This window comes from Hetaerina americana, unplaced genomic scaffold (genome assembly GCF_022747635.1).
Source record: "Hetaerina americana unplaced genomic scaffold, ioHetAmer1.1.p SCAF_7, whole genome shotgun sequence".
Classification (NCBI taxonomy): Eukaryota; Metazoa; Arthropoda; class Insecta; order Odonata; family Calopterygidae; genus Hetaerina; species Hetaerina americana.
This window is the reverse complement of record NW_027287316.1, coordinates 54,600,619-54,672,707: the sequence shown is the minus strand read 5'-3', so window position 1 is coordinate 54,672,707 and position 72,089 is coordinate 54,600,619. Positions and strand designations below refer to the sequence as shown.

At 38.2% G+C, this 72,089-nt stretch overlaps 1 protein-coding gene across 2 annotated transcripts; it reads right to left on the bottom strand.

Annotated features, from left to right (window-relative positions):
- Positions 1 to 32,687: 32,687 nt before the first annotated feature.
- LOC139696226 (serine/threonine-protein kinase OSR1-like) lies at positions 32,688 to 52,280 on the bottom strand. 2 transcript variants are annotated; one of them, XM_071594895.1, is made up of 10 exons: positions 52,080 to 52,280; positions 51,456 to 51,568; positions 50,337 to 50,587; positions 49,076 to 49,241; positions 47,631 to 47,866; positions 46,205 to 46,319; positions 40,781 to 40,885; positions 37,962 to 38,311; positions 36,522 to 36,708; positions 32,688 to 34,811 (listed from the first exon to the last, which is right to left on the bottom strand). In XM_071594895.1, exons 1-10 carry the CDS (start codon positions 52,156 to 52,158, stop codon positions 34,734 to 34,736), a joined length of 1,680 nt encoding a protein of 559 aa, XP_071450996.1. In that variant the 5' UTR covers positions 52,159 to 52,280; the 3' UTR covers positions 32,688 to 34,733. The 2 variants fall into 2 exon arrangements, with proteins under 2 accessions (XP_071450996.1, XP_071450997.1); XM_071594896.1 differs by lacking the exon at positions 40,781 to 40,885.
- Positions 52,281 to 72,089: the final 19,809 nt, after the last annotated feature.

Below are 72,089 nucleotides of genomic sequence, written 5' to 3'. Positions count from 1 at the left end.
CAAAGTGTGAGAACGGAACACAAGCAAGGAACACAAAGGACGCAGTCAATTTTCCTTGAGTAAATTGTTTGACACCGAGACTTTTTGTTCTGTATGGCGGTTGCCTAAGTCATTTAAAAATAGAAATGCAGACGCTAACGCTTATTACGTTTGCCTTGCCTTAATCATGTCCCTCTGTGTCAATTTTAGAGAAGAGGTCGAGGTCTAACATGACGCTTGACTGGAGATGGTGTGTTCACTTTTTGCCACATTAAGCTTCAGCTGCCTATGGTTGAATTCCAATGGAGAGAAGAAGTATAATATTATAAAATAGCATATCATTCTTCAATGACAATAATTTTGCTTGTTGTGAAATTTCGAAACAAAAAGAGGGAAAAATTGGCCTCGCGGCTTCATCGTGTTTCAACATAAGAAAATTTTATCCGTCCGACCTCACTTAACAGGTATGGAATCCGCATTCATTAAAACATCTCGAAGGCATTCGTTGTATCTTTGAAATAGCTTTTCTAATTAGCCCAATTACCCTAACTTGCAGTTCTCCCGAGCGAGGAATGGCATTAAGTTGGCCCGCCCACCTGAGAGGAGTCTTTCGTTCATCGTTGCAGCACAGGAGTTTGCCAAGAGATACCGGCGATTCACTCACTACTCGCTAGGTCTCTCTTTCGGTGATTTATGCTGAGGCACGGGGCTACGTTTCCGGAAATGGTTAATACGAGGGTCATCCGGAAAGTAGTACCCGTTCGTGCCGCATGAAGTGCTGACGACGCGAGTAGCCGCTGGACGAGGTCAGATAGCTTCAGTGGCTTGTCTGCCTTCTCTGAGCCAAGTTGCGTGACGCTAGCATTGCCTGTGTTGTTTCTGTGATTGTTTACAATGTTTAAAAAAATTGAGAACGCCGCCAGTTGTGAAGTGAGGGCAGTGATTAAATTCCTCAATGCAAGAAACGTTCGCCCATGTGATATTCATCGCCAATTAAAGGAGGTGTATGGAGACAATGTAATGGACGAGTCGTCTGTTCGGCGGTGGTGTCGCAACTTCAACATGGGGAGGGGGAACACACACGACGATGAGCGTTCGGAGAGACCGTCTGTCATTACAGACCAACTGTTGAGCTCAGTTGACGAATTCGTGAGGAACGATCGGCGCGTCACAATTGATGACATCTGTGAGCATTTTCCCAATGTTTCTCGAACAATTGTTCATGAAATTGTTAAACACCATCTGCATTATGCAAAAATTTGTGCAAGATGGGTCCCTCGCGTATCTCAATGAGCTGGCGGCGAAGGACTATGCAGCAGGAATACAGAAACTTGTCACACGTTATGACAAATGCCTTAATTTGCTTGGAGATTATGTTGAGAAGTAGTTTAAAGTATCCTCTTTCAAATAAAATTTTTTATGTTTGTTAATATTTACTTTTGTCTTTTTATTTCACGAACGGGTACTACTTTCCGGATGACCCTCGTATTTTTCGGCGTCGCTCCAATTCCGAGGTATGGAGTGCTCTTCAAGTTCGGTTATGCCCTCCGCTGAAAAGTTACGAGCCTTGTACCATGTCGTTTACTCTTAATTGTGGGCTCATTTCGTCGGTTGATATCGCCCCACTTTACCCTGTTCCTTCATCAATAATTCGTAACCTACGAAAACCATGGAGCTCGTGCACCAACTAAAACAACTATCAGGTTTTAATCAGCAATGTTGGGGTAACAGGAACAGTATAACAACAACCTGATGCCCCTTGCGTCGATGCGGAAAAAACGGAATGGCGATAAATATTGAGTATGGCCGTTGACAAGGATAATTGATTCTTTTGACAGTGTCAAACTTGAGAGGAAATCGGACGATTGGTGTAAAAGTAGGATTAAGCTTTAATACTAGGAATGCTGAACGATTTTCATGCCCTCGGGAGCGTTTGATCGCACCTTGTTCAGCGTGGTCGGTGATTGCGGCAAATCAAGAAATCAAGTAGCCCCAACCGGCCCACCACAATAACAGAAACATGGTGGTATCGAAGCTCTTTCAAATGGGCTTGGGACATAAATTCATTCTTTATGGATAGACTAATTAAGCTTAGTCGAAGATATATGGCTTCCCTGTAGAATTGAGGAGATATTTTCACGGTACACGCAAGTCGCCTATTCCGACTTGGCATGCGGGGTTGCTTCTAACTTTTCTTGGGACCGTCAACATTATTCAAGGTAAAATGCCGGGCACAAAGAACGAATAAAAAAAATTAAGTTCAAATTAAAACAATTGTTGATTGGAACAGTTTACCTGCTAAACTATTCGAACCCTTTCCTAACAGGTTAAATACTTTTAAGGAAAGATGTAAACAATTTCTGGAATAATTTGATTGATAAGTTGCGCAGAATTGTATGACAACTTAGTTTTGATTTTTTTTTCTTGTTGATTGGGAAACTGATGTTAATGAGAGGGGTATTTTCTTTTTTTTGTGTTAGAGATTGGTTTTTGGAAGTTTTCTATAAGTGTTTTTTTACTGACTGATTTTATTTATTATCTTTTGTGATATTGATTGGATTTGAGATGTGATGTTATTTTTCCAAGGCAAGTTTGATAGTGTGCCACCTGAAATTGTCTATCTGTACATGTATGTTTTCATAATAATAATAGCATTCATCTTTTCTCTTAGTTTGTGCGTTACTTATTGACGAACTACTTATTCAATGGTGGTATAATTGTTTACAAAAAGGGAAAAAAGTTAGTTTCTCCAAAATACAACTACTTCATTTCCTATACTATAATTGTTTGTTGAAAGAAAAACAAAATGAAGAAAAACTCTAATCAGAAATTCATTGTTCTTATCAGCTGGAGTAACCACGTGACATCCATTCTTTCGATACCGTCGATACATTTTTCCTACATTATTTTATTCTTTCCCCTCTCTTTGCATCTTTTTCTTTGAGTATATGAGCAATAAATAGTAGCCTTTTTTCAATGTTTTCCTCTGATTTCAATTCTTCATTGCATATTTTATCTGATTAATAGCACCCTACGCTTTTTCTCAAATACCCTGTATTTTATTCATTTCGCTTTCTTATGACTGGCTCGTAGACATTAGCAGATATTTAAATGGTAGGGTATTGAGAAATCTAATCTTTAAGAGGGACCTTTTTGACTTCAGAAAACGTCCTTGTGTACTCCTGTCAAAGAAGGCTTCACCTGCAACTTCCTCATGGCAAACCATGCTCAGGCGTCATATCGTGACGAGGCGAACTTAGTGCATTCCACTGCCACATGCAAACTGCACTTTTTCAATCGGGTCAAACAGCCGTGTCCGCAGAAGCAAAAACCTTGCGAAATCTCGCAACCTGAGCGATAATGTGATTACTCACTGCCTGCAGTGATCATAAAAACCACGCCGGAGGCCATCACTTTTCGTGATAAGTGTCACGGAAGAGACTATCAGCATCTAACGCGCCACGCCTTTCAATGCATGTGATGACGATACACTTTCCAGTTCGGGGCTTTGGCGACCCGAGTCGGGAATCGCAATAATAGACTGAATGACTTTCGACTTTAAATTCAACGATCTAACGCTCCAAATGGTAAAAGAAAACCCGGAAATGAACTTCACCACCGTGCAAAAGGTTAACATCGACCATATTTTGAGGAGCGTGGATTACCTTTCTCTGACAAGTATTTGCTGCAAGCAATATTGCGTCCTCAGTGCTCATACTCCAAATCACAACATTCACTCATTCAGTTAAGTGGGCATAGTGCGGAGGACTAAGGCTCTGAGAGTCATAGACTGAGGAACCAAATACCGTAAATATTGTCCAAACATTCACTAGCGAAAGAGCGGAAAACAGGAAGGGAATGAAACCAAGTTTAAGTAGTACACGATTATTCATGTAGCCGATTAAACTATAACTGACAAATCCTATTCGTCCCGTCAATTCGTATGTATTAGGAGGGAGGAAATAAAGTGGAGGGATAGGTAGACAAAAGAGGAAGTGTTATGTCGGATTGGTGAGACGAAAAAGTTTGGGAAAATTTTGAAGAAAGTAAAAGAAGAGGGATAAGGCGATGTGAAAATATATCGGCGATATCTATTCTGGCGATTTAGATCAGATATTGGTGATGTGTAAATAATTGGGATGAAAATTGAAATATCAGAATTAAAGTTTTGGAATAAAGAATAGAAAAACAAGACGTAAATTATAACCTACGTTTAAGTATCACAAAACAGGCCATGTATTTGAGTGTTACACTGACATCAAAAACCTTACTGACCTACTGAATTACACTGACATGGGGCATCAGAAGAATATGCTGGTCAGCCTTAAAGAAGCAAGGTTTCATCAGACGGCTTGTAGGAAAATGTAACCTAAAGGTAAGAGAGCGGTGCTACTTCGGTTTGGTCATGCCACATTTGGAATAAGTGAAGAGTATATGGGATCCACGAAAGAAAAAGTTAATTCAGGAATTAGAAATGCTTACGAGAAAGTCCGCCAGATTGGTTACAATTTGCTACGAGAAGAGGGTAGCCGTGACGGGCATGGTGGAGGAAGTAGGCTGGGAGCCCCATGATTCGCGAATAAGTAGGCAATACATGGGCTTTTAGAAAGATATAGGACACTTGTCCTTCCTTGCTACACCAAGGGAATTATTACGGCACTAAATTTTATTGATAGACTCAAAATCCGGGACAAAATAGGAGATATCTATACTGTTACGAACATATTCGAGTTGTTGCTCTTCCCTCACACAATACGAAATCATAATAAGATAGAATCGAAGCACCCGAATATATTTACTCAAAGACGATAATTTAATGATATAGGTAAGTATTGCATCATGTATATCGGCATTATATGCACAGGTTATTTTGGGTATGAGGTAATATATATTCAAAAGTATTTATAAATTAATAGTTGTGATGGTTGGTGCCGTACCACCTGCCGCCACACGCCCTTTCGGCGGCTTGAGAAGTGTTGAGTAGATGTAGCAGTTACGATATCCTGTCGGCTGAGGTTTATGGCCTGAAGTAAGGAGGGTAGGGAAGAGCGTGAAAAAGAACGTTGGTATTGCTGGCAGAAAGTGTGAGAAATTGAAGAAGGAAGAGTTGGGCAACAGGGGATGATGCTGTGCAAAGTTCTTTAGAATCAATTATCAAGTGCTTTCAGACACTGCACAAAAAATATTCATATATTGAGTATAAGTGGAGTGGACTTACGATAGAAATAATCCAAAACAAGACTGAAATTTTGGAAGGCATCAAGGAATAAAATCAAGAAATTTACTGCGTTCACACAAAAATGATCCCGGGATGATAAGGTTAGTTTTATAAACTGACAAATCAATAAATAATAAACAAAAACTAGCTGAATCATTGGTACTCATTGCCATCACTTTCATTTGAAAAGTATCGATGCGTCAGCACGCGTGAAGTCTGCAGTGTTAAATCCCTAAGCCGAGTCATTTACGCTACTAAGTTACGCTACATATTCATTCATGAGAGAGAGTTTTCTTGCATAAAAGTATTTTGCATTTGTTTCATGACCACCGCATTATTAAACAAATATCCAAGATACCCATTTATAACATTGCCATTTTGTTCTTGTGAGTACGAGTAATTTTAATTTCTCAATTCGATTAAGGTGTATTATTTTTTCACTTTCAAATACCTTTGCTTCGAATGCTAACATTTAAATGCTCTTTAAATAAAACCACATATTGGAAAATCTAAACGATGGGGACCTCACTCATTTCTAGGAAGGTCTCTTAATCGTCCTCGGAGGATAGCAACTGGCAGATACCTAAGGGGGTATCTCTAGCATAAAATGCAGAAGTATCAAATAAGAAAATCATTCGAATAGATGTATCAACAAATCCGCGGCTACTGCTGACCGATAATATCTATGTTCCTTATTTACTTATTAAAATGCTTGGCCAAGTGCTAAACGAAAATTTCCAATGCCCGTGCGATGATTATACGAGGCACACGAATTTGCATTTCAATATTTATTTATTCATTATTTAATATAATTTTTGAAAATTAATTCAGCAAGGGTAAATTATGGGTAAAAAGTGGGATTTGACGGTCCCTACTAGTCATTAAATACACGTACTACGCATCGCGTGATCTCCCATATGATTTCCCTTCATTCTTTCTGTCTTCGATTCCTCTTAACTTCTGCCTGCCTTAATGCCATCCAAAAGGCTTATTATTTTTCTTTCCCGACACCATTTTCCTAACCTTCTCCCTTCTATCACGGCCTTCTGCATTTTATTGTTTCTCAATACCCCCCGCCCACGTTTTAAACGATAAATAAAGTGAATCGATGATTAAAAGGTTTTGTTCATGACAACATTAGTTAATATTTGTGTGCAGATATATTAAAATAGTGGAACACACTGAAATTTGGAAAAATGATAAGCATTATGATAAACATTAACTTTGACATAATTAATTAAAGCACGATAAATATTAACATCGAGAAAGTGATTGTTAATGTCGGGGCATGCTGAATAAGAGTGTCAAATTTCTGCATTAACTATTTACTATTTGACTCTCATTATTTTGATTAATGATTGGGTCAGTAATTCCCAACTTTGTTGGACTCAACCCAAAATCTTTCAGGCGTAATGGCTTCAGTTTTAGTAGCTAAGCAAACGGCAAGATTTGGAAGTACTTTAAAGAGATTTTAATTTTTTAAATGAAAATAGTGCTTTCGGCAAGGTATCCTATTTTTTAAAAACTTTTAAACAGCTTATGGATAATCCGTTAAATTTAAATATTTGGATTTACTGTATATTTATGCATTCGAATGTCACCAAACACTTGCACTCTACTTTATGTTTTCAACTCTACATTAGTATTATCATCGAGATACCTCTGACCCAAAGAAGGATGCGACCAGTTTTCTAGGATGTATTGAAAAGGACGAATTGGGCACACAGCGGATACATACGAAAATGAAAATTCACCAATTGCTATTTTTATACATAGATGGTTAGGCGTAGGGACCTAGTGGGCAGGAGGTTCGCTTAATATTCGGAAGTTCCCGGTTTCAAAACTAGGATAATACCTTAGAAGAGCCGCAACTAACACATCCAAGCGGTTCCATTTCTAGCTATTAGCATTTCGTAGGAAATTGAAAGGCGTCAACGGGGAAGGAACTGGACCCACTATCTTGAAAGTCTGAATTACGCACATCTGAAGATTTTTAGATCTAGTCTCACATTCCTACCCGAACAAACCTTTGGATAGATAACGGTGGGTTGAGGTGGAGCTATTGGAATTCCGGTATCCATAAATTAACTCTTTGGATTTATTTCCCGCAATGGTTTGACGCTTCGAAATCACGATTGATACGATTATATTAAATACCAAATCATTGTTTTAGAACGGAAAGTTGGATTGATTCGTAATTAAACAACAATTGACTGGTCGATAACTCCTACGACATACGAAATTCACACATCAGGGTAGTTTGAAGTCCAATACCTTTCTTTGAGCCGTCTGTGGTTTCCCACCAAAGTTTCCCCCAATAAATGCGCAAACTTTTGGGTTTCCTCGATATGCCCAGAGGTTTTGATTATTATTATTACTGTATCTACCATTTAAGCTCGGTCTTTGCCGGACATATAGAATAAACACCACGCCACGACATGACATACGTACTACCTTAAAATCAGCCCTTATAAAAAGATCTTTAAAACTCCCATGAACAACGTTTTGTATGAAGCAATGAATGAATATGGCGGAGGGGAAATAATTATTGCAAGGATCCGGAAATACTCAGTAGATTCGTAAAAAGGAATGTATCCCTAAATTATCTCAAATCATGCTTTCATTGACTTCGTCTATTCCGAAAGGGAATCGCTTAAAAGGTATGCGTGTGTTAGATTCAGTCAATCAGCAACTGAACATTACCACATACCATCGGTCATAAAAAGTTATTAATATTATTAGCAGTCTGGCTAGGATAGAGTTTAAATTAACTCGAAACTACGTACAACTAGCTCTAGCTCTAATTCACAACCCAGAATAACACGATACAAAATATCATTAACCTCTGCCCAATTACTACCTCTCCTGTTTCCATTCAAAATACATATTGTTTTCCTCAATCTACCTCGCTTTCCTAGTATTCTCCCCTCTACGTATTACTGTCTTCAGCATCCCGTTGCCTCTCTCAGTAACTCCCACTTGTCCTGCCTTCTTAGAATTTATTCCAACAGCCGTATCTCTCCTCCCATCATGACTAGAACTCCTTTGTGCGCTTTCCCTTCAATCCATTTTGTTGTTTTATTCTTCCACTCCAAATATACAAGGAAACCAATTTAAAAGTTCTGCAATTCAATGCAAGATTTTCCCCAGGGGATTCTCTCCGTGTCTCGCGTATATGCTGGCCTTAAAGCCGTCGTAGAACTAAGCGAGTTACTCGAGAGCCCGACACCGCAGAATTGATTCAGTATTACAGTTGCGTGACCACAGGGATAGCATTTCATTTTGACCACTCCGTGATAACTTGGATATTAATTGCAATGAGCGTCTGTACTTAAACATGACCAAGACGACCACAAGAGTCCTCGGAGTGAATGCTCTTGTGCCAACCTTGCGTCTTGACGTCCGAGGTCTCGCTCACATCGCAAGCTAATTCCGAGTTTGATTATCTCCTCTGGATTCTATGATCAAGTTGCAAGGCCGGAGAGACTTCTGTGGATGATATAACTCCTTCCCGTCTCAACATTAACTTGAGCAGTCCCTTGAAAATCAAACCCACTTCAAATCCATCTTGGGACTAACGACCGTTCTTGCGATAAGCTCTCTTCAGGGACTTTAATGTCATGCACCACGGAGAAATGGTCATTATTTTACCATACCCCACACCTTTAAAAAACCGATCTCCCAGACCTTTCAACAAGCCCATTCAAAATGCCCCATAAAGTCATTACAGCTTGGGCGCGCAAAGATATCTCTTTTTACTTTAAAATCTATTTAGTTTCGTTTTCATAATATGAAACTTCCCCTGCTTAAAAATGCAACACAACCAATATTCTGAAACTGGTTAAAGGTAATTAGCTACGTAAATATATATATATATATATATATATATATATATATATATATATATATATATATATATATATATATATATATATATCCCTCCCCGGACTACAACCTTGACGTGGTGGAAGGGCTTGTGCGTTCCGATGGCTCCTAGAGCTGTGCTGGCGGGAGTAATAAAAATTGCTCCTGGTAGGGTCACCCATGCCAGATAGGTCGAAGGTTAGGAGCCAGACGAAAGGTAGTCCACGCAGCGTCTGTTCCTCAGTGAGGCGGCTGCAATGGCGTCTGACCCCAGTGGGGCGGCCAGTAAGTGATGGTGTCACGTTAAAAACACTATTGAGGAAGGCAACGGGAAACCACCTCAATTATCATTCCCAAGAAATATATGATGAACAATAGAGATATTTTGAGTCCTGGCAACCACGGGGCTCGGCCCAATCGGCCGTGTGTCGTGCCCGGCAGCGGGGGAGGCAAGGCTTCCGCGGTCGTCATCCCACGAAACCCTTGCAAGGGAAAACCAGCAGCAGCAGGACAGAAGACGCAGGAGAAGAAGACAACATTAGTAAGAATAGGAACGTGGAATGTTAGGACAATGATGAGGACAGGGAAATTGGAGAATGTTAAGCGAGAGATGGAAAGGGGAAATATAGATATTTTAGGTCTATGCGAGGTGAGATGGAAAGATAGCGGGGATTACTGGAGTGATAAGTATAGGATAATATACAGCGGCGGGGACGAGAGCCAACGAGGGGTTGCCATAGTATTAAATGAAGAGGTAGGGAGAAGCGTAGTCAACATAGAGCAGGTAACGGATAGAATACTACTAGTAGAGATAAAAGCAGAACCGAAGAACTTAGTTATTATTCAGGTATACATGCCACCGAGCAACCATAAGGAAGAAGAGGTCGATAGGATATACGATCAGTTAGAGGACATGATCGCGTGTGTTCCTGCAGGGAAACATTTGATAGTGATGGGGGATTGGAATGCGACGGTAGGCGAAGGAAGAGATGGTGATGAGGTGGGCGACTACGGTTTGGGCACGAGGAATGACCGCGGGGAGAAAGCAGTTGAGTTCTGCAGAAGACAGGGGTTAGTCATCACCAACACTTGGTTTAGACACCACAAAAGACGCAGGTATACATGGAGAATGCCAGGTGACTCAGGAAGATATCAGCTAGATTATATCCTGGTTAGACACAGGTTTAGGAACAGTGTGATAAATTCCCACAGCTTCCCGGGAGCGGATGCGGACTCAGACCACAATTTAGTTGTTATGAAATGTAGCGTACGTTTCAAAAAGATAAGGCAGGGGCGGCGAGTTAGAAAATGGAATGTAGAAGCATTAAATGGGTTGAAAAGGAAGGAACACAAACAGACGGTAGAGAAAATCATGGAGGATGGCAAAGGGCTTAGTACTATCAAAGAAAAATGGGAAAGTTTCAAGAAAGGGTTGCCTAAAGCCGCAAAAGACACTATTGAAACCGTTAACGCTAAAAGGACTAGGAAACCATGGATCACGGATGATATGATTACAAAGATGGATGAGCGGAGAAAATGGAAGAATGTCAATACAGAATTAGGCAAAATGAAGTACAAAGAATTAAACAATAAATTGAGGCGGGCAACAAATAAAGCAAAAGAAGCATGGTGGATGACGCAGTGCGAGCATATGGAAAGTCTGCAGAGGAAGGGTGAAATCGGTGCGCTGTACAGCAAAGTTAAATCGTTATCGGGAAGTAAGAAAGGAAGAGCTTCGCTAACAGTTAGAGATAAGGCGGGTAAGGTAATAGTTGACGCAGGAAAGATCCAAGAGAGATGGAAGGAGTATATAGAAGAACTGTATAGTAAAGAACTCAGACCAACAAAGTTAGACATTGAAAAAGAAAATGACGTAGAGGAACACAGCTTAGGTCCAGGCATACTAGACAATGAGGTAGGAAATGCATTAAGGGAGATAACACTAAATAAGGCCGTGGGGGTAGATAACATTCCCGTGGAACTTTTAAAATGCTTAGGAAAATGTGGGAGGAAGAGGCTATATGGGGTGATCCGTAGTATTTATGAGGAGGGAATCTGGCCGGAAGACTTTGTGAGATCAGTTTTAGTTCCTATTCCGAAAAAGGTAAAGGCTAAATCATGTGAGGACTACAGGACAATAAGTTTGATATCCCACGCAGCTAAAGTTGTTCTCAGGATCATTAACAAAAGGATAGAAAGTAGGGCAATTGATTACTTAGGGGATGATCAGTTTGGGTTTAGGAAGGGGAGAGGTACGCGTGATGCCATTGCAGTAATGATATTATTAATCGAGAGGAATATAGAACACAACCAGGAGGTATTTGCCTGTTTCGTAGATTTCGTAAAAGCGTTTGTTAGGGTGAATTGGGAAAAACTAATGAGTATATTGCAGATAATAGGAATAGATTGGAGGTAAAGGAGGCTAATCCGCAACCTGTACATGTCTCAGACTGCTCAGGTGCGGGTGGGAAACGGGGAGTCAGGATGGGCAGTGTTAGGAAGAGGTGTAAGGCAGGGTTGCCCATTATCACCGTTGCTGTTCAACCTGTATGCAGAGGATATGATTAAAGAGGCATGGGAAGAACTGGAGGTAGGAATGAAGGTGGGCGGGGAATTCGTAAAATCAGTTAGGTTTGCTGATGACCAAGCTTTGGTTTGTCAGTCAGCCAAGGGGCTGCAAGCATTGCTGAGTGAATTGGAAATTCAGTGCGACAGGTATGGGATGAGAATCAATATTAATAAAACAAAGGTTATGCGATTCTCTAGAAGGAAAAAGGCTAAGCTTAACATTAAAATAGGAGGGCAAAAACTAGAGCAGGTAGAACAGTTTACGTATCTCGGAAGTGTTTTGAACCAAATTCCTCAAAGCAGTATGGATGTAAGGAGAAGAATTGCGCTAGGCAAAGAGGCTTTCACAAGGAGGAGGGAGTTGATGACAGGGACTTTGAGTAAGGATGTTAAGAAAAGACTCGTAAAAACTTTGATATGGAGCGTAGCTATGTACGGTGTGGAGACGTGGTCATTAAAGCAGGAGGATAGACGTAGATTGGAGGCTTTTGAAATGTGGGTGTGGAGAAGAATGGAGAAGGTGAAATGGACAGAGAAGAAAACAAATGAGGAAGTACTTGGTATGGTGGGCGAAGAGAGGGGTTTGTTGGGAGCAATCCTATGGAGGCAGGAAAAGTGGATGAAGGGGGTGTTGACCGGCAGTGGGATGTTGAAGACTGTGATAGAGGGTAGAATGTTGGGCAAAAGAGGAAAGGGAAGGAACAGGATAGAGATGCTGGACGGGATGAAGGGAGGAAGAAAGTACTTAGAGATGAAGAGGGACCTCATGTCGGCTGGTGCCGAAAGTCTTGAGAGAGGAACAAAAATTGTCGCGGGTTGAAATTTCGCAAGGAATTTTGGCCTGCTTCAAGGAAGATGATGATTTTCTCGACGACGCTTTTCCCTCAAAGGATACCACAAAAGTAGATCAAAGGATATCTATATAGGATATGTATGGTGTATATATATGGTGGGTATCAGTAGTCCAGAGGGTAGAGTGTTGAGCTACTTACCGGAGGGTCCCGGGTTTGATTCTTGGGGAAGCCTCTGGGCACCTGCAGCTCCACCCAAGCCTTGTGATTTTTCGGATACCAGATCTTCCTGGGAAACCATAACCGGCACAGGGAAAGGAACTGTCCCCCCCCCCTACCCTGATGTGTGAATTTCACACGCCGTCGGGCTTAGTACTGGGTGAACTCTACCATCACTTACGAAACTGATTTTCGGGCTGATTACTGTGTTTATGGTTTATATATTACCCTATAACTGTATCCGGTGTAGCTCCGGTGGAACTCCATATTTAAATGAAAAAGCGTAACTTAAGCGTAAGCCTGATGATGTAGATCTTTTGCGAAACCTACGAGGTATTTATGGTGGCTTTTTAAAAGTTTGTGTGGAAAATAAAGTTACGCTTTTTAGTTTTCATTTCAATGACTTCATTACTAAAATTCAAATATATGAAATCATTTCCGAAGCTTTGATGGCTATCAAATATAATTGCCTTGGCAATCAGAGTACACGATACTTGTTCTGGTCCGAAAAATTCACTACATCGACTGAAGGTACCCACTTTCGGATTGGCATACCTAATTGATAAAATATTTAATCTTTATTAAAAATTAATTCATTTTAACGATGCATAACGAATATTCTAGTGCAGCAGATCACTTATAATGATCGCCCTTTTAAATACATTAAGGATTTGGAAAACGGCTTGTAGATATCGTGAAGCAAAATTTGAAATAACGAAGAGGTCTGGCATATTGTTCGTAAAAATTTAGTTAAGAAAGTTGAAGGAGGAGTTGCAACGCAAATGCATCTCCGATTATTTCACTTGAGTATGAAAAAGACTCATGCAGGTACTGCTTATCTCGAAACAAGTATATTAGCATCACTCGTCCTGAAAATTAATATATGCCCTAATGCTATTACTCTACATATTCCATGAATTTCAAAAGATTAATGGCATACATCTTTTAAACACTGACATTTTTATACTTCTTTTGTATATATCTGTAACTCCATTATTTTAATCTCTCAATCAATCTTTTCTTATTCGTTTCAAAGAACAATGTATATGTTCAGGTAGAAGCCGTTTACCAAATCATCTCAAAAATGTTTCAAGAAAATTATTCGTCCTGACATTATGACTAAAAGAAATGTTGTATGTATTTTCAAATAACAATCTTTTCAGTGCAGTTTATATGCGGACTTTCTCGATCAAATCTTTTGGGGAGTTCGTTTTCATCTGATAAGTCACTCACGCTACCAACCTCACTGTCGAATCTTTCCCACCGATACGTGATCAGCAAAAAGTTAACTCCATTGAACCAAATTGCAAATTCAATCCGATATGATATATCACCATTCGCGTTTCTTCAAATTACTCCGGGATCTGAGCCAGCTTAACCTCCGACCTTTCTCTCAGGAAATCGTCGAAATTGCCACACGCAAACAATCTCGCACGTAACATGGATGTGGTCTACACACCTCCTTTGCTTAACCTTCGGGTCATGAAGCCAAGGTGAGATTGGATGCGGGAAGATCTTACGCAAAGGCACGTGAAGTGACACAAGAGGATTTCTTTTGTGAAAGGTAATTTTTTCGATAGCAAATAATCACTGCTCAAAACCTTGAAATGCTATCAGGACGCCGGTTGATTTTCAATAAGAGCTAATGAGATAACGTGCCACACCTCTTGCAACATCAATCAGGAAATATTTTTTCTGAAAAATCCACATGTCAGGAGTCTGACAGAAAAAATTTCTAAACACACGGTAAGAACATAACAAACAATGAGAGGGCACTTTTAGCGAGTTCCTTCGAGTCTGAGTCGCGTGAGATGTGTTTTAACTGTCGTAGGATAAGTAGAGTGGCAAAAGGAGAAATGCTTGTAGATATTCTTTTGGAAACGTAAGGTAATCAGGACGAGATAAGGCGGCGGTTCCTCAAAATGTGAAACGCACATGGAGTGAAAAGTTTTAATTTCATTTGACTCGACCCTCTCAGTGTCATTTTTAGCACGCTCTCTTTAATTGGCGACTGACTGCAGATGGAACTGAATGGGGCACTTAATTTCTATATTTGTACAAAATTCAGGATGCAACCCCCAAAGCTACAGACAACGATTATTTCATGTGCATCATAAATGCCGTGTAAGCAAATACGTGAGATCTGGGGTTCAAAGATACGAAAACCGCTTTCGTTTACGATCACTAACCTATTCTTGGCGGTTCGGGAAAATTTCTCACGGCCTAATCCTTCCTCTTATAGTAATACGGTTTATGAATATGGGCAAACACTCAAATAGAATAAAGAAAATGAAAATAACCATCATTCATCATACTTAGGTTTATACCTATTATTGGGTTACCAATAAATTACATGATAACATAATTGCTCATTAACTTAAGATATAATTACATAACTACATAACTCTGGATTCATTAATTTCCGATGATACGATGCTGGTTTCATTAGGGAATGAAACGTATCGTCTCATCTCAGCATCGTATCATCTCGCAGCATCTCTGGAAACAGATTGGGCAATTTGAATCTCAATTTAGACCGGCACGGAGTAAGTTTAGATTAATGAATATTGATTTAATCAACTGATCAACTATGATGGTGTTCATTACTGGTGTTGGTAGAGCCCTGAAAGCTGCCCCATGGGCTCAACTAACTACGCTATGCATTTAAACGTTCCTAAAAACGGAAATTTAAGAGTCCTTAGCACTAACCCGCAGGCGACGACTTATATGTTAAGAAAAACATACTGTAGGGAATCGCCGACGACGACAATATAAGATGACAATTGCGCAACAATTACTTATCTTCCGTTCCTCATCAGGGAGATTCTCGTCGCTATATTCTTTACTCATTATACACAATATTCGAAAAAAATATGGTGCATTGCATTCCCAGAAGTCTACTGGAGTCGTAATTATGCTGAAAAGTCGAAGGCTGGTGACCGCTTGTTCAGACCTTAAGCTTACTATTCAGATATATTCCTTAGGCCCTGCATATAGCGTAATCCGGCCCCAAAACGCATTGTGATGACTGTTAAAGGTGCAAATTAACAGTTGGTATTTTATTTAAGGAATTAAAGCCCTATTCCCATAAAAGGTGCTCTTTTAGCGTAAATCGGTCCTAACTCACTTAGAGTCGAGGCAGAGAATCAAAGAAGAATCTTCACTAAGATACTTAGATCTCATGACTTCTCCCATTACATCTATTATTTTCTACCAATTTTATCAAACCGTTATTTCCAGAGCGGACTACTTTGATGTAAAACTCCCTAAATGTGATCCAGATACACATTAACAAAAATATTTCAAATCATTTGCCGCTTAAAAACATGATATTATATAACTTTTTGGCAATAGTAATAGGTGGAAATGGGTAAAAAGATCTGCCAATTCCATAATGCGGATATTTTCCTCCTTAAATGCGAATTGTAAAATTTTAATTTAAGTTAATTTACTTATTATCATAATTATTTTTAAGATTGGAATCAGGACGGGTACGTGCTCAACCTGTTAAATCACTTATGAATAAGGAAATGAAATATTCCTTCAAAAAACCCATGCGTTCAATTGTAATCAATAGATTTCTAATCAGGGAGGTGGATTGTTGCACTGGCTAGCGATGCTGGCTTTTCACCCCAAAGGACCCGAGCGCGAATCCTGGTGGTGGCAGATTCTTTTCAGTGGCACTCTGGTCCCTGCTTGGCCTGCAATTTGGAGAGCACTTCAAGTGAAGTCAAATGGGACACTAAAACCCTGTGACCACTGGGCTCTTTAATTAAGAGTAGGCTGATGCCGACGCCGGGTTTCTCTCCACCAGCTATTGGCCACCTTCCCTGATAATTTCCACGATTCTAATCTCAGTCTGTAGGTAACATTACATTCATTTAAATACTAGGAGTAAAGCCTTCACTGGCCAAATTATTTTGTTTCACTTGACCTCCTTCAAAAGTTATAAATTACGAATGCATTATTGTTCAGACCATCCTATTACGAGGGCCGGCAGCTCTGCGTTTCGGGACGAGAATGCTTACTGCATATTTTCATTGCAAGAGAAATCAGAAAACGCGATACCGCAGTTTCTTAAACCACCTTAAGCTCTGCGATCTCTCTTTTTTGCGGTAAGCAAAGCAAAACAAAAAGTATTCATTATCGCGAGTGTTTCACAATTACCTCACTCCTGCCACCATCACTCATTCCATCTTCTTGGAAAGAAATTTCGAAAAAGCTGCAACAAAACGACATTTGAGCTATGATATTTAATTTCTTAAGGCCGAAATAATACCCACCGACTGCCATGAATAAAGGTAGTCGATTTATCTGTAAAATAACACTAAACTTGAAGCCGCAACTCAAGGATGAAAGAAAACACCGACAACTTCTTTCGTACAAGAAGATACGAGAATAGGAATATAATGTATTTACCAATGTTGACAGTCATTAATATTCACTTTTAAAAAGGTAATCTAAGACTCAGTCTAGGGAAGTATTTTGAAATTACGAGGGTCATCCGGAAAGTAGTACCCGTTCGTGCCGCATGAAGTGCTGACGACGCGAGTAGCCGCTGGACGAGGTCAGATAGCTTCAGTGGCTTGTCTGCCTTCTCTGAGCCAAGTTGCGTGACGCTAGCATTGCCTGTGTTGTTTCTGTGATTGTTTACAATGTTTAAAAAAATTGAGAACGCCGCCAGTTGTGAAGTGAGGGCAGTGATTAAATTCCTCAATGCAAGAAACGTTCGCCCATGTGATATTCATCGCCAATTAAAGGAGGTGTATGGAGACAATGTAATGGACGAGTCGTCTGTTCGGCGGTGGTGTCGCAACTTCAACATGGGGAGGGGGAACACACACGACGATGAGCGTTCGGAGAGACCGTCTGTCATTACAGACCAACTGGTGAGCTCAGTTGACGAATTCGTGAGGAACGATCGGCGCGTCACAATTGATGACATCTGTGAGCATTTTCCCAATGTTTCTCGAACAATTGTTCATGAAATTGTTAAACACCATCTGCATTATGCAAAAATTTGTGCAAGATGGGTCCCTCGCGTATCTCAATGAGCTGGCGGCGAAGGACTATGCAGCAGGAATACAGAAACTTGTCACACGTTATGACAAATGCCTTAATTTGCTTGGAGATTATGTTGAGAAGTAGTTTAAAGTATCCTCTTTCAAATAAAATTTTTTATGTTTGTTAATATTTACTTTTGTGTCTTTATTTCACGAACGGGTACTACTTTCCGGATGACCCTCGTATATTGCATGTAAGCATAATGCCAAAGAATGTCTGCCTGAAGAAGCAAAATTGACGATGTATGAATATGTAAACTGAATTATTGTAGAATCTATCTATCCCCTAAGCTGACGGCTGAACTATGGCAGCACGCAGATCCACCCTGAAGATGTACTTGATCTCGCACAGGAATGCAATAGTTTGCACCGCTCAAATACTGTCTCTCTTGGTGAAACGCGAGATTTGGTGTGATTATGATATGTTGAATGACGAAATGACCTTTTGAATCTGAATTATTGTACGCAAGTATACAAAACTTGTATATTCCAGGGTAGACATAATGCCGATTAAATTTAGTGAATTTGGGGAATTTACTTGACGAATATTCGCGGTAAAAATATAAGAGGGTGAGTACTGGATGGGTCGCGAAATATTGTTTTTTTGAATGCACCGACACTAAAAAAGAACAAAAATGCTTCGCTGGCTTGCTCATACTAAGAGAATGGATGGGAGTTCAATCACCGAACAGATATACGAGAGAAAAGTGAATGGTTTGAGAAGGGAAGGGTAAGACGATGAAGGTTACAGGTGAATGCAGTTTCAAGGAATCTCCACCACGAGTCTCAGAAAGAGAGAAAAGCATATATGAAACAATAAATGACAGAGGCGAAAAGTGTGCAAGTGTAGTTCAATGTGGGAAGAAACTTGTGAAGGGGAAAGAATTCCTGAAAATAACTTCAAAAGAGGCTTCTATCTAATTTATTGTTACCTGGAAGGGAATGGCGACTATGTATTTATATATCATTTTTAATCTACATCTACAGGTATTACAGAAGACTGGCTGAACGCAAAGTGTTCGCGTATTTTTATCATATGAACTAGTGCATTATGGCCAAATCAGGTATTCATAGGAACTAGATATCCGAACCTGAATGTAATCTAGATAGATGGTTCAGCTTTATTTTAATTACTACACAGGAGGGTTCGTAATGTCCTCCCACAGTGAAAATAAACGTAAAATGCCTTAGGAAAATTTTAGGCTTGCCATATTTAGATCAGGGGAAATGGGAACACTCGGAGGTTAAATTAGAATATAAGGTCCTGGAAATCGTAATTGCAGTGAAAAGCAGTTATAAAAAAGGTATTGTAACCGGCCTATAGATCATTTAAATCTTTGTTGTGCCATCTTTTTCTCTTCCGAGAGTCAGATTCCACAAGGAAGGTCACCTCGTTACTGCCCCCAGACCCTCTTACCCCCTCCAGTGCCCACCGGTCTCACCGTCGGTGACCACCTTACCCCTCGCTTACTCCCCCAAGTTGCCTCCCAAGAGACCCCTAACCCCTTCATCCGCCCCCAGCCAGAGGCCCCCGCCAAGACCCACTTAAGAGATTTTCAAAACAGAATATTTACAAAATAATATTTGAAATAATTGCTACTGTTATTTTATATTGCTCTTTCATTAAAAAAGTAAAACATAAAATAAAAAGACTTTCCATGAAAACAGTAAAACTCTTCTTTGGAAGGCAATTTAAAAATGAATTTCCGAGTTCCGCTGAAATACGAAAACAAAAATTAGACGTGGTTCCCCACACAATAATCAGGTAATAGCGTAAAAATATCAAATTATACAGTCCAAGATAACTGACTAGAAGAAAGAATTATTTTTATTGAATATTGAGCTCGTCTTTATTTACGTAATATCCTAGGCGAGGAGAAAAGTATATGTATCATGGACCACGTGAGCTCTGATCTTTGGTTTTTACCCGGCCAGGTTGCGCCAAACCAGTGTGTGGACAGCAGTCTGTTTAGCTTGCACGTAAATCCAGTCTACAGGGTATACCCCAAAAATGAATGATTAGAATGATTGAGTAGAATGATTTTTAGAAGAATTTGAATGAATGAGTAGAATGATTTTTACCCGCCGACCCGGACAGCTGGAGTGGAGCGATTTGGGGCGGGATTGTCGGCAGGGGGTCTTGAGAAAGCAACGCGATCCGTTAAGGTATGCGGATCGCTGCTAGTCTGGCCTGTTCGGGCGTCGCACCACGAATCCAGCATGCCACTTTCCGTGGAGCAACGATACGCGATACATTTTTGTATTAAGCTCGGAAATAGGGTTCTGTGACCATGTTCATTGTTAAGGATGCTTACGGGGATGAATAAATGTCCCAAGGAATGATTTTTTGTTGGCACGATATGTTCCGGGAAGATACAGAGGCGATTGATGACAAAGAACGCCCTTGACGTCCGCCAACGCCACAGTGCGACGAAAATGTACAAAAGGTGAGAGATATGCTCGATTACGGCCAACGCCTGAGGGCCAGAATGTTAGGAGAAGAGCGCAATACTCCTAAAACCACAGAGCATCGCATTCTCACAAAAGACGTAGCCATGAGAAAGGGTTTGCCAAGATGGTCCCTACGGTGCTGTCGGAAGATCAGACGGCTTCTCGTGTGACAATATCGCGTGATCTCTTGAACTGCTGTACAGTTGACCCGAATGTTTCAGAGAACGTGGTTACTAATAACGCTTGTCCCCAAGAATCAAAATAAGTCTGAAAGGCAGCCTTTTTGGAACGCTGGATAACCTCAAAGGGGCCATGACGATGTTCCTGAACGAGGTTCCCATCGACGCCTCCCAAGAAGCGTCCCGCGACTGCATCGGTGTTTCGATGCACAAGGGTTCTATTTTTGAGAATTTTTATTAATTAGTACTTTGACTGGCAATAATTTCCCAGATTTATTCTACTTATTTTTGGGACAGACCACGTAGAAAGTGATGGTAAATTTACTGGCAGCTTGGGACAACAGTGACAGACCGCAAGCTGTATTGGGCAAAATATGTCACCAAATGAATTAGCACTTTAAACGTGGAGATCTCCATTATTTGTCTTTGATTTCTTTCGTCCGAGGCACCATCACCCTTGAGTTGAAGGAAAGCTTCTTGTACCTTCAACATAAAAACTCAATCAGTTATCACCTTGCATTTTATTTGACTTAGCAAGCTGTTTTTCATTTTTTCTTTAGCCAATTGTCCAGCATTCACCGGTGGTTTGCAGCATGAAGGTGTCAGCTGATTCTAGTCGTTCTCTAGAATATGAGTGTACTTCCCCTGACAGTCGAAGAAGGGCACTGGTTCTTGATCACGCTCTTGGCGGAAAAGTGAGAGTGATCACTTCCTGACAGCAATAAACCAACGGAACATCCCAGAGGAAAACATCACTGGAACTGGTTTTCCCTTAGGTGGGTACCTTGTATCACAACGGTGGTTTACAGTGAGTCAGTTATCAATGCCACCCTGCGGCAAGCAATAAAGTTGTGAACATTTTAAACGCCAAACATAAAAAATATAAACCCCTTATCAATCCAGGCATGTCGTCTTTCCACTGGTGTCAATGTTTCTTTCACTCTTGCTCCGTGCCCCAATATAGTACCTAAGTCATAAAGTGATGCATTAAATGAGATGAGTTTCAGTTTTCAGTTTTTTGAGTATGGTGCTAACACCTAATTGGATGTCGATGAACTGAAACGCGTTGTACGTTACAATAAATCTGTGGAAAAGAGCAAATTTGTTTCTCATAACCTTATTGGCTGTTAACAATTCATTTGATTTTCTAAAAAAATATTGCATTGCCTCCTCTTAATTTTCCCACCTCCATTTTGGTTCAGCAAGCATTAGCCGAAACAATGATTTTGCTAATTTTTAAAAATTAGTGAAAACAATGAAATCGCCGTCAAAACGCTAGTAGTTTCTACCTATTTTTGGGCGCAAGTGCATTCTAAATGCCACTAATCTTTTCCTGTTAAATGATAATCCACAGAATCTTATAACTAATTAGTCGGCTAGCCTTTAAGGTAGGTTTTTGGTGGATAGAGAATGTAATGAAAACCCTAAATACTGTGGCAAATCAAATGCAAAATTCTTTTTACCCAAGGTCAGAAGCATTTCTTAATATAGTCGGGACTCGTCTCAAACGAATATCATGTACCAATTTTGAAATTCCCATTGTCAAAATATCATCCGAATACACTACGCAGGTCCATAGTAATTGTGTCAAAATTTGTCTACACACATTTGGAAAATAATAGAAGCGACTTGCACACCATAACGCAAGCGATTTTTACGAAATAGCAGTTTCGTCATGCATATGGTCTGCAACTTAAACGTTCTCTTTATCCACTGGCAACTTCTGATAAGCTTACGTCACATCCATCACGCTGCACACGCAGTCTCCAGCGAATGTCATCGAAAACCTACCATACTTTGAATGGGGTACCTATCTATTCCGCTTCATCGCGATGTTCATGGTTGACCGGTAATTGCTGGCTGGAAGCAGGGTTCCATTTCTCTTCAGCACTGAAGCCAGCGCGGTGTTGTCCAATCTTAAAATTGAATGAGTTCAAGGATCTTTTCATTTCATCCAACTCGGTGCTCACATTCCCAAGCCAAATAATCAACTGACATTAAAAAAAATGGGGAATCTGCTTCCACGGCGATTGGGTAATGGACCTTAACACTTTCTTCGTTTGCCATTAATAACCTCCAATGGTTCATAGCAAGAGTAGAGGTCCTTGACTTAGACAGCATATACGAGCCTAATTCCAAACCAATTTCGATCCAACAGACAACCCACCACCTGTTTCCCTCCATTCCCTTCATCAGGGGTCCGCAATATAGCAGTCTGTCTGCCGAAATTCACGGTCAACGTGCCTCTCGTATTCAGCTCTTGTATTGACAATGTTCTCATTGGAATGATGTATAAGTTTACAAGATTTGGCTCACTACAGAAGGATATATTGATTTAGGAATTAGATCGATTTCAGCGGAGGGGAGCTAGATTTGTTTAACATTGTCATGACCAACGCAGTAGCGTAACTACTTTGCGAGAAAATTTAGGCTGGGATTCCCTTACACAGCGGCGTTTACATAATAGATTGAACTTATTAAAAACATTTAAAGATGGGTCCTTTTCCGATGACATCAAGAACATAATTCGAACCCAAACGTATTACGGGCGGAGGGATCACGAGTATAAGATTAAAGAGATAGAGTGCAAGACTGACAGGTTTAAAATGCAATTTTTTCCAAGAATGGTAGGAGACCAGAATGCTTGTATTCGAAATACCCCAGGAGTCAGCTCGACACAATAAGTATTAACCTTCAAGTAAGGGACTGCACGTGGTTATATGTGCTGTTTTTTTTTCTTCTTTAGGTCCCCCCCACCCATTTGAAAAACCCCAACACCCTCACCCTTTCCTCCTGGTGCTGCACCCCCTGCCACACACCTTTTTGGTGGCTCGCAGGGTATTGATATAGATGATATACAAAGTTTGTGTAAAAAGTATCGTTGACAATTTTTTCCTGACGTGAAGTGTTGAATTCAGATGGTTAAGTGTGCGCATGATCGCATTGATAATATGACAGTGGGCTATTATCACTGAAAATTTGACGTTGCAAAACAACTGCATACAACTTGTCCCGAAGTTCTAGAGGGACGATCAAAAGCAGAGTCGAGGGTCTGCTTGCGAAGATCTGCAACGGCATCGCGATGATCCCCCAATCCCTTAACTGTCCCGACTTGGCACCAGTAGACTATTTCGTATTCCCAAAAGTGAAATCCTCCTTCAAAGGACACCATCATGGGGCCCGTTGAAGCTTACACGCGTACCCTTAAGAACCTCCATGAATCCGCCTACCAGAGAACTTTTGAGCCGTGGGAAAGTCGCTGGAAAAAGTGTGTCGATGCGTAAGGGATGCAATTTGAAGAATTTTGAGGCATAGTAGTAATGCCTGAAATAAATCCACTTTTCCGAAACTTTTCCCGATACTTCGTCTACAAACGATGAATATTATCAACCAATTGATTATATAAAAATATGACAGAAATTTGAAAATTCCCCTAAGCAAAAATCAGTTGCCCAGATCATGATTCTAATCAGAAGCCCTCGATTTGAGTTAACAGAATGAAAAATATTTTTACAGTTGAAGGTAAAAATATTTTTTCATCGATGGCATTAAAATAGAAAACTGAGGGCTTTGCTGCATAAAGATTTTGACAACAGATAAATAAACTTAAGTTAATTTTGTGGCATTTCTACCAACAGCTTCACTGGTCTTCCATCGATGAACATTAAAATGAACAGCCCACCATCTAACGTATCATCAGAAAGTTACCAAAACCATGGTCACAATATATATTCAACATAATTGTCTCATTTAATTTTTGATAAAATATCCTGCTTTTCACAATACATAAATTTGTGTGGTAAACAGAAGGAAGGAGGTATTCACTACAGTACCTTCATGTCATCACTGTTTACTTTATAAAATGACACTAGCACCTGCTAGTTATACTCTCTCCCACCAGAGTATCAGCATATTTTCTTGAGTGACTAATGATCAATAAGATTAGGAAAGAAACATTTCACAGAGCAATACATTTCTACAGAGACGCCATAGTAAAACAATAAAAAATCTCAAAATCAATTGCAAAAATTCTACCTTAAATAAATGTCAATCATTGAACAATTGACAGCCTCAATTTTGAAAGAAAATTGTGTTAATACTAACAACTATCAACTAGAAAAATATGCGCAAATGTACAAATATATTTTTCAATTGCAATTGGCGATTTGCCTTTTACATGAATCAAGTCAAAATTTGGTGAGTAGTTATAATGGCATTATTGACTATGGTTAGGTAGGTACCTCTCTGTCTAGTTAACATTCTAAGAGATAAAATATTGTGCAAAGTCCTCCAAACCCTTCCCTCTCCCATTTGCCCTCAAAAGAAGTTAATTAATTGCTTAAAATTAAAACACTATTAATTTTTTAATTAGTGTTAATTCTAACACTTGAAAGAACCAAACACGACAGAAATTGTGAGCAATAATTAACAATCCTATTCTAAAAATAGCCCTGAATTTAAATAATAACCTACAAGCTGAGTAAATGAAGAATCTGGAATCTCTCTCAAGATGTTTAGAATGAATAATAATTGCACCATAAATGGATCAATTACATTGTTGCCAGCCACATTTATTTAGCAAGCCCTGGTGGCAGCAAGGAAATGTCCTCACCTGCCAACCCAGAGGTCCTGGATTTGACTCCTACCTAGGCGGGTTTCCCTCCATCTGGGGCATAGGTTTCTTTAATGGTTTTCAATGTTATGTTAACACGTTTGGTGGAAGTAGGGACTATAAAGTCTCAATCTTGCCCTAATGAGGACGTTAGATAAATTCATTTTTTCATTTTAAAGAATGTCTGTTTGTTGCGTAAATATAGTGTTTTGGTGAAGAAATGAACTTTGATGGGGTCTTAGTAATCTAAGCTCTAAACCATGCAAATGTGTACTTACTTCTTACAAAGAAACACTGCAAAACTCACGATAAATATGGCCTCAGTATGATCAACTTATCTCTGTGACAATGCCTACAAGTTTGAAACAGATTGAAGAATTCACCAACCTAGGATGTCACTATGCACTTCATTGCCCAAAGCAAGCTGCTCTTTGGAAAAGAATATACCACAGCTAACTCGAAAGGATGGTGGTTCCATATGATAGCTATGCTATGATGCTCCCATCCCCAAACACTCAGTTAAAATCTATAATAATAATAATGTTTATTGATTCATTAGGTCACATATACAGGACATAGTTATATTGTACGTGACATAGTTACTGATCAGGGAGCAGATCATGTTGAATTCAACTGAGTCAAAGTTTTTCAACATTTTTGGCCTACCATACCCTCTGGAGTACCTATCAAGTCAAACTTCAAATACCCTTAACGAAATTCTCAACTCCAAGGAGTCACTGGTATAGAATTTAAATAACAGGGCATTTTGAATCTAATGCCTCGTCCACTTGGAGGGGTGCCTACTGAATGATATATCCATAGGACCAGTGGACCCTGATTTGGGAAAATGGATTGGATTATCTCAGTAGTACCTACACCAATCACAAAGCAAATCCACCGCCCAGAAATTGGACCCAATCGTTACAAGCTACATTTTTTCGCTTTCATACATAATTCCTCGTCATACGCAATTAATTTTTGACAAATTATACATTGCTCAATGCCAAATGGTGATTGTTATAAATGACTCCATTTTAATGCCCTTACAGATCAACAAATATGGCAATTTTAAAAATATCCTCAATCTTCAAAAATTTTTTTTTCCCTTATCCAATATTTTAATGATGGAGTTTGCATCATGATCCCAACCTAGAGACATTCCCAATTATCTTGACTAAATTAAAAGTTCGTCTACTAGACACAATTTGGTACTCAAGGCAATTCGCCAAAAGGTTAAGATACTGGCAAAGGAAAATTTCATCCTGATATTGAAATATGTAAATATATCCCTTTGAATATAGGTAGCACAATGAAAAAATCTACACACCTCATCATTTCCAGGTCCTTACTAAGCATACAATTGGTAGAGGTCCCATATTCCATGAAAGGTCAAGGTAGTTTCTCTCATTCCATCCTTGCATTTATGTATTCAAGATTAATTCTCCTCGGGCACTTTCTCTTAAGAAATCCCTCCTGATTATCTTTGACCTTTTTGAACTTCCTCCACTCTTAGGAATTGCAATGCTGTTCTAATCGTAGGTGGCGTAGGGCAAAGGTGAGCATCATAGAAGTAGAAAATATGTTTACTTTAAGGTCTAAAGGTTTGGTAATACTTAGTGCCATGACTTCCAAGAGAGTTAATCAATGATTAACAAAAATACTATGAATATAATATGCATAACTTACTTGTACTTAAATGGATTCTAACCTGCATCACAATGAAAACAAGTGGCTTCTTCAATAGGACTGCAGTGTACACCTGAGGCTATGGAGAACATATTCCCTCTGGATGAGTCACAACCTCAGACCTTACATCGCCAAGTCCTTACTTGTTTCCCTTAACTGGTGAAATAAGAGTATGACTTGAAATAGCATGCTTAATGTGTTAAAGATGGAATTTATTTCATACTTATTCACATAAAAAATTTCTCGGTCTGGTAGTAGTAGTTTTGAGGGGAGGCGACCGACAGCTAAGGTCATTTGCGCCATAGGGGAAGGACAGGAAAGGATGAAGGGTGGAGAGAAACCCGGCGTCGGCATTAGCCTACTCTTTACGAAAGGCGCCAAGGGGTCCGCGGCTTAACGTCCCATCCGACGGACGGCGTACTCACTCAAAGTGCCCTCCACAAAGCACCTCAAGTAGGGATCGAGATTTCTCGGTCTGTCTAAATAAACATGATCAATATGCACACAACCTGGATATGAATGGTGACCAGCTGACTAGAGAAACAGTTTTGGTACAGAAACTGCACACCATAAATCAACACTGCAAAATTGATTGGTGACATACCCATTATTTTTTTCCATTCTTAAATAATTCCATTCCCTGAATTCATTTCCTAGGCTAAGAATTTAATTTTCTTCATTAAATAGCATGCTTCTTTAAGTGAGTGGAATAAGGTAAGCATATGTCCCATCATTAAATTATTGCATTCATTACTAAATTAGTAAGAGCTCCCCAAGTCAATTTTATCCCGAGAATTCCACAAATATTTAAAGTTCTACAAACAATTTTCCCCTGTAGTTTTCTATCAAGTTGATGCCCAAGCAACCAGTATTTGTTCAGTTGTTTCAACATTAAAGACCCCAAATGCCTGTGGATTTCATAAAACTTAATGGAAGGGATAATGTGCCAGTGAAGAGAGAGAATCATGGTCCTTCATAGAAGGGCTAGGTACCTATATATGCAAAAAAGTATCGTGTTAACAGTCTCATGCCATAAAAAAACACACATTGCGTACACATTAGGGTTGATGCAAAAATGTTTTGACAATTTGAAGGTCAAGGGACATTTTATTGAACAACATGAGGAATGACAGAGATATGATACATAGATTAGGTAATTATTGAAGTGTGATATGTTTTATAAATGGTCACCCTTGACTACATCATAATAATTTTGTTCCCATAGAGCTTTTAATTACTGCCAATCTTGCAACAGGCAACTTTCCCAAAAAAATTGTCCACCTCACTCATTGGACCCAATTGCACTCACTTTTATGGACTCCATTTGTAGAGAGAGGGCATGTTGCCTTGTCTCCATTTATGTTGCACTGAGAGACTAACCACACCTGCTTTTGCCAAAGCTATCCCTATTGCACGTCAGCTTGGATGATATTTTTGCCTTTTCCAAAACGTTCCATCGCAATCCAGTGTTTTCCAGGAATGTAAGATTTCTTCCAGAATAGACATGCATTGTTTACCAGTCAAACTTAATAGTTTAATGTTGCAGTTAAACCTGTACCAAAGACCACATATTTAACATTACCGAGAGCATGAAAGTATTCCAGTATTATCTGATGATTCCCACGAATGGGAATACTGCAATATACCATGGTGGTTATCACAATATTTTACAGAACTTGAGCGACCCAATCCATTTAAATGATGTACCAAATATTAAAACTCTGACGACTCATGACAGGTTAATGTCAAGATTATTGATACAATTACTACCTCTAAATTTTAATGTAGCCCAAGGCTACAAATTACTTCAAACAATACATCTCAATAAATCTATTGTTATAAATTTTCACAAGGCATTTCAGCTTCCACCACATTCCCAAAGTCGCTTCCTTCGGTGTACACAAAGAAAAGACCTGGGTTCAAGTTTACATCAAAATATATCAGTCACTCTAAAGGTGCATATTTGCCATTACATTTACCAATTGGACACAAAGATTCTACAATTCATGCGGTCTTAAGACTCTGAAAACCAAGATCCAAGATGGAAATTCGAACAAGTATTTGGGATACCATTGATACTTAAAACTTATCACACATGTTGAGAAAATCCTGCAACTGATCAGCAAAACTTAATTTTGAAGTTGGTACCAACAATGAATCATCCAATGCTGAATTTATGTAATAGAAACATTTCTGCGTTATCCCTCATCATTCAACTTTAATGCAACCCCAGAGTGTAACATTCAAAAGAATACTCCTACGAGCAGTATGAGAGAGGTCACACCTAATTTACTGTATTCTCTTAACTAGGAACAATGAATTTTCCAGAATATGGAAATGTAAATCCTAGGGTTTTAGTAGCCTTGGATGAACCATTTCTTTGCAAAGAATATATTCTGCATGAACAAATAGCCAAATCTTAAATTGTTGGACTGATAAGGCTCAGGAATTATATCTCACCTCCCCTTGTAATTGTTTTCCATTGAACTTTACCACTCAAAGAAGGGCTAATCAAGGTGGTAAATAGTTTCCACTGCTCTTACTTGACGACAACCATTCGTACAGAGGAATGCAAAATTCCATTGAAAATTTAGTTATATCACTTTCACATAGTATTTGACTCTCCTACCTAAAAGCAATTGAAAGAATGCTTCTCTCAAACAATATGGTTTGACACTTTCATTCCGGGGCCATGAAGGTATGCAGAGTTTAAATCATGAGACTCAATATCCTTTCGCTGATCCTAATAATATTCAAGATTCTATGGCTGTGCTTCCATCATTTTCCACAGCATTCATGTGAAGACCTACTTTAGCCCCCTTCCTAACATTATTTGTCCCTCCAACACAGTGGCCCCCACTAGCCATGGCATTTTATCATCAATAATCAGGCAATCGATTTGAATTCTTTGGTCCTTTTTGAGACAGAAGTGGAAATACATACAGCATTTTAAAAAATAACTTGTGTTTCCATGGTTATAATGCAAAATACACTCGATAACATGATGAAAAGCAACCTGTGCCAAACAAAATAGCATTACAACAGCAATTTCCCCAAAAACTTATGTCAGCTAATTAAATCTGGTAAACGTGGGAGCATTGATTCAAAGCCAAATCAAAGAATAATGCCAAAGAAACAAAAGTTAAAGAATGTGATTAGAACTATTTCCAGTTCATTTGACGCTCCTTGATTTTTCTTCAATGCTGTTTTGGATCACACAGCACATACTACATTGGCACACTCATCAAACTGCTCTCACGAGTATGTTGCCACACACATGAATTATGATTCATAATAGCCATATTGATTAACAGCCACTATGTATTTTGAAACTAACACTATTGTTAAAATTTGGTTAATTTTATTCCATATAGGCCACAAATTCAATACCCGATGTATTGAATTCCTCTCTTCTGCTTTGATTTAACACCTTTCCAAATTTGTATCAATCCCAAAATCAATCATTCTGGCATATTGATAACATTGAATTAGAAGGACTAATGACAATCATGTGAACTGACAAAATTCTCTTTCAATAATTTCATTATGTTGACAGTTTAGATACAGAAGAAATGAAATATTTTGCAGCTGAAATATTTTTTTAAGGGCATGTAGCTGTAAAATGATTTAGGAGTAATGCACACAATTTGCTCCAGTTCATAATCATCAGGGTAATACAAAGTTACGAAAACTCTGCTCCTTACTTTGCAACTTCTTACATGAGTCACCCATGATAGAATTGTTCAGTCCACTGATTATCAGGCAATTAAACTACAATCACATGAAGCATTTTCATAAACATTAGAGAATAAGAAGAGAAATATTTATATGACCCGATTCAAATTTTGTTTGAATTTTAAAGCAGAAAAGAGGCAATTCGGTTAACTTTTTTGCCTTAGATAGTATTCCACTGAATACAAAAGCAAAAAGGCAAATTTGGGTTTCGATACTAGGAACAAGCATGCTCACTTAATGATTCCCCTTCTTTCCATTAAACCACACAATTACACATACTACTGGGCAAGTTCTACATTGGCTATTCACAAAACATTGAGCTTTTTACAGCATGGTTTAATATATCCTGAAGCTTGAAATGTACCCATTTAACAGCCATCAACCTAAGCCAAAATACTGGAAATAGTCTGGATTCGTTCAGATAAGCTGAGCGAACAGTGAAAATGAGATGAAATCCCTAAAATTGATGATGCTGATTTTTCCCTGCAACATGTGGAGGCTTACATTATTTTACATTATCACTCACTTGATAACTACGACTGGCTTACTGTAGACAAACACCAACTCACAACAAAAGCGAGATTTGTGGAGCCAGCGAGCTTGCCTCAACAAATCTCGCTTTGCTTATACGAGGGGATAGCAGCAAGGGTGTTATGGCAAGCAAGACCAAATATCTATTCCCACTTGAAGAGAATCTGAAATATCAATGCTCAAAAAATAACCCAAAGACAGCAGATGCCCACTTTGCCCACAATAAATGACCCTGCGGCTCCCTCCACAGATTTCAATACCAAATATATTAAGCAATGTACAATAACACTCATTTTCAAGATTCCCATTCCTTACTTTTCCTGGTGAACATACTGTTCTTTTCCAAGAATGTGATCTAATGTTTGCTTGGAAACTGATTTGGTATTCCCATGGATCTTCCCTACGTGTTACATTGGTATCACCAATGTTCTACTGTAACTTTGCTGTTTTTTCAGGTCCTGTATCCTTGATGAGTAATGGCAATCATGAACACTCCTCAAAACCAAAATAAACAATGTCTGCACTGAGAGTTCCTGTATTGAATACACAATTCCCAACTTTTTCAAAATAATCAGCCCTTTTCCACATTTACTTCCAATTTTGAAGACATAAGAGAGCTTTTACTGACTTTCCACACTTTCCAGACTGAATGACCACTGTGCATCAACTGTTTCCCGCAGATTACTGTCCAGTAAACGCGAACATACACTACACAAGTTCAGATTTCTCAAATACCTTTGCCCATATTTATAGGCAATCAGGAATACAATTCATCCTCCTGAACCTGTCTCAAATGATGCTACAATATCTATAAACAGGATGATTGTGAAGATGGCATCATTTGGCAAACTAGGGCTTCTTTTTTAAAAACGCCTGTCCCTCCATATGCAGCAATTGCACGAATGATGAAAATTATGTCAGTAAAAAAAAATTTTTCTATCTCATAGATACATTCTCCCAAGATATTCTCAACCCGCGATTTCTGAATCAAAATTTCTTCTAGCACACAGTAATTTTGAAAGAGTGGGACTGTAGCAATTTTTCCATTCATTAGCAATTGTTAATATTGTTATTGATTAAGATGATTCTCTACAATATTTCGTTTGCTACAGCAAATGTTTAAACAAATTTATTTTCCTCCATTAAAACTTAACAATTCTGCTTATTCACGAGTTTTTCTTTCCTTTGATGCCCAAAAAAAGGGGTAATGGGATGGGTGCTTATATGAATTAGAATCCTGGTCTCACTATCAACATCCCTTTCCACAACCCATATTTGGAAGTGACCATTAACCTTAGTTAAACATGGTGGTGTCCAGGCTAATAATCTGTATGATCAAACTCATCATACTGCATACAATTTCTACATTTGGTTAAACATTATCATAATATTACAGTTATGAAACCTAGGCTACATCCATTGAGATACAAATTCTTTCATTTTACACACAACCTTAGATGAATTGGTTCATTTAAACCAGTCAAGTATGGCATATTCTCTAGCTGCTTCAACTGCAATATTCCCATTCTGCATTTTTATAATATGACAAAAGATAGTTTTCATCTGCGCTTAACCTCCTACAGTTTTGGAAAACATGCTGAAATCTACCACAAGCTTTCACTCGACCAATAAATCACTTAGTTTACCAAATTAAAAGCTAGATTTCCAAACTTTGTACTCAATGATGCTCAAGCTGCTCTAATAAAAACCATTTCCTAAGAAACTTAGCATCGTTTCTGTTCCTCATGTATTAAAAAAAAGGAACATTATACTAAATTCGTACTTCTACTCAAGTTTCAGATGAAAGCTAAAGGTAAATTTCTCGTTGAATTACATCATGGCAAGACTTCATTCTTAAGGGACCTACACCATCATCACCTTATCTCTGTCACAAATACAATAGTTGTGCAAATAAATGAAGCAGTTACAAAATAAATTCTGTAATATTTGCACCATGCATCCCTCTCGTTGAAACCGAATTCAAAGTACTGAATAAGAGCAACATTGAGGAAACCATTAAAGACAGTCACCTAATATTACATCTACCAATCTTTCCCCAATGCTGCCTCATGTATCAGAAAAGGCATGACAAAGGGCATGGATATATATATATTCAAATACAAAATCAGAAGCATTTCCACGTTTATTTGTAATTAAGGCCACTTTTTTTAAGGGTCTATACATCCACCGCTGAAGAAATCTACTTTATGGATATGCAAGTTTTCACAAAATAATATATAGCTGGAGAGTAATGACACAGCTTCCAAATGCTTAAACTGTAATGGACAGGCATTTCCAAATCTATCACTGCAATTCACTGTATCCTCCAAGCAAAATACGAAAGTTTGGGGAATCCCACAAAAATAAATAAAGAATACATTCTGGACAGCAGCTAAATTTGTATATATACACAATATACAAATGTGGATAGCACTAAACACGTCCACCAATCAGAGAATTTTTTTCATATGCTACAAAGTATTACAGTATTCATAAATAAAAGATAAATTTAACATGGATTTTTGCAAGCAAGCTCATGGCACTAGGAGTCTACTGACCACCAAAGCACAATGGCTCGTCACAAAGGAAATCCAACAAAACCAGTACATAACTTAGGTTGCTTGGTTCTGCAAAGTGAATAATGCAACTCATAAAACTGCTCTCAACCACTGTTAGTCCCAGCCTTCATATTCCCACCCTAATACATGTGACAATAGCATCTACAAGGCCTCTTTGATAAACTGCTTCATATTTAATTGTTTCATTTTAAGTACTTGGCTATCACAATCTCATTGACATCATTAAGAGCGAAGAAGTCCCTGTTCTCAACTCATCACACATCCAAAACCCAGCTGGCAATGATACATTACAGTTGTATGAGGATTTAATACCACCTAGACCAGAAGGCCATGCGCCCCTAAGCAATCCCTTTAAAATGCATAACCAGCTCACTATCAATGCTTTTTTAAGTCAAGGAGTAATTATTGCCACTTTCATACACAAAATAAAGAATAGATTTGCATTATAAAAAACCAAGCACTGAAGGTCTTTGCTCCAAAATAAGGGCTCCTGTTTTAACAAGGCATTTCACTTATAACTACATTTATAATTAAGATCCCTTCCTCCTTCCCTCCCAGCGGGAATGTAGTTCAGATGACATTTGAGATTCCTTGTCTCCACTCTTGAAAAAAACCACTCACCTTTATCTCACTAAAAATCCTGGAAGCATTTACAGGCACCATAAGAGGGCATTATGTGCATTCTAGGGCAGTCTATACCAAAAAAGAAATGTCTTACAAGCAATTCCGGAAAGTATAAATGGTGAATGAATTGCCTAACTGTAACATTTCCTCAATATCCACTGTTTTACATTTTGTTTCTTCCTCGACAATTAGGGTTACTACCACAAATTTTGAAATCCAAACACGGCATGGTATTCTATGGAAAATTTGAGCGGCCTGAGTTTTCCATCAGGGTCTTCCAGAGTGAAGAGGCAATGGATATTTGATGAGGTTTAGGTTGGTCCCTAATGGATGTCACAGTGTAAGGCAGTGCATCCAGTCAGGTGGAGTTGGAGGGAGAGAGAGAGAGAGAGACGGGGATAGAGGGGAGAGATGTACAGGCCGGAGGTCAAAAGTTACCTTTCCACCAAGGGAGGGCATTTGAGGGAGGCAGGTCGAGTGGTCAGAGGTGTTGGTGGCGGCAGCATTGGCATGGGGGATCTCACAACAGGGCACAAGCAACAAAACTGTCCCCCCAATGTAACGTAATCATCTCTTGCCCACTACGAAGCACCAGTTTTTTTCCAAGTCATAGGTCGCCACATCACACCACTTGCTAGTCCGTGATAGATATCTGAGCAAAGCCTATGAGAGCTTTATCATCAGGATCTTCATTTTCTCCACAGCCAGAATTCTGCAAAGACAGAAAATGAACAATACTTAACAGTATTAATCACTGCCCACCCTGAAGCTATATGACTATTTTGACAAGTGAACATAAATACTTGAAACCTTACAATTATAACACATTTTCAATTGACACACATTACATAAATGTGGCATTTCACAGAAATATATTCTGATAAGAGTATCCTACACTCATTACCAAAAGCATGGGGGATATTTAACAACACACACAGGTATTTCTGGTCAACCACGGGGGTTACATACCTGAGACAACTTGCAGTTGAAAAACCATCGTTGGTGGTTAGGTCTCATGCTCCACATTAGTATGGAACAAACACCTCTAACTTTACTTTTACTGGAGTAATCTGCGACTACATTAAAATGCTCCCTCCTCTTTTCAATAACAATCTCGCATTCAAGAACCAAGAGTGACATTAAAAACATTCACATGGTTACAGCACAAGGAAAACAAATGATTTTTAGGTTGTGTCACATTATCTTTCCGCATTTGCCAATAGTCCATCATATTTTGAATGCATGTTCTATAATCACCTTCCAAATGACCTTAACTATGTTAATCGCATTTCAGTCTCAAAAAAGAAACTAAGAGTTTTTACTGACAAATATTTCCTAATCTGTTAAAGAATTTTTATGTCATTAATGCTATTTTTTGTGGTCAGTTGTCCTTTTTCTCACAAATTTTTTATAAGCGTACATTTGACATCCTGGCATCATTACAATTATTATTACTAAAAAGACAAAGGAGAGGTTCACCATTTCCACCATTGGAATTCTGGCACTAAGTGTACATGCTCAGTCACTACTAAGAAAATTTGAATGGCAGGTGATCATAGCTATTTCCCAAAACAAGTATATCCAGCATCACATTATGTTACTCTGGACTTTAGAAAGTAGGAATATAGTTTTTAAAAAGAAGAACACAATTTTCCATTCAAGGTTAAGGCAAGCTTTCCTCAACTTTTTAGTCTTGAAATAATCTGCAATGGTATCCTCAACAAACAGTTTTGTTTCATAAACATTTATATTAGGATAAATTTACAACAGTTATGCAGTTCAAAAGGCGAGAAATTCTCTTAGCATTTCCTTAGGCAGAGCTAGTTATACCAAGGGGGAATTTCCCAGGGGTTAATTATTCAGGCACTCAAAATATGAGCTGGACATAAGTAAGGCCTGAATTAAACAAATTACAGTTGACAAGAGAAACTCAAATATAGCAGATGTATCAGTCAATTAACAAGTTTCACACAATTTTTTAGTATTTATATGTCTGCATCAACCATAAACAAATTGCACGTTCAGATTTTTGGCAAAAGATTACTCAAATATTATAGAGCAAAGAGCAAATTGTGTTCAATCCATTCTTCCATAACTAAATAATGAAACATGACAAAAGTTTACTTTATGAAAGAAAAACACAAGGGTTAAAAGTCTTGGATCATCCATAAGAATAAACATTTTTACTTAAGAGCGATATGAATGCTTCCATCTATGTAATTGCTACAAAAATGACATAATTTTATAACATTCTTTGTTGAATGACTCTTCATTATGCAGGCCTTAATTGGTTCACATTCCACATGTGATAACTTTGAGACTCCATGGTAAGATAAGGTCATAAAAGAGCTGGGTTTGAATGAGATAAGCACCATAATTATCATAAGTATTAACATTGCAAAACCACGTTATTGACACTCACCAATGGAAATGTAACAGCCCGACACGAAGGAGTCTTTTCAATGAGTTTCCTCAGACTTGCCGCAATAGCAACCATGTCTCCTCCATCCACTAGTCCTGCACCCACTAATTCAGATGCAATCCCTTCTGGACTGTCCTTTCCAATCACAAACTCGAAACGAATGTCATTCAGCTCACGACGACTATTCCTGTAACAATCATAAAAGGTAAAATGCACTGAAGTAAACCTCATCATTAAAACAATGGAATATTCTGAAAATTGAAATTGTAACTTAACATAAATAAAAAAAGTAAACATGTAATTCAATTTTATTTTTCAGAAGAAATTCAGTTTTCATTAAGGGCACTTTATATGTTATGATAATGTCATTACTTGAGTTTTCTTGCAATTTTTCTACACCATACCCCATCCATAGTTACTCTGTATTTCAATGATGGAATATTGAATATAAATATGCAACTAAAATGATTCAATCCCTTTAGTACCCTATTTCCGTAGTATTACAAACTAATTGGAACAGCATGTTCTTCTCATAGAATGGTAACATTGTCTGAGTAAGCAATAAACATTCAAAATCCATAACCACAATTATTGAAATTACATCGGTAAACGAATGTTTTTATCCAGTAAGAATGAACTACAGGTATGAACTTTAGATTAATACACTACCTAACACTATTTCCATTAAAACATTAAAAAAAAAACTGTGCTTCACTTCAGCATATTACATGATCACTAAATATGGTTGAAGACTGATTTTAAAAGCTCACATACTCCAAATTCTCATAGGGAAAAAAAATTAAGCCAAAAAAATTATTTATCCGAAATACTATTGCATCATATTGAAAATGATTTTGCACGATTAAAGTTCAGTGAAAAAAATCGAAAATTTGATTGTTGGTTAGAGGTATATAACTATACTGCATGTACATAATTAACTTACCTAATAAATATCAAGTAGTTTTGGCATGGATGGATAGAGGCCAAAATGTTTGCATATATATACCCATGCTAATTTTACCACAAATATGTTAGTACGAGGATGAAAATAGGAAGATGAAAAATAAAACAATGCTGGAATATCAGATTGCTACCTTTTATATTTACTTGAATTAAAATCAAATAGGTGAGGCTTGGAAATGTTGAAGTGTCCAGTCTGAATTCATCCAAAACCTAACTAAATAATAGACCATCAATTAACAAATATATTCCTATAATTGACACTTTCCTGCATTACCATTGTAAAAATACAATGCATAGTATATTTTAGGCTGCCTACAATTAGGTTTACGTTTGGAGGGCTTCACCATAATATCTTCATTTATTTTTTTCAACAAATGATGTGATTTTTGGGCATGGGGTCAGCTTCCATTTGGACAGATAAGGTGCATGGTATTGCAAAGACAAGAGCTATCACCACGGCATGTTTCCCCCACTTACCTCATCCTGAGTACAAGATTGATAGGAGCAGACTCATATAATGCAGTTGATTCTGACTCCAAAAGGCCCGGTGTCGATGCCACACCCTGCGGCATGTATGGCTGCTGCTGAGGGGCCTGTGCCATTTGCTGGGCTTGCCTCTGCTTTGGAGTGCCAGGGGCTTTTGGGGTCATGACAGGCGTCCGTGGAGGCTGAGGGTGCTGCATGTGTCCCGGGGAGGAGTGCTCCTCGCCTAGGATTCCTGGGACCCCTTGTATGCTGCCTGTGTCTGCCGCCTCTGTGGGATCCTTCTCACTGCCTGACGACCCACCTCCCTCTATGTTGTTCATTGGTTTCTCCTTAGAATCATACTGCCGAGAGAGAGGGCATCCGCATGAGAAATAGCCTCACTCACTGTGGCTAGACAGGGAGGGCAGCCATGAAGAATACCAAACTTCACGAGAACCAATTTTAACAATTCACCCGAGCTCTCCAGACCTAGCTCCCTAACTTACCCTGATGCATACCCCATGATGCGTCTAGCTAGCAGTGGAACAAGCCCATGGGATCTTTACACAAAATGAACATGTTTGGCTTCAGTAATGAAAATTATAATGCAAAAATTATCAGAGAAATCAAGGGTAGTTTATTATGGTTGAAAACAAAAATATGGCACTACTTGCCCAATGAAAAAGGATTAAAATTGCAAATTCAATTACATGACCAAACGACTTAAATATTTTCTGGAGCCCCATCAGTTATTGTTACTTCCAAAGTGAGCATTTAATCCCGTGCTGTATTAAAGAACTTAAGTACCTTCAAATCTGGCAGACACCCTGAATACGGAAAAAAACTTTATTCCCAATCAGCCAATATATTGATATGTTTTCATATTTACACAATAGCACAATACAATCACAATCACAATACAATCACAATATCTACAAATCCACACTTTAGACCTTACCTGATACCATTCTTCCAAACAGTGAGTTTTGAAACTGATAATTAGATAATAATTTCACACAACATGGGAAGAAGTTTTTCTTGAAATATTTACAAATGAAATATTAATTGCCTGTAACAGGTAAGAGAATAGATGGAGTGATCACATAGCTTAGCAACGATAATTTTGAAGCCATACTCTGCTTTCCTCATAAAGAATATAAACGGACTGCAGATGATGAGCTGGTCAAGGATTCAATCAGTTAATGAACATAATAATGTAAAGCACAGATATAAACGTAACAATTAGTATTAAAATATACATTGTCACTGTTTTACAACCTTCACCACAAATACCCAACAAGGTCACCACCACCAACACTTAAAATGCATGTACACACATATTTGATGGTCCAATTAGTATTAAAATTAACATGGAAACATTTTTACTAAAACATTGCTAATACGATTAATGGCACTGCAATACACTACTTACCTCAGAGCTCAACTTGGAGCAGGAATTCAATGCTGGCTTCAATTCAAGTGTTAATACTCCAACTAATCTCTTACTTTATGAATTTATCATGTGCTTATTTAAAAAAACTTTTATAATAAAAAATCACATGGGATACTCTGAATACACATTCCACACCATCCCACAACAAATTCAACAAACTATATTTAGGGCAGAAATTGGAATTTGTTCAATCATGTAGACTACCACTGACAAGTATGTTAAGAGTACAAGTATGATATTCCCCAAGAGAGGCAGAATGTTAGCACTATGTTTAGCCATTGCAGTATATGTCATCAATGAACCCATGATTCTGATGGTAATGGATAGCCACATCCCTTATTAACAAGCTAGAATGTTGTTTAGCCATTGATTAGAACAATAATGATGAGATATGGTTGAGAATGACTTATACATACCCTTTCTGAAAATGGGGCTGCTTCTGCCCCTAAGCCTTCCTTACTGTAATACTTAAAGCTCATTCAAATATTGGGGACAGTCACATACATCATCTATTGTGAATGGAAAACACCAGCTAAACTGCAAATTTCGGTATAACTAGGGCAATATTGGGAACATCGCATGCCATCATTTAGCTTATGCCAACACCATTTGACCAAATCAACATTCTAGCAAGTCACTTGAAGGTATTTGGCTACCATCTGGGAGACAAAAATGACTAAACAATTTTCTCTCAATCCACCAAATAATTTATTAAACCAAAGCATGCACTGGCACCATGGATTAACAAATTTTTCCAATTCACAGGTGTTGGTAGAATAAGAGCAACAAAATATACTGTGTTTTTACATTGCACACTTAAGGGATCATCATGACAAAAAAAATAGGAAGAGCAAAGAGAACATGAAAAAACACTTTCAGGGCATGTAACAGACATGGTTATTTTGACCAGTTGCTTTGAGATGCAGAATGACAATACTGTGATGTTGGCATGGATATGGGGTTCAATGGTGTTTAAAATTTGAAAGGGCATAACATTTTTGACGCTCTTTAATATGGATACAAAGGTGGAATGCTGCCATTCCAGCCTACTATCAAAATGAAAAAAATATGAAATTGGAAAGGAAAACCGATGCAAACATCAGATTAAACAACTGCCATTTTGCAACAATAAAGTTGAATGCATTATCTCTTTGCACCGCTGGACTCACCACCCCTAGCGTCACAAGCTAAAATTCAAAGGATTTGATTCCAAACTAAGAATAGAAATGTCAAACTGACCTCAAATGATTGCACTATACCTTTAAAAACCACGACATAAACCAATGACTACATAGTCAGACAAGGATGAAAAATTCAAGGAAACCATACACCACATGTGAAAATTACATACAATGCAAAATTTCTGTGAATAACTCACATCATCATCAGAGGATCCATCTCCATCTTCTTCGGATGACCACACCCACTCTCCTGTGACGGTTCGATGCAAGCGGCCAGAAGTACCAGGCTGCCTCTTTGCCGCCTAAATATTCGTCATTCAAGGGCTTACTCAAAACAATGGTTAACTACCAATGTTTTTAATTTACACATAATTTGTTCTTTTTAACAAAGAACAAATAAACATATAACAGAGTAAATATAATGTTTAGTTAAAAAAGAACACCTACATCATGTGCTGCCGTACCTTAAGGCTGGCTGGGCATAGTTTCAGTTTCACAAGAGAATAATCAAATGGTTTCATGAATTGCATTGAAAAATGACTGGTAAAATTAATTGTATCACAAGCAAGCATGAGGAGAAATGTTTAAGGTGAAAACAGGTTCTGAAGTTGGTGGGCACGATAGATAGAGAATGAATATATTCACATTAATTCTAGGTGAACTGTTTCCCTTAAAACAAAATCCCTTCACCCTTGGTACTTCCTTCAAGGGGAACTTGACTAAAAAAATATACTTAGATCAATTGTTAGTACCATTAGATAATTTTACTGCTTGTTTGATTCAATTTAAATAAATTCAATACAATTAATGACTGCAGAGAAATGGTATTTAAATTATTATTAACAGTTGTGAACATTATTGTGAACTAAGAACTTTCACATTTCTCTTTACATATTTTTTCTCTTTCGTTTAGACACCTTACTGCAATTTCCATCATCAACAGGGTGAGTTCTAGAGTCAGAAAATGCATTCCAAAAGAGTAATCCAAACTTGAATACATAATTTGGGAACCTAATCATGTTTTGATCATAAAGGGTAACCCTATGGGTCTAAGAAATACTAAAAATTTAGCTAGTGAACTAATTATTTTATGCATATTATTATTACTTATGCATAAAACAGGGTTGCTACAGCTCTGGATTCGTGAATTTTTCAGACCAATCCAGGTTTTTCAGAACAAATTTTTATTTTTCCAAATGAAAACATCTATACGACTCGCTCACCAAATCAAAATAAAAGTTGCTCAACTGTCTGATTATCACAGTGGACACTCGGTTAATTATGTGTACTAGTGACAGAAGGATCATGAGGAAGTACGAATATTATTAAACAATGCAATTACGCACTAACTATATTCCTAAAGGTATCATGACCTACAATACACCATCTACAGGTATTTTAACCCTTAATACATTTAATATACAGTAGAAATTTTAAATTAAAATTTCAAGAGGAATTAAATCAAGCTAACCAAAATATGAGAACTGCGAGCTTGATGCCGGCATATACATACATGCAAAAATGTAAACTAGCATGTCTCGGAGGAAACATTACACGACACTACAGCTTATTTTTCAGTGTGCATCGAGATGATGAGGTGGCTAATGTGCTGGCTTCACACCCTGAGGGCCAAGGTTCAAATCCTGGATATAGCAGGAGCTTTTTCAGAGGTATCCTGTTCCCTACTTGGCGTGGCACATGGAGAGCACTTCAAAGTAGAGCAATTCGCCTGTACAATAAACACTAAACTGGGGGCCCTTGATCGAAGAGTACTCTAATGCAAACACAGGATTTCTCTCCACCCTTTCTCCATTCCCTAAATACCCTACCCATACCAAATTACCTAATTATCCCTAATGTTGCAATTACCTTAGCTGGCAACCACTTCCACTAATAACTACTACTCCATTATTTAAAGGGCATTAAAATCTATGATACAAAAGCTATGTTCATCTAAATGAGATAATATCAGAAGCTATCAATTTAGTTTATGCTGTCAGTACACTGCTACCTAAAAGCCCTAGTGACAATCTTTTAGCGTTGATCAAAAATAACCATCATATGATTCAAGTGCAGACCTATTTTTTACAATAAAAAATGGAGTGAACAGTCAAACAGTTAGGATTCATTTCTACAACATACCAAAATACCGGAAAAGTGATTGAGTTAAATTCATGCAAAGGCTATTGGAGAGGGAAGAGAAAGAGAAAATGCCACAATGTGCCATATGGAGAGAGTAGATAGCCTAAATTTGTTCCAAAAACACTGTGAAATTAATTGAAATGCAACAGCTACCAGATTGATGGAACTCCTTAGCAACTGGGGTATTCAAATGCCCCTATCTGACATTTCTCAAAAATGAATGCACTCAAATAAACCTGGATCGTGGCTAAAATTATAATATTTATACTTGAAATTTTGAATGTAATGTAATACTTCGCATATTTTCTTTACATGGGGATTCCATGGGGAATAGCCATTCAATTTATCCAATATTTCAAATTAATCTCCGCTGAATAGCCAAAGTTCTACTCTATACTGGTAAAACTTTAATGAATGAATCCTGTCACCGATTAAAAATGGTAATGAAAATTTTAAAACAACATTAAGCTTTAAAATATCAAAGAATTTATGGTTTTCGGCATAACTTTATGGAATCAATTCATATTAGAAATGAAAAAATTGTAAATTTATGATTTCACTGAAAATTTATCACGATTAGGCCCGAGTTTCAACGTTATCTTCAGGTGAAGAATCCTCCACCTGAAGATGACGTTGAACGTCGAAACCCAGATCGTATCATTATAAATTTCCTGTTGAATCACATAGTGACCATTTTTTTCATTTCCAAAATTGAAAGAATTTTGATAAATGTTTAATGAAGTTGGAATTAAAAGAAAGATTTTTAATGAATAATAGAGAAATTATCATTTTCTAATGAGAAATTTTCTGCAGTTTTCTATGAATAAAATTCATCCCAATCCATTATTTGGACACATATCCCACACATGAATCTCCTTGGCTTTAATATGCCAGCATATATTCATCCATGTCAACACTAGCAGAATTACACATTGATAATCAATATGTACCCAAATCAGGTATATCTTTTCTGCCCTAATAATTATTGACACTGACCCATTAACTGTATCCTCATGCTCGATTCCATGGGTTGATAAACTGCAATTTTAAATCTAGAATAATTCCATTGAATAATAAATTGCCTTTAATACTTGCATCACAGTTAGCTTGGAATGCTCACTAACAAGAAACATTAACACATTACTGAGTGGATAAATAATCTTAAAAACCACAACCAGGCTATCAATTTTTGTGCCAACAAGTATTAAAAATTTACGATAAAAAATGCAACAAAATATTTAAATATTCATTTCAAAGAGGTTCCTTTGAAAACACTTCTAAGCAAAGTGATTCTCCATTAATCCATTTAAATTTATTTTAATATTCTTTCTTTTCTTATCTAGGTGTGCTCAAGTTCTAAGTTCGCCTAATATTTTTTCTGGGACTGGGAGTAAATAGCTGCAGTTGAAATATTTGGGTTCTCTTTAAAAATACAAGACACAGATGCCTACAAAGTACAGTGCACAGGGTTTAAAAACTGTAAAAAAATGTTCATCCTGTGGAAAAGTTCTCTTCTTTAGCTATTAATATAAAACCAATCATAAGAATTCCTGGGATGGTTTTCCATGGAAATATTAATAGTGTAAAATATACATGGGATTTTTTCTAGTATAGATGACGGTCATACTACAATAACTGAAAATGACTCCATTGGTGGAAGTGAATCACCCTACAACCCAAAATAAAGTACGATTCACCACAACTTTGGTATAAATTTTATTCGAAAATCACAAATTACTAATTCTGAAAATGTTCTTCCACACATGAACTTTACAGCTAATTACAGAAAACTTGTGAACTATAAAATTTCGATTTTTACAATTTAATGAAAATAATTCTCTGTGGAATCCACAGAGAATCCAAGCTGTTCATTTTCAATTTCAATTAAAAGGATTTTCCACCAAGTGACACCAGAAACTTTTATTTAAGATGCAGTTATTTCTGGAATAAAGCCTGTTCAAACAATATGCTTCTTCAAATCACAGAAGAGAATAGCCGAGTAGCTGCTGAAGGAAAAAAGTCTTACGAGTTTTCTGATTGGTCAACATTTAGGAATGCACACTCTATCATTAATATACGACATTTGATTGCTATAAAAATCTAGGATTCTCTCTAGAAAAGATTGCTAATACCGAGGTGTATGTAAACAAATTGGAAATATATTGACATATTGCCATCTGATCCTTGATTAACCAAGGGTCCACTAGATCTTAACAGTATCACTTAAGTGCAGTCACTGTCAGAACATTTTTAACTAACTCATATGCTTCTAGAACAAGGCATGACCATACTTGGAAATTACAACCACGCATCCATTCACTAACAGGCAGTCTAGAAGTAACACATTAATGGCATTTTTTCTACAGATTTTAACTTAAAAAATAAGAATTTCAAACGGTTTCAATAACTTTACAAGCTGTGTTGAACTAATATTTAATGTTTCAAACTACACCGGGGTTTTCCATAATCTCCAGGCTTGCAATCACCCTGCTATATTATTTCACACCACCTTCTCATTTACATATTCACAAACAATTAATGGGAATAATGCAGCTTCCCAACTGCTCTGTAATGCTTGTGCTCTGAATGTAGACATTTGAGAAGAAAACATATTATGTACTAGTCATAGCTATTATTATTAGTCAACTGGGAAGGAATAACCTAAAATTATTAAACTCTTTTGGGACTACAGGGAAGAATTTGATTAAATCTTCTTATACATTTAAATACTTCTTAGTCATTATATATAAGTTAGTTTTGACTTCATACTCAATCCATATACTCATTTCAATGCAACTACTTAAGATAATCCATAAAACCCTGAAGTTGGCTGAAATTATATATAAAATTCCAAAACAATAAACACTGAGTTAGGCATTATTAACAGGCATATCTCATTTGAGCAAAACACAAGAAAAACTGAATTTATATCTTTGAAGACAATGGCATTGATGAAGCACAAGTGTATGTATATTGCATTAGTCCAAAGATGCAGCCTCTACAGCGAGTGTTTTTTATAACAGCCAACAGATAATTAAAATAGCCATTATCACTGCATAGTGATGAATTTCTAGCAATTGAATTAACACAAGAACATGGAAAGCAATAATAATCTGAGATTATCAACATCCTGAAATTTCAATGCAGTAATTTTAAGTTTGTATTGGAAATGAAAAAATAATTTGATTAAAAATTTATATAAATCTTGCATTAAGCTTTTTTTAAAATAAATAAGCATGAACACATCTACTGAGTGGATGGCCAGTTATGCACTTTTTCAGATGAATTTGCCACAACTATGACCCCTCATGGATTCTTGAAACAGTAGATAAAAGCACTTTTTGCAGACAACAATATACAAAAAGCACAAAATTAGTAAGCTCTCTTCTGCGGGGATGGAGGTTATCAAATACAGATTATTCATCAGAGTTACATGAATGAGATTTCTTTCCATGCAATTAAAATTTGCCTGTGCATACCTTTTGCACCCTGGTTTCAAGGCTAGGACCCATTGCTACCAATGTCTGCTGCAGATACCGCCTGTCTTTTGCCTTCTTGAAGAATGGATGTCTTAGAAGTTCTGTTGCAGTGGGCCTGAGGGAATATATATATTATCAATTATTTGACAAAAATTGCTTTGAATGCATTTTTGGTAGAACTAAAGAACAAACTTAAAACCCATTGATCCACTTTTAATGATGAAAATAAGATTTTACCTCAGATGTAATATCCATCTTACCTTTACTCAATGTCATCCAATTGGAATGTGCAAATCATTATTATTAAATAAAGCTGAAATTACTTTGATTTCCATTTTTCTGGTTAAAAAATAATTAAGGCCAAATATAAATGAGTCAAATAAAAATGAGCCAAATATAAACTCCAGAATTTTAAGTCATAAGTGATTTATAAATATATATTTCACCATCATATAAATACAACTTTTGATCAACTATTTGCCTCACAACTATCTCATCTTATTGGTTGAGCATAATTTATCAAGGCAAGAATTTGCAACTATGACTAGTGCCAGATGTTTTCACAATAGCTTGGTACAATATAGATGAGGTTGATTTCCCATGCCTGGGTTTATGTTGGAAATGGGCGAGAAATTTTTCTTTTATAAGGCATAAACATCACCAAAATCAACTTCGCATCTACTTTTTACAGATTAAAGCTTCATAGTTTATATCCTTTCCACAGGAAGGGAAAGATGTTTTGCTTAACTTTTACCACATCAAAACACTAAAAATATTCTTTACAGGTATTCCAATTGCACCTGCTCAAAGTATTGCTCTACATGGAGATAACCATTTCATGATCTGGTTCAGAGCAAGGATTGAAGAAAACAAACACCCAGATTTGAGTAAATTGAGGTACCCAGAAAGATTTTACTCCATGGATGGAGAATGGTTCAGTCAAAAGTCAAGGAAATTTATTCATAATTATTTGCTTGGGTATGATTACTATTTACTCAAGAGCATAAAATTAATTCACTTGGATGCACAATAAAAATTATCGAAACAGTTTGAAACTAATTCATATCGGGACCTTGACGAAATATTTAGCACATGTCAGTAACTTGTACAAAAGACTTGGTAGATTATAACTAGGATAACTTCTAGTTTAAAACTCTTACAGTTTGCCCTCTGACACATTATGTTCTAACGATTTCCATTGGATATTAATTAACCATCACTAAATAAAGCCATACACAATTCTTCCAGTGCTGAGAAACATTAAACACAGGCTGGTGATTTGAGGAAGATGCATTGTTTACAATTTTAATGCCTGACTTTTTAGTGAGTTAGCAGAGAAAATTTACCAAAAACAGGGTCTGAATGGAAGTGCTGCATTTTTCTTATGCAAAAACACCCCTAGTTTAACAATAAATCTGATAAATACCTTTTTGATGGATCTTTCTGCAGACAATCCACAATCATACGACGAAATGTCTTCCCATAAGCTTTGTACTGGTCCTTCTCTTCGGCACCAGTGTCTAATGTTGGAGGGTCATTCTGTAGAGTTAACATAAGCACCTTCATTGGTGGATACTTGTGGTATGGAGCTGTGCCCGTTGCCATTTCAATAGCGGTGATACCAAAGGACCAAATGTCGGCCTTGAAGTCGTATCCATGATCCTAGAGGAAGAAAAGAAGCAGAGTTATTTATAAAGAAATATTTTCAATTGTATGACGAGAAGTAAATATGCATCCTCTGAACTGACTTTTCTCAATAGTTTGCAATGACACACTCCATATGACCAATCCATTTAGTTTACACTCTCCAGCTTTTATGCAACCTTTATCACCGCTGGAATGCAAAACTCCCACCATAAGAATGAAAAATCCAAGACTATTACATATAATTTTACTTAAGAGCATCATTCCCAATGAATAAGAATCTAGGTCAAGGTCCAAGAATTGGGTCATCTACTGATCCCTAGAAGGATATTCCCTTTAACTCAGGATACATGTTATAATTTTGCAACAATGTTTCTCAAAGTTTTAGAGCTCAAAACACAACTTTCATATTTTCGGGAATCAACAAACATATCGCAGCACCAGTAATAATTATTATTATAAGGTAATCTACCGGTTAAGGTAGGTTTTTGAATGGAAACAACTACCAAATAAATATTTTGTGACTCCTAACAAAACAAAACACAATCCAGCGACCTACTTTATACATTGATATTAAAATTATAAAAATTACTCATCAAATCATATAAAAATAACATCAAAAGCACAGAAGGGTACCAACACTCTTAGTAAGCATCAGAGGGGGTAAATATTTTTAAAGCCATCATAAAATATATTTTAAACAAATCAACCAACCAATAACTCTAGAAGAGGGTATATTAATAAATTTCCAATATTATGAGAGAGAAAGAGTACTTCCACTGAATAGATACACGACATGATCAATTCTGCTAAAGTAGAATGTAACTATTACCACGATTAACCCCAATATTAACATAAGCCCATTGAAAACATCATTGAAAAAAATAATTGCCCAGCAAACCACAGGTCTAATTGAGATTATCTCTTCTGTCATCTTTCATGGCAAATTTCAACTAGAAGATGCAACTGGTATAAAATAAATGAAAATGATATAAATGAAAATAAAATACTCAAATTTTAATATTTTGCTCAGCTGGTGAATGAGGTAATAATACTTAAGTATTTTTATTTACTTAATTTTTGGGTTTCTTCAATGAACATCGATATTCACCAACATTTCACCAGCACAAAATCAGGTCGGAGACTTGGCTACTATTCATATTCAATCATTACGAAGGCCATTGAACCTTCCATTCTGAAACATGATTAACAAATCAATTAACTGACCTGTTCCATGACTTCTGGAGCCATCCAACATGGAGTGCCAACAAATGTATGCCGAACTTTCTGTCTTGAAAGGTCTCTGCCAGTGGCCAACCATGCACTTACACCAAAATCCGCTATCTGGACAGTCCCATCCTCACCAAGGAGAATATTTCCTGCTTTAATATCCCTAGAAATGAAAAACAGATAACATGCATTCCAAAATGTTCCTGATACTAAACTTTTCCTTTCAAAAAACTGAGCCATTCTCACATCACCCTCCAAATATTGATTGTTACAACTAAGTTTAATTCTGAGTGTTTTGGAACCTGTAAATATAATTTGGTGGTGTTGCACTCTAGCAAAGACTAACTTACACAACAACATTAATTCAATATAGATTAACAAAACAACAATAAATTCAATGCAAATAACCAATCATCAAAATTTCTCTGGAAATAAGCCCAGTAATATCTTTCAGTACTTTGAATTATTATCAGACTGATCAGTAAACTGGATAATAATCCCTATACTAATTTTATTATGTTTCCAGTATAAATAACTATTTTTTTTATTTTACCTAGATATTTCAAATCTAGATAAGGTATCTCGAAACTTCGCAACCAGATAAGATAATAATTCAGATATTATATCTAGATCTCAGGACAATATCTTATCTAGGTAACATTTTCATATAACATCTAAAACCCATTACTCATTATGTTTTCCCATTATCTTCTCTATGTTGATTCTGATTACAAAAAAAGCCAAAGCCATGGCCTTGGAAGTAATTTTAAGAGTGTATCACATTAATATGTGATGGTCAGCAAAACCAAGGTCATGTTAAAAATGAATTGTGACTCTGAGGCTTCAGTATTTTTTTTCTTGTCTTCACAATGGAAGAATTCCACCAAGTAAATCCACCAGCAGTTTTTATGTATCATGCCACCACATTTTCAGATGAAACAGCAGCTCGATTTCCCAGTGATTTTAGGAATACATATTTTATGAATAACAAAAGATGGACAGAGTTTGATCATTCTTGCATCGAGTCCATTTCACCATTCACATCTAAGCTTAGAAAAAAATTGCACCCATAAATAGATCAACTTTTTTTGCTTTGCATCTATGCAAAATTTGGGTAGCTTCTCTGTCTACGATTGTTAGAATTTAACATTCACATCCAAAGGAAATAAAAACTGCAATAGTTTCTCCACAACTCTCAGGGAATGATCATGACCATTTAGTGGAAAATCATATCAGTGACCATAAGGTTAAAAGTTACCTATGTATCTGTCCATTGCTGTGAAAGTACTCTAGCCCTTTGAGGACCTCCCTTAATACAGTGGCTATCGTTGATTCATCAAAAACACCATGCCGGCAGTTGCTGGCCTTCATCTTGTGCTTAATAATATCCAAGAGGGACCCTCCTTCCAATAGCCGCAGCACAAGCCACAGCTCTTCCCGTACAACAAAACTTGTGTAGTATGTTACAACATTTTCATGATTACAAGATGACATGGCTTGGATTTCTTTCTGCAAAATATTTCAAAAGAGCAATATTAAATGTGAATATCAAGAATCCAAAAGTCCATATATAATGTAAACACTTATTACAATTCATAATGGCATGCGATATATCAAAAATGACTTCGTTAAAACATCTCCTTTCTACAAGTTACTTGAGCAAATTGTCATATAATAGTAATTTCATCATTATGCACCATATACGTATGCATCGAATAATAAAATTGAGAATTTATAAAACTACCAGAAATTTGGTTCCGTACACCAAAAATTCTCTAAGTCAACGAAGCATTTGGATTTTTGAAAATTTTCAAGAAAGACTGAATTGCCACAAAATATTCGCCTAGAATGCAATACCGTAATGCACGTATTTGTACATTCAGTGGATGAACTAATATAATACGAAGCTACAAATTTGGCATTTGCACGCAATATACTTGACTTAACTTGAAAACATAGGAAACAGTCCACAAAATTTAAAACGTCTTAGAAATAAGATGCACGTATAATGGTAAAATAATATTTCATATTCAATTGCACACAAAAAAATATTTACAACAGGTGAATTGCTCCTCGAACAAGTACCTTTCTCCACTGTTTTCTTTGGGATTTCATCACAAAACCCCATAGTAGAGCAAAAATTACACTTATCACACCCTTAATGTACCATCACATTCCGGGATGAGTAAATGGTGCAAAAATACCAACAGTTTGTGTTTACCCTTCGATCCCGAACACAAAATAATATCTTATCACACTTCGCTGAAATAATCTCAAATCAATGTGACACATTTATAAGCTATTGGTTAACATCACTCAAACTGACATTAAAAATACATTCCATAGAGTGCATGTAACTAGTTGTATACAAACATACCAATAATTCATCCATGCTCGTATTCCACTTTTCTAGGTTTATCCTTTTGATGGCACATTTTTCTGATCTTGGTTTACAATATGCACCGTGAACAACGGCTGTAGCACCAACTCCTGCAAAATAAAACCAAAATATTAACGAATGAATTAAAGACGTCTTCTACACCAAAGAAAATGCCAAATATAAACGAATCTTCCAATACTAGAAGAAACTTATCAATCAATTTTTTTCCTCCTAAACGGCAAATGCTTCACGAATTGCACGATTGAGAATTCATCCACATTTTTATGTGACCAATTGTACGAAGAAACCCGTGAAACACAGCAAAAATGTTTTCAGCTAAGCCTGTAGAGATTGTTGGGTACATCGAATTTTTATCAGATTCAGAAACCCAATGATTATAAATTTAAGAGAGTTTATTTTAACTGTATTCTGATCTCGCGTAATATTTCGCTTAATACTATTTATCATAAAATAAGTGCCGGCGAACCGGCATGAAGACACATCATAGGAAGGCATCATACGGCATGCGTGTTCTCCACTTTCTCCTCGAGGGACATTTCGTAACTACTGATGTTAAGATAAAAGCTAGTATCAATAATCATTAATTAATATCTAACTCACCAATAACTTCTTTCAACTCGTAATCCTCTTTACTGTTGGGCCAGCCCTGCACTGTTACGCCTGCACCAGTTACCGCCATCTTGTGGGCAAGGATATTACCAATGCTCACTCTGGCGGATCGCGGGTAAGTTGAAAACGGGGGAGACGGATCCGTGGAGGAAGTTTTCCTTCGAAATATCCCGGGCGACCCTGGGGGCAGAATCCCGGGAGAAATTTTCCTGCAATGAAAAAAATGAGATGAGTTCAAATATTGGATAACTCTTTCAACAGAAAATGATTTTAAATAACGTCAACAATGCGGCGCAAGGCTCACGAGGTGAATTCTTAAAGAAAATGAAGGGCTATCAGGGAACAGAAATTTTCTGGATTCAGATTTAAATTTATTTTACAAATTTTTGATCGTGAATTTATGCCTTTAATTTAGAAATCTGAGAAAATTTACATAATTTGTCACCTTCTTCATTTACTTATCAAGTATGCAGTTAACCGAAATACACGAATCTTAGGCCATTAGCTGAGGGGATCAAATTCCATTGTGAGGGTAATAAAACATGGAAATATGCGAATTTTCAGTTAAAGTGCATAAGACAAGCGCGGAAAGTTGACGCAGTACATATGTGATGCCATGTAAAATTGGATACGTGTTCATCTTTTAGGGGCTTGCCATCAATTAAAAGAAGCACAATGCCGGTTGGTAGGGCACGTCAATGAGCGACAATTAAAGTTCCTGGCATCACCTTTTATGTACACAAACCCGTGTTTGCGCTTCAGATAGGCATCAGGACAATACAAAGAACCTCGGCTAGACTTATCTACATGTTGCGTATTCGTGAAGTGCTCGCCGTCCCAATTCATACTCTTAAGCATTCATAAACCCAAGCATCCAAATGATGAGACACGGGACAAGAGAAGGCGAATGATATGCGCAAAGCCAAAATCTCCAGACCTGGCCATTCGCATCAGTCTTCCTCGAGGAGTATTTTCACCGATTTCAAACACTCATCCCCACAGGCACATGCGAAGTACTCGCACGACAAGCGGATAATGTCCGCGTGAGAAAATAATCAAAGTCGCGGAGGCCGCGACTCATTTTCATAGTACGTGTATTTCGTGGAACGTGCATTTTAGCACTCATAGGTTTTTATTAGGGCAGCCGACATACACAAGTTCACCTTACGTAACTGCGGAAGCAAGTTTGGAGCCGTATTATGTGCCGACACACATACGAGCATACCCTCACCACTCTTCTCTACCCTCCTCCCGAGCGCCCCTTCCCCCAATCCGCCCGCCCGTCGCCCCCCCCCCATCCTCTCTTCCACCCCTTCCTTCCCCCGCCTAAACCCCCGACCTCCACTCCCCCTTGTCGCCTCCTCCGTCCTCTTCTCCCTCCCAACCCCCCTCCACCACCCTCCTAACCTTTTTCTCTCTCTCTTCCCCTGCATCCCTCTCCGGTGCCTAGCCTCTGCGGTTCTCTCGGCTGAATGATTTGACGTAAGCGAACTGCTGCTCTACCACCTTTGCCTCGCTCGCCGGCGCCGGGCATTTCGCATCCCACACGGAGACGAGAGTAAATGCTCCGAAACGGGTACCCACTCTCAGTGGGACAAGTAACCCGCGGCGGCGGTCGTGGTTTCACGGGGCGACTGATTAGTGTGCGTGAGTGTTTTTTTTATACGGCAATTTCGAGACGGTTTCTTATTTTCTTCAGGAGCGAGGATGAGATGGGGCGCGTGGCCTTGGGCGGGGGGTGGTGACGATATGTTGATGGGAGGCGAACATCCCTCAATCGTTTCCACCATGTTTCCGATCTGGAGAAACGATGCCAGCTTTATGAACAGGGGACCACAAAAGCCACGCGATTGACTGTCTATTTACCACGCGGAAGTTTCACAATTGTGGCCCAAATGCTTGGGAGACCGTATGGCGTTTTTCCTTTTAAGGTGGGTGGGTAGATGCCCTTGGGAGGTCCTTTTGAGACAGGTGTCCCTTTGAGAACTTCAGGATAGACATGGTTAAAATTAAGTTAAAGTCGCAGCGGGAAAGATAATCTTCAAGTAAGGTAAGGTGCAAACACATTGGTACGTACAAGTGGAAGAGCTTTGCTATTGAGGCAGCAGGATTACTGGTGTCGGCAGAAACAAGGGGGATGTAGAAAACAGAATAGGAATTGAGAATAAGGTTTTCTAACTGAAGTAACAACCTTAATGGCAAGGACATAAGGAAGCGTTTCGTTACAACTTACGCATGGAGTCCATCTTTTTATAGATGGAACACTTGGCCAATTAGAGCAGTAGTTATTGGAGGTGATTGAAATAGAATAATGCCGAAGATAAAATGAATAGACTGAGCAACAAATAAATAGTACTCACAAGAAGAAGAAAGAAATTAATTGGGCACATCCGGAGGCACGAGAGCTTACAGAAAACCATAGTTGAAGGAAATATCGGGAAGAATTAAAGGGGAAGGAATGGGATGAACTGCTTGAAACAGTTCATGGAAATTGTCGGCACGAGCAGCAATGAGGGGATGAAGAGATTGGCAAGGAAAAGGGTAGTCGAAAGAGCTGATATGAACCAAACCTCGGATTGATAACTAGCGTTTATGATGTCCTTAAGAATTCGTAGGCATTCCCCAGCTAGGTCATTTGAGGTAGGCTGACCATACATGTAGAATGCCGTTCCCCACACTGACCTCTTGACCTAGTATCTGATTTTATTATTATAGAAAGTAATTCACCAGTCAGGGTAGATTTATATGTTACCAGTTACTAAACACTGCTTCACTTAAAATCCCCTCCTAACACGATACTATGTACCCTAACATCGTATTCGTATTACATCAAACCGTTTTTTAGCTCCAAATAATTCCTGTCTCTCGTCATTCCTATCCTCGATCTCCGTTTCCAACAACCCACTGCCTCGTATTATCTTCTGCTTGTAAAATGCAGTATTTTTTGTATTGATATAGCGAATTAAGATGTTGCTATTTCTGTGTTTTCTAACGTTGTTAAAATAGGAGAAGCCTGCTCAATTGCTACGCAATATTTACATTTCTCTAAAGGACATATACGAGTAATTGGAATGATATTATTAAAAATGTGATGGATTTTATTTCGATTTCCTAATATTCTCGCGACCGCCTTCGACTTACTTCCGTATTTATTGCTAGTGTTACTATACCTTATGTGGTCCAGAAACCCCTGGTAATTCTTATTTTCTTTTTCCGGCATATAAATTAAATTTCATTTCTTAGTTAAAACAATTATATAAATGAATGCATTCTACTCAAGAAAGTATATGTGAATCGATGCATTTGCTCTTTGATTTCGTTTTTTTACACATTACCAGTAATATCCTCGGTCAAGGCGAATGATTTTTACACTCTGCAAATGTTGCATTGAAATGCATATTAGTGGATGACTCCGTTGAAAGTTACTGTTACGGCATCTACCGCAGTTTCTTTGGAATATTACCAGTAATTCCTTCAACGAATCCACAACCTCACATCACAGAATGCGGCCACTGACGAGGGACTCCATTCGAAATATTCGCCGTAGAGCCATAAATTGAAGCAAAATCAAAAAGAGATGTCGTGATTTCAGTATTAGAGGCAAATTTGCCTAAATGACAAAAAATGGGTGGCCCTAAATTGCGCTGCTGTCAGCCCCGCAAATTTATCGTCCCCCGATAATGCTTACACTTGGTCTGCTGTGTAAATTCTCTTGACGCGTTGGAATCAAGTAACCTAAGCGAATCAGGAACAATTTTCGTTTTGAAGGAAGGGAAAAGCAGCGGGATAAATACTAGTCTCTGATTAGCATTGCTCCAACAAGCATTTAGTGCCCGTCCGTGAATCACGGCAAACATTTTTGGTCATTTCACACTGCCATTGTCATCGCGCGCATCGCAATTTTTCACGTTTTCCAACCATGACCTTACGTAACATCACACCGTAATCTCAATCCTGCTTTCAGTTGTCCAGTCGAAAATCGGCCCTTCCCTGCACTGAGGTAAGAAATCAGCTTATAAAAACGGCATATTTTGCAGCGTTCATCGTTTGAAATTCGAGTGCTTTCCGTGTGTATTCACATATCTGCTGTTTTATCGCACTTTTCTTGCGCTTCCTGCATCCACCCCTCCCCCGACTGGGTTTTGTTTGCCTCCAGCATGATTAAAAGCTGTCAATTTAATACGAACGAATACGAGTAACTTTGCTCGAGTATATTCCGTGAGTAAGTTATCGAGGAAAGTAAAGGGAAATAAAGTATGGGGTCACACCTTTTTCTTTATAAAAACCCTCCTGTAAACTAATGATTATATATATATATATATATATATATTATTCTGAGAATTTGATCTGAGAGTCTGACCTGAAGAAGGCCTCAGAGAAGGTCTAACGGTTAAACTTTCTGGAATGTGAGTGTCCTTTTACGTATTTTCTATTAATATTTTTGTGTTCTATTGTGCCACCCATATTGCTATCGTGAGTGCTTCTATATCATTGATATATATTTATGTACACACACACACACATACATATAGCGCCGCTGTGACTTCGTATGTCTTCTTATTCAGCAATTCATAATGAACAGAGACAATAAATTCTCTGTGCACGTACTACCTACTAATGCCGCCTCAGGCCTTGAAACCGTTGCGCCTGCGGCTCGAATGATTTACGCATTGCAATGAAAAAAAAAAATTCCGTCACAATTATAACGCCTGTGTTTACAATGATAATATTTCCGGGTTTTCCTACTGCGTGGTGAGCATTAGAGAAGTTCACGACGAATCGGGACGGTAGGGTATGGATTATTTTTCGTCCAAGCAGTGATCGCTGCTGGAGCTTGATTAGAGGTTTAGCAATGTCAGTGGCTGAGTTGGAATTCGATCTCATCAACCTCCGGAGCAGCCAGCATTATGCTTGCTAAAATAATTGGCTCGTTATTTATTTTATTCTTAATGTCAAATGGTCAAGTCAACCCTTTTACAAATTTTAAGCATAAAGTTACGTTTTTTTCGAAACAATGAACAGCTTAAGGACAATAAATTTATCTTATAATTATTGACAATAATGTCAACTATTATTATTTTATTTATTTCTAATAAACATCGAATTATCACGATTCAATAATATATTATAAAGTCATAGTTATTTACACATTCATTCCAGGTATTTCACCTATGAAGGGTGGATTTAGAATGGCCCATAACGACAATCATCTTCTCATTACATTTCCACCTTTTTTGTCTGAATTCTATTTATTACTTTAATCGTGGGTCGCGGTAGTCCAAGGGGTAGAGCGTTGGACTACTGACCGGAGGGTCCCGGGTTCGATTCCCGGGCAAGGCACTCTGGGCACCTGCAGCTCCACCCAAGCTATGTGATTTTTCGGGTACCATGTCTTCCTAGTAAACCATAATCGGCACAGGGAAAGGAACTGGCCCCCATACCCTGATGCATGAATTTCACATGCCGTCGCGCTTAGTACTGGGTGGACTCTGCCATCACCTACCAAACCTACTACTGTGTTTATGGTTTTAATCCTAACTTCTACCCGCCTTCACGATCTGTAAAAAGCTTATTCTTATCCTTTCTCTGCTCGTAATTCTCCCTTCTATTGCGGCCTTCGACAATCCATCACCTCTTAATATGCCATGCACCCCACTCACTTTTCTACCTTTCACACAGATGTAAATAAAAAGTATTTCAAATCGACATATTCATAAACCGCCTACAAATAACACGGTTCAGCAGATCTAGCTCCTTTCCAATTGTTTTCAGGGACATGAAAAATATTTTATACGACTGAAATATTTCTCAGGCCAAGAATTAACCGTTCTAATCACACTGGGCAAAGAACAATGATACAAATAGGTACATCATTGGTATCGCTTACTAAATAACTGTTGAGTCCGAGTATGTATGCCCAGAAAATGAATTTGAGTTAATGCATCCGAGTTACAACTTTTTTGGGTTTAAGTTCGTAAAGGAATATAATGTCCGACTTATTCGACGGAATTTTACATAATTTTAAATCAAATTTCTCGTACTTCTCTAAAAATAATATTAGTAACTTCACTACGGAGATGGAGAGTAATTAATAAATATGAAACTCCAATGGAAGATGTGATTTCAAGCGGATCAACGGGAAGTATGTATACGCAACAAGTTGCATTTTAAGTGAACTTTTGATCACCCCGTTACGCGCTACTCTTCCACAAGTGAGGCGTTCGGTTTAAAATATCGCCTGCTCTGCTTTAAACGATATGGAGTTAGGCATGTGATATCATAGTTCTTCACAAGGTGATTGCAATACAGTTTATAATGTTCTCTCCAAACCCTGATGAAAACATAAATATTTTATCTAAAAATCCAGCTTAGCTTCATTACGTAGTATAGAGTAACGCCACAGGAGTAAGTTTGACAACATTACCAGATATTTCCTCGAAACTTCCGTAGAAATCTATAGAAAAACGACACAATTTCCATGGAAAGCAACTGAGTCCGCGTCAGCTGCCAATGTAATTATATAGATAATTCCAAGAGGATATTATACCCATATCAGGACTTCGTTTTCTGACAAGATCGTAACAAAAAACTCTTTCAAACATGTAATAAAAATATCCATGCAAATCTTTACGACTCTCGATTTAAGGATTTTAATATTATTATTATGTATTAAATATGATTATATTGCGAACTAAAAAAAAGAAAGCACTGTACCAAGCCAATTTGTCATATCTTGGGGAGCCAAGATATGACACTACCAGACCGCTGTAAGACCTGAGGTTCTCTATGCGTCAAGAACGTTGAGATTAAGAAATAAGACTGTGAATCAAGAACTCAAGAAGCCAAAACAAAGGATAGGGAGAAAGATCTTAGGACTCATACGAACGGAATGAGTGCGAAAGCTCATAAAGAAAGATGATGCCCACAGCAGGGTTGGAATAACTGACGCCATCAGGAAAAGAAAACTGTCTTTCTTTGGCCACGTGCACAGCATGAGCGACAACAGGATGAAAAAGAAGTTCCTCGCACAAGCTTGAGGAATCAAAGAAAAAACCAAGATGACAGAAAGAAGTAGATGGAAAAAGATTTAAGGCTAAGCGGGGACAAGACTGGGTAGAAACACCTTCATTCCTAACCTTAATACAAACAAACCTAAACACCTAAAAATGTGAAGGTCTGGAGGGTACTCAAGGATGTGATAACATCAAGTGAAACAGCTATGGTCAGAGGAAAGATAAAAAAACACCCATATTTATAAAATTAAGATATGTGGAGAAGTACCCGCAAGCACGGTTGCAAGCTAAAATAAACGAGGTTGAAATGAAGCCGAAATGTCAAAAAAAAACTTTTACAATAAGCTTTAACGAAGTTTTCCGGTAGGGAAAAGATATCCGGTTTTTAAACTGTACCTATACGTGACTCCCCAAGTGTACAGTGGTTCTGCTATGTGAAGCAGAGTTGATGATAAGGCAGGACTTATAGCTGGGCGCTCGCCTTAATCTAAGTGACACTATTGATATTCAAACTCTGCACTGTGTGGGAAAGGCGGAGCTTTCGTTGTGGATTGGCCCACTATAATCTCGAGAAAGCCGCCGGGTGAAAGTGGTGGCGCGTGAGGATGGTCCCATTTCCGATGAATATATGGTACGAACAATGCGGTGGCTATTGAACTCGATTACAAACCGCTCGTTCCTAAGGACTCCGAAGACTCAATATGAATTGGGAATATCCCAGGGGCTGCCTCGTCAGAGTATCCACTCGTGTATCAATCCGTGCGGGCTTGGCGTTCACTTGCATGACATACGATGGCTGTTGTGAGGACACTTTTTTTTAGGGACGGAAGTACGGTTGACTTCTGATCAAAAACGATCGATCACGAAAAGAAACAATTTCAAAAGGCATCCCCTCTGTTCTCGAGCGAAGCAAGAGCACAGTCACGGAATGTGCACGGAAGATAAGGTACTCGTACGTGCGAAGATTAGGAAAATACTTCTGGCCGTTGAGAGAGAATCAAAAAAAAAATCTGGACGAAAGTTTATCTGCGAAGTTTTTCTTCGGGGAGAATGAGAATCTATTTGAATCCGCTGATGGGATAATATTTGGTGGTAATTCATTGCTTGTACAACCAGGTAGGCTGATCCGATGTGCAAGTTTTCAATAGCTAAATTGTCATACAATATTAATTAGAGAGTAGAACATGCCAATTAATCCAGAGAGGCAATTAAATATAACCCAGTGACACCGACTTGAATGAGATTTCCGCTGGAAATATGGTGCATTTTAAGGCGAAGTACAACACCTCCGAAATATCAAACCGATAATTTTTCAATTTTTACTTCTAAATAATATATATATATATATTATATATATATATAAATTTAAGTACAAGAGAGAGAGGGTGAAAAAAGTTTAACGCTCATTATTGGTTCCTGAGGTTAATATGCTTTCTTCGATGGAATATGCGTCAATATTTAAAGTTTAGATTATGTTCAAAATGCTGTCCAAGTGAGGAAATGTGAGAGTCAATATGAATGATAATACGAGGTAAATATCGACACGCGCGCATCTTTTCTAATAAATACTTTTATGTAATAAAGTACTCTTATTTTCACAACCTTTCTGGATAACAGGACTGATAATTCTAATACTGCTTATCGACATGGTGAATAAATACACCATCATCCAGCAAAAAACATCTCTCTTAAGCAAGTATCTAGGATCAAAATGGAATAGAAATCTGCATCTTAGTGCAGTAAATGCAAAATCATTATTATTTATTAGCCATAGAGGGGAATCACGAGATGCGATAGTGACATCTTAGCTAAGATACTTGTTTAATAGGTACTCAATGACTGTAATTTCTTTACATCAGCATTTTTTTACGGCGGGCTTAAATTTGATATCTATACGTATAATAAAACGATGAACGAGAATACTTCATAAATGAACAACGCTCCCTTTATTGTTATAAACCTTTGATAACAAGATTTGAGTACACAATTCAGGAGAACGTAACTGTGGAGATTTATTTGCATTAAGTTAACGATCCAGGCATGAAGCCGTGCGGTTGCGAAAACGCGGGTACGTTCGCAGAATTTTCCTGCCGAATTTAAGCTGATGTTCACCCATAACGCACGAGAAGGGGCTGAACAAATGAGCGGGTGATCGAAAAATAGTTTTATCGAACATACATGTATTTCGATTAAGGCACGGAAAACCCAGAAAAGGAACCCGATATATATATATATATATATATATATATATATATATATATATATATATATATATATATATATATATATATATATATATATATATATATATATATCGGGGATCGGCGGGGTAAGAGTCGACGGTAAGGAGAAGGTTCCTTCATCCTTCCGTTGAGAAAAGTGGTTGTGCCAGCGAAATATTCACAAACCAAAACTGCGAGTATCTCCTAATACTGCGTGTCAATGTTTTATAAACTATCACTTGTTTCTGACCTTATATTAACTTTTTTGAACATTATTTTGAACTGTAAATTCGTTTTTGTGAACATTATCCACACACACACGTGTGTGTTTTCATTATTATTTATTGTTGGGTGAAAAGAAACAATTTAATATTTCAAATTATTTTTCAAGCATCAAGGGTTATGGAGGGAATTCGTGTTTTCTGGAGCAGCTGCACAGAAACAGTTTGCTCCAAGGGGGTTGAGACCCCTGCTCGCAATCTTCTTTCCTTGCGCGGCGAAGGAAAGCACACCGTGTTGATAAAGCCCGCGGTGGCCGTGTGTGTGTATGTCTGTGTGTGTCTATGTGTGTCAGTGTGGGCGTACGTGCGTGACAATGACACAAAACACATAAAAAGATACCCACAATGTTGTTTTTAATATTTCAGGAGTTACAACTACCTTTTTCACCGGAAGGGAAAATGCTTCAAATGTAAGTATACGTGTGTGTGTGTGTGTGAATATATGTATGTATTAATGCATGTACATTCACACACAAAGAAGAAGTGCTTCGCCGTTAAGGCCACCTACGTTTAGTCTTTCATTTGAAAATAATTAGTAAAATATTGAGGAGGAAAAGTTTTCCTCTCTGTCGAAAAAAATAATATTGAGGGGAAAAACTAAAAGGACTCGATAGGTGACGCACATGCTTTACGTCAAGAGCAATGTCGAAACGATTGGATTGCTTCGATTCATACACACGAATGATATCCGTTTAGGCAATGAAACACACCACGGGTATAATAAAAAAGAATCACAGTGGTAATGGGGCCTGCCCACTCAGGCCAATAATAATTTCGGCGTCTGGCTCATTTGGCGTAGTCAAGGACGAACCACATGCTTCGACGCTTTAATTTTTTTCCCAGATAAGCTCGCCATACATTTTCTAAAAATAAAAGTAACTATCTCCAGTTATCGAGTGAACATTACGACCCCACCGGTCAAGCGAAACGCATCGAGTCCAAGTGAAACACAACAAATGGCGAACCAATGGTAGCATTAGTTATTACGGTTGGCGACAGACAGCTGAGGTTACTTGGACCTTCAGGGATATGTGGGTAATTTGGTAGGGGTAGGGTGTTCAGGGAATTGGAGGAGAAGGAGTGAAGAGATGTTCCCGACATGTTTGCATTAGCCTACTCCATTAAAGAAAGACGCCCATGGGTCAGACAATTTAACGTCCCATGTGACGGACGGCGTACGCCACTCAACGTACTCTCCACACGGAGCAAAAAGTAGGGTTCGGGATACCATTGAGAAAGTCTGCCAACACAGTCGGAATACGAACCCGGGCCCTAAGGGTGGGAAATCGATGCACAAGCGACCACATCGACCCAATACCCTTGGGCATGCCAACGAACTTCCTTTCAGAAGTGACTAAAAATCTAGGGATGAACCAATCGTAGTTTCGACACAGAAAAAAACGACAAAATTATCAGCCATTCTTCAGATCAATAGAAACTCAAAATCATGATGGGATTGACTTTTCACGCATGTGATCGAGAAATCGCAATAAATTACAAAAAAGTGGTGACAATTTACACTTCCACTCTTGGAAAATAACAAAGATTTAGTCCTCGCTCCCTTGAAAGAATAAGGAAGGTGATAATGTGTACTGCGCATGCCATCGACTCGAGTATAAATGAGATATTTTCCTGTCAAGGCTAAGAGTCTAGTCCTTATCAACTTAGCTACTGATATCATTGAGGAAAAAAACCTTGTTCAGAACAGTCTAGTCCATTCCGCTTACGTCTTATCGCACACATACGAAAAAGAATCATGCTCACCATTTTCAACCTTTAACCTCCTTTAATTACTATATTAATATAAGTTTACTTAATTTATAAGTGCATTTGACCAAGGAGGGCAAAACAGTACGGTCAAAAGATGACGAATCGCATGAAAATAACCTTTAACAAGAATAAGGGTATTGTTGACAGGAATGTTAAAAATTAGGCATGGAGCGTGGTTTTGTACTACTCAGAAACTTGGTCGTTGGAACAAGATGGAAAGCGTAGAGTGGAGTTTTTTGGATGTTGGCGTGGAGAATGATGGGAAAATTAAAATGGACGGAAAAGGTAACAAACAAAGAAATACTAGGCATGGTGTAGGAGGAGACAGATTTGTTGGGACAAATCCAAAGGAAAGATGGGCGCAGAGTATTTTCATTGGCGATGAGATGTTGAAGACTGATGGAGGGGAGGACGTTAGGCGAGAGAGGCATAGGTTCCAATCTTTCTACGTGGAAGGTCACAGGGTGCACGACATATTAATCCGCTCAAGAAAAAATAATTAAATATCCGAGTGAACTGCATTTTAATGCGATATCCGAGCGATGCGAGCCGATAGAATTTCCAATATCACTAGGGGTATACTTCTCACTTTTTTAACGGTTTCATCTTGAAAATGAATTTTTTGGGAAAAATCCTAACTTCCTGCAATGTTCGCCGACCCACCCTGCCACTAATAGTGTCACAAAAATATTAGAATTTATGTAATATGAAATTATTATTCAGGAACATGACTAATAATTAATCGATCTGTTGTGATATATCGTTAGAGTTACAGCATGAATGGACTGTCAAAGTGTTTTCCCTGATAACAGTTCACGTCAACCACATGTTAAATTAGTGTCCTTTCTTGGTCAATGCGTAGACGTGGTGAGCATTAAGATATTTCTAATTAGTTGAAATCCTGATACCAAATGCTGTGCATCTAATGATATTGTGTAGTTGCGAGAAATCCAAATGAGGAAAGAAATGTGAATTCACAGCGTTTTGATTGGCGATGGCATTGTGAAGACTGTGATAGAGGAGAGAACAACAGGCGAGGTAGGGCTAGAAAAAGGTTAGGGACGTATGCGGAATTGAAGAACATTTGATCGTAGCGTTGGGTGTCAGAATGGGTATCATTTCGCCAGCCGTAGCAATGCTTTTTCTTCTGGTGGGTTAATGTAATTGCTTATACCAAATTAACCTTAAACGGTAAACTACCATTTATAATGATCTGTAATATGACATGCACACGTTTTTATGGAAAAAATAAGAATAAGGTTTCTTGGTTTTCGAAGCTGTTTTCCACTGATTACTTCAATTACGTTTTTACATTGACAAGAAAGAACATTATCATCCATAGAAATTTATATTTGTTTCACTTAAGTGGCCTCAGGATGTACCCGGTGAAATGAAAAAACATTCTACAATTCTATTTGACCAATGCTTTAAATGTTCTGAAGCGACGGTTACATCAGTGAGCATGTGAACGATGTATTCTTTGGGGATCAAGGATAATTCAAATTCTTTCTTCGGAAGCAATAGGTGAAATAATTCTATAATAAAGATCACGTAAGATTCCTCCTCAATTCAAACCCTCTAAGGAAATATAATGATTGACACAAAAAAAAAGGCTTAATGTTATATCAGGAATGCTTCAAAGTCGATTCGCAAACTTAAATTAGGATAGTATTAATAATCTTTGGCATTTAATGCGAAATAATGATGAAAATTCTTCAATACGAGTTGTATTAAAGTTATAAATTCTTCAAATTGTTTAATGGCAAACTACTGACACCAGAAAGTTTACATGTAGTATGCTCCAAAAATCCTTTTCCAGTACACGTTCCAATTTTGCCCAACGTCAATTTTATGATTCTATGGCCGTCGACAATGATTCCGTAGAGGTACCCTTTACCCGCTGGAAAAACCGGCTGGTCCGTCGCCGAGCCTTTTAGGGTTCGTTATCACACGATATTTGGCCTTCATTGAACCATTTCACACCTATGAATGTATACATTTTACATTCATATCACCATCATAGCATGCCTTACTCAATTGGTGATAATTCTTGATGGGGGTCAAGCCTTTCAAGTGGAGAAAAAGGATTTTTACACACGCTAAACGACGCTATTTTAAGTTTTGAAAACGCTTCTATCATTAGCAGTATTTAAATAAACCCTGCGCAATACATGCTGCAGTTATCTCTTCTTTATGCATATAAAGGAGGCCCACGTATTTTAAGCTCAGCCTTCTCTTTCTATTTACTTTGAGAATACAGAAAGAAATTGGATGAACTCAGAACTTACCCGCGTCTCGTAAATATTGATTAAATCAAATCCTTTTCCTTACCCTTGTGTAGAGAATCACATTCTTTTCTCTTAAACCCTCTTCTCCCCGAAATAATTGTCCGTACGCACGAAACAGATCGTCTGTTTATTTACAATTATTATATTCTTTTTCTTAATTATGCAAATTCAAAATTTTCATCTTAGAAAAAAAGAACAGTTGCTGATCGAATGTCATTTGGTTTCCTCGCAACAATACGACGGAGCGAGGACTACTGGGGAACACAGAAATCGCAATTCACCGCGTAACAGTGATTTCGGAAATTTATTTGGGTCGGCAGAGGCTTTAGGTGAGCGGCAGCTCGCAGATCATTTTTTGGGTCATAGTACTAAAAATAAGGGTAGTGCGCCACCGTCTACGCAAAAAACTGACCATATCTTTGCGATATTTGGCAGATCCAGGTCTCTGAAAAGGAAGTGGGAGGAAGTTGGCTCCGTTGTCGGTCGGTAACGAAAACCTCAACGAGAGCCACATGGGCAAGGGTCCGCGAGAACGACTGACCTGATTCCTTATAAGATAGGAGCACTGTTCGAAGATATATGGAGGTATATCTGGGGAAATAAAATTAACTTCACCAAAAAGATTTCAGGGAACTCAAACATGCGACAAATTAAAGAAGGGCTGTACATATCCTGGTCCTCTTCGCGAATACATGTGAATAGAGGGTTGGACGATTCGATTTTCAACAATTGGGCTTTCCTTCTCATCATGTAACGAAATATATCAACTAGCAATTACGGAGATCCCACAGAAATGGTAAAGGTATTTCATTTTAATCGAAATTATGATAGTTGAATTTTGATTCGTTAATTTTTTCGGGATTTCCCGCTGAGAATCGAGTCTCTTTTCAAAACAACCTTTACGTTTCGTCCTACCTCCGTCAGCTCTTATCTACGTACGTTCTCAGAAGGTTGAACGAAACGTCAAATTTCTTTTTTTTAAACATACTCAATGATCAGAGGTAACTTCTAAAAATTTAATTATCTCGATGAAAAGCTTTAATCAAAGGTTTTAATATTTCATCATCAAAATCTACACAATATCCCGCAAAGAGTCGAAATGACTTGTGTTGGAGTTAAGGTTCAAAATTTTGCTTTGTGAATTCATAAAGAAGGGATGGTTGGGTCTGTAACCTCTGCGTCTGTATTGCTATAAGCGAGGACAAACAAAAGAGGACAGGGAAAAAGAGGATCAACCATGTATTTTCTCAAGAAGACGGGCATTGGAATTCTACGATTTTATATGCGCCATTAAGAAAGATAAGGGCCACCACCAAAATAACTTTAGATTAATGGTCGGCGATATCGTGAGGCGTGTGTATGCAGTTATATAATAAAATACGAGGAGGAGGCCAAAAATAACTTTCTCGAGTGATTCAAGGCCGAGGCATGCACACAGTATATTTTTTATCGGAAGATATTCGAATTATTTGCACGTACGGTAGCTCAATAATAAATATTTGAGCTCACCACGACTTCCGCTCTCTGTTTTAGACGAGTCTGGCCATGATACCCAATGCCTTTTATAAAAAAAACCACGAAGTATTTCCAAAACTTGCGACGGCCTGTGGATATAGGCACGATTAATGAAAGGAATTTGTGTGCTTTTTGATCAACAAATTTATGCTTTAATGCCACATCACAGCATAATGACACGCTCCAAGCCACTGTCAAGGTGTGTGGCAGAGGATGCATTCACATATAATAGCCACAGTGCACGAAGCGTCGTGGTCACGAGCCTTACATGAAATATTGGTAGATATAACAAATGTCCACCATACGATTAAGACAATTGAAAAGTACGAGTGTCAAGTTCACGAAGGAGAGACCATAGCCATAAATGGAGAAATGAAGTAAAAAAGGAAACTAACTAGCCATCACTGCTATTTTCAAAGATCTCAGGCGCGAGGAAGTTAAGTAAATAACAATTTTGGTGGCGTCTCTTCTGACGGAGGCCCACGCACCACTCCGGAGCCGCGACGTAGTTTGGTGAGCCCTCCCATCGAGCCTAGGCCATCTGTGAAAGTGATTTAGAGAGAGTGCTGCAGTGAACCGAGTTGCCTCGAACGCTCCCGAAAAGGTCCCTACCCTCCCAAAGGGGGACACGAAGCTCCTACATCTTCATGCTCAAGAGTGCAAAGTATGGTCGACGTAGCACGTGACGCCATTGCTGGCCTAACAATACACTGCTCTTATTAGTCGTATACCTGCCTCCACCCTGAAATCATCAGCCAGACATGTCATTTAATGTTAATGAGGCAAATTTATTACTTTCCAGTTCTCTAGTGTATAAATAGCAGAAAGTTCACAATTTTAATTATGGAAACAATAAGCAAACTATGGCTTGGCGCGCGTCGATATCCTTACGTACTTCGTAAACTCGACTGTTAGATCTACCCCACCGATAGGACGGACAGCCGCGAGGTTACAGGTCAATTTTTTACCATTCAAGTGTGAAAACATTGGAAATTAACAATGTTAAAAATGAATGACATAGGCCGATTATGGCGTCGCGCTCTATGATGACATCACTTTCTCCTCTAGAGCTTCACTCGACGGGTGTACTCATGTGTCATAATGGAAGACCCCCACCAGAGGTAACCATCGTCTGGGCACACCAGGTGTCCCGAAAGGGAGTAAGACCGCGCCCGGGGGGAAGGGCGAAGATTTTTGACACCCAACCCACCTCTCGGAATGGGGAACATCTTCTACAGATGAGAGGAGTCGGGCCTCCCACAACCTACCTACCTACCTCCGCCTGCTCTCCCCCCAATACCCCACACCGGGCCAAAAGACGACCAAGGGTGGATTTTTAAGAGCTCAACCCGAGGCGTCCCCCTCGTAAAACAACATCCCCATCATCATTTGAGGAAATCCTTGGGAGAAGTCGGGCATAAAACGACAAGAGGCGGGTGAAGTGGACGGGAGGCATGCCCAGGAGGGATGGTGGGAAGCAAACACCCCAGTGGAAAAATCCATCTCCGTTCTGTTGCTTTCGTCATTCGGTCACTCATACTGCTCATACACGGTTGGTCAAATTCACAGTTACGGAACAAAACAATATGCATGATGACCAATCAACATCTATTTACAGATTTACTATTCGATTCGTGCATTCAGGGTATTATACCTATCAAAGGTAGGTTTTTGGACGATCGCTTAAGGACTAATATCGTCTACGCATCCCTAAGCTTTCTCTTGTTTGTCCCAGATTATTTATTTCCTTCTTTATTTCTTCGTAACCTCTACCAGCCTTCATGCTGCCTGAAAGGCCTTCGCTTCCTTCATCCACCCAGCTCACTCAACGTTCTCCCTCAATCACAGCCTTCAACATTCCATTATCTTTCACTATTCCTTCCATCCACTTTCTCTGCCTTTTTCAGGTGTCGTCCGATAACTTCCTCTTTGCGGCCATCCTATATAAAACATCAGCATTTATCTACCTCAGTGTAAAACTTATTTTTTCCTTTCTCCGTCACAATCGCATCTCGAAACCCTCCATCTTTGCACATCCTCTGGCCTAATTTCCAACAATGTTTCCTTCACATTTTGCTTAGTGTACCCGTCATCAATTTTCTACTTCTTGTAATTGTTTCCTTCAATTTCCTATTATTATATCCGAGGGCACTCATAAGGAGAGAGGAAAATCAATTGGATACATCCTAAGGCAAGATAAATTACTTACCATAAACGAAGTAAACATTGGGTAAGAATGACAGAGGAAGCCAGAGAATGAAGTAGGAGAAGTAAGTAATGGTGAAGGTCGGTACGATGAGCTTTGAGAGAGCGATGATATTGGCAGATAACGATATAGTTTGGAGAGCTTCTACAAAATAATCCTCAAATTGAGAAAAGGTAATGATTATTCTTAATATCTTTATGTAAAATCACTAATTATCGTAAAAATCGTTAATTTTATGAAAAATGAGTCGTATAATGGCACATCCTGACATTACCCTGGATGATATAAATGGAGTCTAGTAAGAGGTTTTTTTCATTAAGATTTATTTTAATTTTCATTAAGTAGTTTCATTAGGTGTTTCATTAAATTTTGTGTGAATAATGCCAAAAAGAAGTAAAAGATACGATAAGTACAGAGGGGTAACGGACTAATTTAAAAACATTCGGGTATTTTAAAAGTCCGTGAAATTTAAATTATCAGCATAAAACTAAAAATAATATTACAAAGTAGAAAATCTAGTAACTAAAAATAGCAGTTACACTGCCACGAGTCAATCATACTATACATGTACAAGGAAAAATTCAAATGCATGATAATGGGTTACAATAGTTAACTAAATTAAAATTTGATGCAAGAAATGACAGTGACAAAAAATCTTTTGACTATTTTAAGCACTACAATCCAAGACCAGTTTGGTTTTATAAAGGAAAGAGGCCCCAGAGATGCTATTGATTAACTGCACGAGGTTTTCTGACGAGATAGCCCTGGAAGCGAATAGAGGAATGTTCGTTCGTTTTATTGACTGGCAGAAGGCTTTTGGGCAAGTGAGCTTATGTGTGGTGCTGAGTGTTGGAACATTGGGATAGACAATAAAGATTTGAGGCTGATAAAAAAATTGCACATTGGACAGGTAGCAGTGGGTAGAGTGGAGGAGATTGAGGTGGAAGAGATAAGCTTTGGAAGGAGAGTACCCAAGGGATGCTGTGCGTAATCAAATCTTTAAGACACATAGGCCGAAAATTTGACAGAGATGGCGGCTCTGGAGAAGGCAAGAAGCACTGAAGTACGTAGAAATTTTTTATGACCATCAATAATACTGATGACTAGGCGGTTTTGACCGAGTCGGCAGAAAAATTTGCTGTCAACGTGAGAAGGTATTATAAAAGAGGGGAGGAAAGAGTTTGATATAAAGGCAAGATACGCGTCAAATTGATGATATCTGAGAAGAAAGAAGGCTATTGATTTCGGTCACGTGAGGATCGTGTTGAACTTCTTATCAGATGCTCTGGTATCACTCGTTCATGTTCCTTCCTTCTCATTTCCTCCCTCCTGTATTTCTTAATACACTCTATCCACCTAATCTCTCCTCTCTTCGGGCATCGCTGGTCTCTTTGTTCCCTTGGGAGACTCGGGGATGAGGAGCGGTTTGAGGTGGTCCACCGTTTTCCCATTGCTAATCTATCCTGAACTATTATCTTGGATACACCCATTTAACTATCTACATTTCTCTTCGCCCCCTCAACTCACTTGGTGGTGGTTTTCAGTCCAGTGACCCACTAGAAGGGAGGGTGTTCTCGTCCATCCTTCTCAGGAGTCCATAGAATTTAGTCTCCTCTCGCGCATTATCTCAACAATTCTCTTCATGTGTTGTCGCCGTTCCTCGTTTCCCCTCTTCTTCTATAACAACCACGTCGGTCTTGGGTGCTATGATCTCCCTCGGGATCTTTATCTCCTTCCTCTCTATTGCTTTTACCTCCCCTATTTCACAACATAGTTGCGCATTCGCCACCGAAGAAGGATCTATCAACATATTACTTCAAGGTAAAAATGTTAACCAAGCAATTTCATTTCTATATTTGGTCTGGTTTTCAAATATTACATCTAGTGACTTAGGTCCAAAGCTTTACGGAAGAATTAAACTGCAGGACATTACTGGGTAAGCGAATTGGTAGTTTTTAGAGGGTAAACGACATACTGATGCGTTGAATAATTTTGATTAAGCAAAGAATGTGATGGAGAAGAATGGGTAAATGTGATAAAAAGATGAAAGAGAATGTTATCTTTCGTTATTTAGGCCTCAGTTAGATTATGGAATCTTCACGGATTTGGATTAATTGCTGAATTGAATCGCGAGCAGCGTAGAGGAGCTACATTTGTAAAACGTTCTCATGATAAACTTTGTAGCGCATCCATAATATTAGAACAGCTAGGCTGGGAATCACTCACGGTACGAAGGTTAAATTACAGATGAAGCCTCTAGCATAAATTGGAGGATACCTCTTTAGCAGTGATCTTGAAAATGAAAAACAATTATTGCCCCCATCTTACTACGGTGGGAGAGATCATGTCAATAAAGTTAGAGAGAATAAGTGTAGAAAAGATGGATTTAAGATGTCATTTTTTCCACGAACAATAAGAGTTCAGAATAACATTGCCCGGCAGGATCATTTCGAGTCAAAATTAATCTGGTGTGTATTCACCCCCTGCCGCACCCCCTTGCAGTGGCTTGCAGGGTACAAAAATAAATAAAAATAAAGAATAGAATCGACGAGTCTGCGTATGGAGATTGGCGATGTCCAGGTCTCAGACGTAGTCAATTTAAAACAAAGAGACTTATTTGGAGTGTTTTAAAATATGGTGTATAATATTGAAGAATTGAATCAGACGGACAGGGTGATGGATGGGGAGATTCCGAGGTTTGCAGAA

Bases quoted from the DNA above. Each gene is read 5' to 3' on its own strand.
- LOC139696226 (XM_071594895.1), bottom strand. From the start codon at position 52,158: ATGGCGGTAACTGGTGCAGGCGTAACAGTGCAGGGCTGGCCCAACAGT. The intron at 51,569-52,079 runs GTGAGTTAGATA...TTTATTTTGCAG, and splicing joins CGAGTTGAAAGAAGTTATTG to GAGTTGGTGCTACAGCCGTT. The intron at 47,867-49,075 runs GTCAGTTAATTG...TTCTTCCTCTAG, and splicing joins CTCCAGAAGTCATGGAACAG to GATCATGGATACGACTTCAA.